Here is a 64725-nt window from a genome sequence, read left to right as displayed (position 1 = left end):
CCTGTGCCCTTTGTGTGTGTGTGTGTGTGTGTGTGTATGTGTGTGTATATACCTACACACACACATATACACATACATAGACACACACATATGTATACACACACACACACACACACACATATATATGCATATTCCTTTCAGCTACTATGATACTGAGGTCTCATGAATCAGTCATATCATCTTTCCATGTAGGAATGTAAACAAAACAGTTCAACTTTAGTAAGTCCCTTGTGATTTCTCTTTCTTGTTTACCTTTCCATGCTTCTCTTGATTCTTGTGTTTGAAAGTCAAATTTTCTATTCAGCTCTGGTCTTTTCACTGAGAAAGCTTGAAAGTCCTCTATTTTATTGAAAATCCATATTTTGCCTTGGAGCATGATACTCAGTTTTGCTGGGTAGGTGATTCTTGGTTTTAATCCTAGCTCCATTGACCTCTGGAATATCATATTCCAAGCCCTTCGGTCCCTTAATATGGAAGCTGCCAGATCCTGTGTTATTCTGATTGTTTTTCCACAATATTCAAATTGTTTCTTTCTGGCTGCTTGCAGTATTTTCTCCTTGACCTGGGAGCTCTGGAATTTGGTGACAATATTCCTAGGAGTTTTCTTTTTGGGATATATTTGAGGAGGCAATCTGTGGATTCTTTCAATTTCTATTTTACCCTCTGGCTCTAGAATATCAGGGCAATTCTCCTTGATAATTTCTTGAAAGATGATATCTAGGCTCTTTTTTTGATCATGGCTTTCAGGTAGTCCAATAATTTTTTCAATTATCTCTCCTGGATCTATTTTCTAGGTCAGTGGTTTTTCCAATGAGATATTTCACATTGTCTTCCATTTTTTCATTCCTTTGGTTCTGTTTTATAGTATCTTGATTTCTCATAAAGTCACTAGCTTCCACTTGCTCCAATCTAATTTTTAAGGTAGTATTTTCTTCAGTGGTCTTTTGGACCTCTTTTTCCATTTGGCTAATTCTGCCTTTCAAGGCATTCTTCTCCTTATTGGCTTTTTGGAGCTCTTTTGACATTTGAGTTAGTCTATTTTTTAAAGTGTTGTTTTCTTCAATATTTTTTTCAGTATTTTTTTGGGTCTCCTTTAGCAAGTCATTGACTTGTTTTTCATGGTTTTCTTGCATCATTCTCATTTCTCTTCCCAATTTTTCCTCTACTTCTCTAACTTGCTTTTCCAACTCTTTTTTGAGCTCTTCCATGGCCTGAGACCAGTTCATGTTTTTCTTGGAGGCTTTTGGTGTAGGCTCTTGGACTTTGTTGACTTCTTCAGGCCGTATGTTTTGGTCTTCTTTGTCACCAGAGAAGGATTCCAAAGTCTGAGACTGAATCTGGGTGTGTTTTCGCTGCCTGGCCATGTTCCCAGCCAACTTACTTGACCGTTGAGTTTTTCGTTGGGGTATGACTGCTTGTAGAGCAAAGAGTACTTTGTTCCAAGCTTGAGGGGATGTGCCGTTGATTTCAGAGCTATTTCTATACAGCCAGCTCTGCCACGCCAGCACTCCTCCTTCCCCAAGAACCGCCAACCCGGACTGGACTTAGATCTTCAGCAGGCTCTTCACTCCTGCTCTGATCCACCACTTAATTCCTCCCACCAGGTGGGCCTGGGGCCGGAAGCAACTGCAGCTGAACTTCTGTAGCTGTCTTACCTCCGCTGCGGTGGCTGAACCGCAAACTCCTTCCACTCCCACAGCTTTTCCCACTAACCTTGTCCACTGTCTTTGGTGTTTGTAGGTTGAGAAGTCTGGTAACAGCCGCAGCTCACTGATTCAGGGCGCTAGGGCACACTCCGCCCAGCTCCTGGTCTGGTTGGTCTGTGCCGCTCACGTTGGGCTCTGTGCCACTCCCCTCCATTCCCAGCTCCCAGCTCCGTGGGCAAAAGACCTCACCCAGCAACCATCCAGGCTGTCCTGGGCTGGAGCCCTGCTTCCCTCTGTTGTTTTGTGGGTTCTGCAGTTCTAGAATTGGTTCAGAGCCATTTTTTATAGGTTTTTGGAGGGACTTGGCGGGGAGCTCACGCTAGTCCCTGCTTTCCAGCCGCCATCTTGGCTCCGCCCACCGAGGGACTTCTCTTGTTCCATTTGGCCCCAGAGAGCAGAAAGAAGAGCCAGTCCTATTATGGTATATTCAGAAATGGTTGAGTAGGATTAATGTGAGGAAAAACTTACTGACAATTATGACTATCCCTAAGCAAAAGGGGCTGTCTCAAGAGGTGGTGGGCTCACCTTCATTATGGTTCTTCAAAGAAAGGTTGGATGGTCATTTGTTAGGGAAGTTTTAGAAAGAATTCTCAGTTTGGATGGGACAAGATGTCCCCTGAGGCTTCTGCTAACTCTGTGATTTTATCTCTACATTTCTATAACACTTTTAACTTTGAATCATAGAATCATAATTTTTTTAGAGTTGGAAGCAACTTCAGAGGTCATCTCATTTTGCTGGCAAAGAAATTGAAGAGTAAAGAGGTCAAGTGGCTGAACAAAGGTCATATAAGTAGGATAATTGTCAGAGGCACCATTTGAATCAAGAACTCCCATTCCAGTTTTTTTTTAAAGAATTGTCATGCATATTGTCTTATTTTATCTCCATAATCTCCCTGTGACAGTGACTTAGTTTGGGAATTCATAGGACTTTTAGGGGCAGAAGAAGTGATTAGATGCTTCTATCCACTTTCCCTACTATTTAGTAGCAAATGCTTTCTAAATGAATAATTCCATGGTAAACCAGTGGCAATACCAAAGAAATAAAAGACAGCTTATGTACAAAACTATATAGAGATTTATTAAAGACCAATTTATAACCAGCAGGAGCTTCAATCAGGAATCAAAGATAGAAGACAACAAGCATTTCGATTTTCTTTCAGATGTATGTAGAAGAAAGAAGGATCTTGATTTGGGCCTGCAGGTTGTCTTACATTCATCATCTGTGACATGCAAGCTCCAGGATCTACAGGTCCATTATGAGATACAGCAGCCAAAGCCAGCTTCCAAGCTTTTGCACGATTTATAGAATAAGTCCTACCATGACATGCATTAATGATGTGCGAGTTTTCTCAGTTCTTAGGGATTCTAAAGGAATAAGTCGTGGAGAAATGAGGTGTGAACTGTTGCTACTGCTCCAAAATCAACATTTGAGGGATCTCTGAGTATCATAACTGATGGAGGGGAGTGAAGGAAGATGAAAGGCAGGAGGCATGGGGTGCAGGGCTCTGGCTAACCTCATGGTTGACCCTAGGGAAGTGGAGGCTTGCTTTCATGGCCTTGGTTTGGAGTCAGTGAGACTTTTCTTCTCTCTGCAATTTCAGGGCTGGAGGTAGTGAATAATGACAGTCAAAAGGATTAAAAGATGCCAGTATGTTTTTACATGGCCCAAATTCCTTAATGCTTCGCTTTCTCAGGCCAGTATCTAAACTGTCAAGTATGGTAGTTTTTTTTGATGCACCAAGAAGTCTAACATTCGTTCACAGCTTTTGTTTAGTACTTCATATATAGGAATGTCTTAATAAGATTGATAATAATAACAGCCAGCATTTAAATAGCATATTAAGGTTTACAAAAAGCTTTACAAATATTATCGCATCTTATTCTCACAACAATCCTGGGAGATAGGGAAGTGTTATTATTATCCCCACTTTACAGATAAGTAAACTGAGGCAGACAGAGGTTTAGTGACTCTCCCAGGCTCACACTGCTAGGAAAAATATACAAGGGCAGATTTAAACTTAGGTCTTTCTGACTTCAAGTCCAGAGCTCAATTCATTTCACCACTTATATACTACCAGTGTGCAAAGACAGACAAGGGGCTATATGGCTGCCAAGACTGATAAGCTAGACAGGTATACAGAAGCTAAGGGAAGCTGAGCTTAGGGCCAGATAAGTAGCTGCCAAACTGTCAGAGCAGGGACTAGAACCCAAGTCTCCTAACTCTTAATCTATTGTTGTGTATCTTGATACATACAGAGCGTCAAGGCAGGAAAGCATGTTTCCTCTTCCCGATCTTAATGTAGACCTTTAGACGGATGAATCTTTAGAAGAATAACGGCGAGGAGCTCTGATGCTCCAGTTATATCTGTTAGGACTCCTGAAGCCAGCATACTTTGCGTTCTTCTTGGGAAAGCGTTTCCGGATCTTCCACCGGCAACAGCTGGGCATGATAGCAAAGCCAGCCATATCCTCAGAGCCAAAGCGCCAGTCAATATAGCGCCTGTATGCACAGTGACGGAGCTGGTCGTTCAAGGAGACCGCCTCCACCTCCAGCAAAGGGTCTTGGTAGAGCAAGATGAAGCGCAGCGTGGACTTGGAGAGGACCAGCTCCTCAAAAATGGCTGAGGTGGTGATGCAGGGACCCTCTGTCCTGCGACAGCAGAGCTCCTCTGTGAACCTGCTGCTGTCTGAGAGTTGGGATGGACGGCAATGTCCACAGCGGCACCACTCAGGTCTCGAATGTGATGGACAACCTGGCTCTTCTTCAGGAAGCTGCATTTCTTCTGGAGATACAGGGCTGGGGCTGGTCTCAGGATGTGGTGATGGGGACAGCTTGTCCAAACCTATGAAATCCTTTTGGGGTCTCTGCAAATGACAAGGTTCCAGGCTCATTTAAATGACATATCCACATCCAACTACTTACAGGAACCTGTGGCCTCTATACCAGTTTGGATTCAGTCAAAGGGCTGCACCCGAGGACGTAGACGGCCACATGTGGCCTTGCCCAAAGGTTCTCCACCCCTGGCTAAGGAGGTGAGATTCTCCGCTTGTACTTACTTAAGAGGTAAGGGAGCTGAATTCCTCACCTGCCTCCTTACAGACGCAAATCAATTTCATTTGATTAGACAACCATTTATTAAATTCAAGGTACCATGCTAGGTGCTAGAGAAGAAAAATGACAGGCTCTCCCCACTTCTTTGCAGAGGTGGAGGACTGTAGTGCTGAACACTTCATATAATGTCAGACTTTTCCAATGTATTGTTCAGTTTTGCTCAATTGATTTCCCCCCCCCCCCTTTTTCCATGCTTATTTGTTGATGTGGGGATAGATTATCCCTGCACAATCAGACAGTACATTCTTTGTACTTGGGTCTCCAATGCCTAGCAGAGTGCCTGACATATAGTAGGCATTTAATAAACACCTGTTAGTTATTTGATTGATTCTCAGTTAAGAAGAAAAGGAAAAAAAAATCCTATGCACCACAAACCTAAGTGGTTTAACTTACTGGAACTTCTTCGCCCTCTACATCTTGCAAACTTTTCCTTAGTGAATCTTGATTTATCATCCTAATGTTCGGCTCATCCACAAAGGAAACATACTTTAATGTCTAGGATATAAAAGGTAAGAAAAAAATGATCTATTAATAATTACAAACACGACAGGGGGTGGAGCCAAGATGGTGGCTGGAAAGCAGGGACTAACGTGAGCTCCCCGCCAAGTCCCTCCAAAAACCTATAAAAAATGGCTCCGAACCAATTCTAGAACTGCGGAACCCACAGAATAGCAGAGGGAAGCAGGGCTCCAGCCCAGGACAGCCTGGATGGTTGCTGGGTGAGGTCTTTTGAGCATGGATCTGGGAGCGGAGCAGAGCGGAGCAGAGCCCAGCATGGGCCGTGTGGACCAACCAGACCAGAAGCCGGGTGGAGTGTGCCCTAGTGCCCTGAATCAGTGAGCTGTGGCAGTTGCCAGACTTCTCAACCCACAAACATCAAAGATAACAGAGAAGAACTGCAGAACCCACAGGATAGTGGAAGGGGGCAGGGCTCTAGCCCAGGACAGCCTGGATGGTCTCTGGGTAAGGTCTATCCTGCATGGAGCAGGGAGCGGAGCACAGCAGAGCCCAGCATGGGCCGTACGGACCAACCAGACCAGGAGACGGGCGGAGCGTGCCCTAGTGCCCTGAATCAGTGAGCTGCAGCATTTACCAGACTTCTCAACCCACAAACACCAAAGACAACAGAAAAGGTTAGTGGGAAAAGCTGCTGGAGACAGAGTGAAAAAAGGAGTTCGTAGTTCAGCCACCACCCTGGGGGCAATGGAGGTGGGGCAGCTACAGACTACAGCTGCAGTTGCTTCCGGCCCCAGGCCCACTTGGTGGGAGGAATTAAGTGGTGGATCAGAGTAGGAGTGAAGAGCCTGCTGAAGATCTAAGTCCAGTCCGGGTTGGCGGTTCTTGGGGAAGGAGGAGTGCTGGTGTGGCAGAGCTGGCACATCCCCCCAAGCTTGGAACATAGTTCTCTTCACTCTACAAGCAGTCATACCCTGCTGAAAAACTCAAGGGTCAAGTAAGTTGGTTGGGAACATGTCCAGGCAGCGAAAACGCACCCAGATTCAGTCTCAGACTTTGGAATCTTTCTTTGGTGACAAAGAAGACCAAAACATACAGCCAGAAGAAGTCAACAAAGTCAAAGAGCCTACAACAAAAGCCTCCAAGAAAAACATGAACTGGTCCCAGGCTATGGAAAAGTTCAAAAAAGATTTGGAAAAACAAGTTAGAGAAGTAGAGGAAAAATTGGGAAGAGAAATGAGAATGATGCAAGAAAACCATGAAAAACAAGTCAATGACTTGCTAAAGGAGACCCAAAAAAAAAATACTGAAAAATATACTGAAGAAAACAACACCTTAAAAATAGACTAACTCAAATGGCAAAAGAGCTCCAAAAAGCCAATGAGGAGAAGAATGCCTTGAAAGGCAGAATTAGCCAAATGGAAAAGGAGGTCCAAAAGACCACTGAAGAAAACACTACCTTAAAAATTAGATTGGAGCAAGTGGAAGCTAGTGACTTGATGAGAAATCAAGATATTATAAAACAGAACAAAAGGAATGAAATAATGGAAGACAATGTGAAATATCTCATTGGGAAAACTATTGACCTGGAAAATAGATCCGGAAGAGATAATTTAAAAATTATTGGACTACCTGAAAGCCATGATTAAAAAAAGAGCCTAGATATCATCTTTCAAGAAATTATCAAGGAAAAGTGCCCTGATATTCTAGAGCCACAGGGCAAAATAGAAATTGAAAGAATCCATCAATCGCCTCCTCAAATAGATCCCAAAAAGAAATCTCCTAGGAATGTTGTTGCCAAATTCCAGAGCTCCCAGATCAAGGAGAAAATACTGCAAGCAGCCAGAAAGAAACAATTTGAGTATTGTGGAAACACAATCAGAATAATACAAGATCTGGTTGCTTTTACATTAAGAGATTGAAGGACTTGGAATACGATATTCTGGAGTTCAATGGAGCTAGGATTAAAACCAAGAATCACCTACCCAGCAAAACTGAGTATCATGCTCCAAGGCAAAATATGGATTTTCAATAAAATAGAGGACTTTCAAGCTTTCTCAGTGAAAAGACCAGAGCTGAATAGAAAATTTGACTTTCAAACACAAGAATCAAGAGGAGAATGAAAAGGTAATCAAGAAAAAGAACAGGAAAAAGAAATTGCAAGGGACTTACTAAAATTGAACTGTTTTGTTTACATTCCTATGTGGAAAGATGATGTGTATGATACATGAGACCTCAGTATCATAGTAGCTGAAAGGAATATGCATATATATGTATGCATATTTATATATACATATATGTGTGTCTATGTATGTGTATATGTAGGTGTATGTGTATATGTATATAGACAGAGGGCACAGGGTGAGTTGAATATGAAGGGATGATATCTAAAAAAATAAAATCAAATTAAGGGATAAGAGAGGAATATATTGAGAGAGGGAGAAAGGGAGAGATAGAGTGGGGTAAATTATCTTGCATAAAAGTGGCAAGAAAAAGTGGTTTTCTAGGAAGGGAAGAGGGGGCAGGTGAGGGGGAATGAGTGAATCTTGCTCTCATCGGATTTGACCTGAGGAAGGAATACCATACACACTCAATTGGGTATCTTACCCCACAGGAAAGAAGGAGGAAGAAGATAAAAAAGGGGGGACGATAGAAGGGAGGGCAGACGGGGAGAGGAGGTAAAAACAAACACTTTCAAAAAGGGACAGGGTCAAGGGAGAAAATTCAATAAAGGGGGACAGGTTAGGAAGGAGCAAAACATAGTTAATCTTTCACAATATGAGTGTTGTGAAAGGATTTTACATAATGATACGCATGTGGCCTATGTTGAATTGCTTGCCTTCTTAGGGAGGGTAGCTGGGGAGGGAAGAGGGGAGAGAATTTAGAACTCAAAGTTTTAAAAACAGATGTTCAAAAACAACAACAACAAAAAAGTTTTTGCATGCAACTAGGAAATAAGATACACAGGCAAGAGGGCATAGAAATTTACCTTGCCCTACAAGAGAAGAAGGGAAAGGGGGATGGGAGGGGAGAGGGGTGACAGATGGGAGGCCTGACTGGGGAACGGGGCAACTAGAATATATGCCTTCTTGGAGTGGGCAGGAGGGTAGAAATGGTGAGAAAATTTGTAATTCAAACTCTTGTGAAAATCAATGCTGAAAACTAAATATATTAAATAAATTAAATATAAAATGAAAAAAATAAGAAACAAGCATCTAGGACAGGACTGTCCAACTTTAGGTTATCTTAGGGCCGCATTAAAATAAAATAATTATTTGAGGGCTGCACCCAGAATAAAAAATACAGTACACTAATAGAAAGTGGTGGAACGGGCATCATCAGTACAACAGGCGAAGGTGGGAAGTGCAAAAGCAAACACAAAACAACAAAGCGACAACACAACAGCATAAAGGTAGGTGCATACTAACTAGTCTGCATCGCACAGATAGAACGCATCCCACAGATCAATTGAAAATTCCATGAGATATGTTCCGTCTGTAATACTGCTTAAAAATACCAAAGAAAATTAATATCAATGAGATTATTTATTAGTGATGGAATTAAAAAATCTAATACACATTCCATGGAAATTATTATTTTATTTTTTCCCTTGTGAAAATTAAAACCCAGAGGCAGCCTGCATAAAATCGCACTGCAGCCTGCTGTATTGTGGACAGCCCTGGTCTAGGATGCTAGCTCAGTGGGGTTTTGGAACTGAACAGTTGAACAATTGTGAGCCTAATCTCCTATGGTCCCCAGGGGGTATCAAGGCCCAACCTGTTGGAGGAAACATTTATCTGTATATTCTGTATAACTTTGAAGTATATATTTTTTAGTCTTTAGTGTTTAAACAGAACCAGGGGGCTAGTCACTGGGTCCCCCAAAGGGAGGAACATAACTGGTGAAGGCTTAGGCCAGCCTTAGAGAACAGACTTCCCAGAATGCAGATCGAAGCATACTATTTGCTCTCTCTCTCTTTTTTTTTTGTTTCTTCTTTCTCGTGATTCTTCCCGTTGGTTCTAATTCTTCTTTACATCATAACTAACATGAAAATATGTTTAATATGAATGTATATGTAGAGTCTATATCAGATTGCATGCCGCCCTGAGAAGGGGGAGGGGGAGAAAACTTGGAACTCAAAATCTTATGGAAGTGAATGTTGAAAACTAAAAATAAATTAATTAATATTTTTAAAAAAGAGACTTCTGAACACCTTCAAGATACCTGAAAACCCTGGAGGGCAGGAGGATGAAACAGAATTGGGCTTCCGAGAGTAGGACTAAGAAAGGCAAACCAAATTACAGTGTATTTGTATCCCCAGCCCTTAGCCCAGTGCCTGGCACATAGTAGGTGCTTAATGAAGACTTGTTCTGGGATCTCATCACTATGTACAACATGAAGCCCAAAGAGGAAGGGCTGAATTCTTTGGCTACTGTTTTGCAGCTTCAATCCAACACAGTTGATTCCCTACCCTCAGAGCTCCCCTCTTGGCCAAATTGTGAAACTTGTTTTCCTTATCCTGCTTTCCATTTTTGTTTGAAGCTGCCTTGTGAACAATGGTATAGCCTAAGAGGACTGCTGGCCAAGGTCAGGAGAACAGTCTGTGAGTAAAGAAGAGTGAGGTTCAGTAGCACATAGGATGTCGAACCCAGGACTCTGGTGTCCTTTATGAGGTCAAATCCCCTTCTGAGGCTTACCAGCTTTGTAACCTTGGGCAAGTTACTAAACTTTCCTGGCCCTCAGTTTTCCGAGGGGCTGGACGAGATGACCTTTGAGGTCACTTCTAGGTCCCCATCTATGAGCCTCTGGTACCAACTGGCTTTTTTTTTTAAATCACATCAGTGTTCTGGCATTAAGTTGAGGAAGACAGCAACCCTTACCGACACAGGCTGGCCAATGGTTTCACATTTCCTTTCGTAGTAGTATTCATTGACAGAGCAGGGCTCACAGACCTTACAGCAGGGATAAAACCAAGATCGACAGCAGTTCTTTGTATACATCTGAATAAGAAAATCGATCAACACCGTGGCCTAAGGGAAAAAAAGGAAAAGAAAAGGTTAGAACTCTTCTTGAACCAAAAAGGTTTCAGAAATGTAGAAAATAAACTTTCTTACCAAACCAAAGTAGGAGATAGTGGACCCCATGTACACAATCAGCTGGATAATGTCAAATTTTCCTCCCTTAAATAAAATGGAAAAGGTTATTTTAAATTCAGGATGGTAGCACCTGGGCCCAAACATCCCAACTTCTCTCACTGGATTGTCACGGGGAACACCCATTGAATGACAGAAATTGACAGAGCCATTAAAGGGCTCATGGGAGATGTCACAATGAGGCTAGGTTGACAGACAGGCTGAGAGGGACTAAAAGATTTCCAGGGCTCTGATTTGCATATACCTTGTTCCCATGATCTAGTTTGAATGTATTTGGGCCTGGTAGAAGCTCTGATTTTAGAAGCTCCTTCTGGAGCCAGCCGATCGAAGGAAAGGCTAGCGCTTAATCATGTTTCCTCCAGAAAGTGAAACTTTTGAACCAGCTACCTCCCCACAGATTTGCAAGGTTGTCTTGGCTGGTATCAGCAGGCATAGCATTCTGTTGCCTATGTGCAGATATATTGGGTTCTTGCTTTGGGCATCAGGCATGAGCCTCAGTTAAAAAACTAATTCTGGATGAGGGAATTCTCTTTACTCATTCTGAGAGAACTTCATCTTCGACTCCTAGGTTTACGGAGTAGTCCGAGGACATTAGCCAGGATGTGCCAGTACTAAGACTTGAAACAAGGTCTTGTATGAGCAGTGTTAACATCATCATTATTATTATTCAATAATTATAATATGCTAGCAAGCTTAACAACCACCAGCAGAATTTTCATAAATTCAGACGTTAATTGGGCATGGTAGCCCAGGAATTCTGTGCTTCCAAAGGGCCAAAGCTGATGGAGCGTCCGCTCTAAGTCTGAAGCTAATGTGGTGAGTCACCAGGTGACTTAAGGAGGAGGTGAACCAGCCTGCCTAGCTAAGGAAAATGCAGCAGGTTAAGCTTCCCTGCCCAAAAGTAGTGGAATCAGGCCTGAAAGCACCTGCTGCGCTTCCATCCTAGGACAGATAAGGTGAACCAATCTCAAACAAACAAACAAATGAATAAATGAACAGACAAATAAAGAGATGAATAAACAAACAAATGCATAATCCAAATGTTAGCGTTTTCTTGTAGTCTTTCTTGTAATTATTAATTATAAAGTATTAGGTTGTTTCTTTCCCAGTTTAACTGCATGAGAGCTAACTTGCGATTACTGAGCCAGAAATACCTCTGAGTAGTTCTGTGCATGAGCAGAGAGTATAAGGGGGTGACGGTGGGGGAGCAGGAGATACTTACTGTCCCGAAAACCAGAATGTCAAATTGGATCCCAAAAACTTTGATGAGAGTTCGTTTTTCTCTACCCCCTTCCATATAGTATTTGGCATATCTATGAGAGGTAATGAATTCACAGTTAGAGGCCTCTGGTGATGCAAATATCCTTCTTTGTGTTGTGATAAGACTAGGACCTTGAATCTCAATGGATTTGGGTGATGGGGTCACGCCCAGGTTGGCAAAGGAACTAGACCTCATGGGCGTAGTATAGAAAACTGGATCTGAGATTTGGAGCTGGAAGAGACCTTAAGGTGCCCTTCATTTTACAGATGAGAAAACGGAAGCACTAAGCGGTTAAGTGACTTGCCCAAGGTCACATAGCTAGTAAGTGTCTAAGGCAGGATTCAAACCCATGCCTTCTCCCTTCATCCTTATGGGACCCCTTCATTGGTGAGTTCCTCCCAGAACCTCCATTTTGAGGAAGCCACACTTCTTTCTCCAGACTGCTCACTATGTCCCTCCCTCCCCCATGTGGATACCTCCCCCCATCTCCCTTTTATATGTTGTCTTAACCCATTAGAGTATAAAGTCCTTAAGAGGAAAATTGTCTCTTCCTTCACTCAGTTTATCCCCAGTAATCAGCACGGTGTTTGGCATATACTATGTGCTTAATAAATGCTTATTGACCTGGCTTCCTGACTCTAAGCCCATTGGTCTGGCCACTACTCCACACTGCTAAAATAGAGCATAAGTTCGTGCTTCCACGCGCTCGGGGCCAGTCTCTAGGGTCCCATGAGTCCTTGTAAGGATGAACAATGTTGAGTTGGGATCGGACCCTGCACCGACCTTAGTAAGCCAATCACCAAAGTGTTTAATCGAATTGCGGCCAGTCCTTCTGTTCTCAAATATCCAAGTTGTTTTGCGCTCCCAGGGAAGCCAAGCCCTCGAGAGGGAACGAGATCTAGCGCCTGCTGGTCCGTTCTCTAGCGTGGCTTTGTTCCTCAGGCCCGACTCCAATCCAAACCCGGGCACTGTTCTCAGGGCTTCCACCCCCACGCCCTGCCTCTACTAATCCGAGATCAGCCCCGCTCATCGACTACCCAGCAAGGAGCTGCTTTCTAATTTGGCGTTGACACGCACAAGTCGCTAGCTCTAGGAGGTCATTAAAACCTTCAGAGAACAGGGACACTTAACAATCAAACCCAGCCCTCCTATTACTCTTTGGGAAATAATAGCCTTGCGTGCTAGGCTATCATTAAAGGCTTAGAATAGGAAGGGAGCTCGTCCTTGCCTACCAACCATAGGAGGCTGAGGAGGATACCAACCACATGGAGCGGGGCACACAGGAACAGAAGAAGTCAGCCGGCCCACGGGCATTTATTAAGTGCTTACTGCATGTCAGGCTCTACCGGGTGTCCTAATGACCCTCCTCCGCTGTCTTTGCCAAAAATGGGCAGTTCTAGTCTTTTGACATGGATGATTAATAACGCGTGAGTCATCTGTCACGGAAGGTCAGCTCTACTCGCCCCATCCCCAACCTTGGTCCCCTTTGGGCGGTTTTTTCTTTTAGAACTGGTGCTTGACTCGAAGCCGGTAGGGATCTGGGTTCAAATCATACCTATTAGCCAGCTGCTCTGAACCTCAGTTTCCTCATCTGTGTACCGGGATATAACAACAGAACCCACCTCACAGGGCTGTTGGTGACGATCAGACGAGATCAAGGCAGGAAAGCTCACATTTCTCTATCACTTTGAGGTCTCCAAATAGCTTTACAATTATTGCCTCATTTGATTCTTACAACAATTCTGGGGAGTAGGCACCATCGTTATCCCCATTTTACAGAGCGGGAAACTGAGGAAGACAGGTGAAGAGACTTTCTCGGTGTCATATAGCCAGTAGGCGTCTGAGGCTGGATTTGAACTCGGGTCTTTCTGACTCCGAGTTCAGCCTTCTAGCCGCTGGGCCAGTTCTTCTATTTCCCAGAATTCTAGCATAGCTATTTAACAAACACTTGTTAAATTGAGGTGAGATATAAATGTTATCGTTTTATTATAAATATTAGATGTTATTATTTTAAATAGATGGGGAGAAGATGATTAAGAATGTGCCCTCTGCTATGGGAAAGCCTGGGTATTCTGATATATGCTGGGTCCCCCAAAGGTTCGAAGCTATGGAAGGTCCAAACTTCCATTTTGGGAAGAAATCAATTTAGCGTGCAGTCCGTAAATGAGCCACTTGATAATGACAAGAAAATGTTCACATTTGAATGATCATTTAATTATCTGTTGGGTTATTTAAGTTATTAAACTTAAAACTGTGCTAAGACTTTTGGGACACCGTGTGTGTGTGCGCGCGCGCACATCATACTTGTTTGGTTCTTTCAGTTGTGTCTGACTCTTTGTGACCCCATTTGGGGTTTTCTTGGCAAAGAGGCAGGAGTGGTTTGCCATTTCCTTCTCCAGCTCATTTTACAGATGAGGAAACTGAGACCAACAGGGTTAAGTGACTTGCTGAGGGTCACACAGCTAGTAAGTGTCTGAGGCTGGATTTGAACTCAGAAAGATGAGCCTTCCTGACTCCAGGCCTGGCCAGCAGCTATGTGTATATGTATATATATATATATATTTTTTTCTTAACCCTAAAATAATATGATTATATGTATTACGGTATTAAACGCATCACAGTGTGAGAAAACTCACTACAACTCATTCTAACACTGTAATGAATGTTGTAATGTGTGTGAGGTTGCTGGACCAGTGTTTTTCAAACCTGCCTCCTCACTGTTTGAACAATTCTCTCCTGGTCCATGCTTTTTGGCAAACTAGAAGACTCCAAGGAAAAGGAAAGAGAGAGAGAAGGAGCTAGGGACACCTAGAGAGCAGAAGTTCTAAAAATGATGAAGAATTCCAACTACACTCATGGTTGGGGGTGAACTGAGGGACCATCCAAGGTTGACTGGGTTTTTCCAAAGTGCTTTAGAGCTGAGCATATTTCCCAGAAAGTGGCCAAGCCATCAGTTCACCCTCCATGTGGTATGCTGCAGCTAGGGGAGACCAGGGGGACTGCTGGGTACCCCCATCATACATGTTCCACGCCTCCTAGACCAGCAGCTATGTATTTTACTGATATATTTCAATCCCACCACCACTCCCTATTCTCAATGGATCAGGTTGGTTTGGAAAAAAGTTAGATAAATACAAGACCTTCGAATTGAGTCAATTCCTGCCTTAGAGGGCAAACCTTTCTTTTTCCTTTTTTTTTTTTTTTTTTTTTTTTTTTTTTGCAGGGGGAAAGGCAGGGCAATTGGGATTAAGTTACTTGCCCAAGGTCACACGGCTGGTAAGTGGAGAAGTGTCTGAGGCCAGATTTGAACTCAGGTCCTCCTGACTCCTGGGCCAGTGCTCTACTCACTGGGCTACCTAGCTGCCCCGGAGGCAAATCTCTTAAATGTTACTTGGAAGGCTAAGCTGGCTTCTGGCCGGTTTTATGTACCTGAAAGATCTTGATAAAACTGAAGCTAACCATCCATTCTCTGGATGCGAAGACTTGTTGGTCTTCTTGTCATCCAGGCGACGGAAACTATATTTGGGGCTGCAGGAATGGGACCAGGCATCTAGGTTACAATCCCAGTAGATCTCAATGCCCACAATTCCACCCTGGAAAAGGGAAACAGAAATATCCATGAAGGATTGCACCACAATGAAGGTGAGTTCTCTCCTTCAGCCAAACCCATCTACGAGGTCTCAGCATCACCACTCCCATGTTTCTACACCTTTACTCAGGCTATTGTCTTTACCTGGGAGGCCTTCTTCCCAGGCAATCAACAAACAATTGTTAAACACCTACTATGTTCCTGGCTCTGGGTTTGGGGCAAGAAATACTAACACAAAGAATGAAACAAGCCCTGCCCTGAAGGAGCTTACATTCCATTGGGGAAGTTAACAAGCAACACACACACCATAATACAGAATAAATATATACAGAACAATTGCAAAATCAGCACAAGGGGGATAGGGAGAGAGGACACTAGCAGCTGGAGGGGAAAAGGAAAGTGTTGACATAGAAGGTGGTTCTTGAAGGAAGAAGGAATCTATCAGTAATTAATAAGCATTTATTAAGCACCTGCTATTAAGCAGACCCCATGCTAAGTGTTGGGAATATAAAGAAAAAGCAAAAATAGTCCTGCCTTCTAGGAGCTTATATCTTAATGAGTTTGCATAAATAGGTACATACTAGCAAGTTAAATAATGGCCTAATAGCTGACATTTATATAACACTTTAAGGTTTGGAAAGTGATATACATACATATATGTGTGTGTGTGTGTATGTGTGTGTGTATATATATATATATATATATGTATGGAGAGAGAGACAGAGAGAGAGAATCATTTGATCCGAAGTAGATGGAGAGTTATCTTAGAAGGGAAGGCAAGGAGGTAGAGATGAGGAATGAGTGCATCCCAGGCATGGAGGACAGCCAGTGCAAAGGTGTGGCAGTGGGTGATGGGGTGTTGTGTGTGAAGAACAGAGAGAAGACCAGTTTGGCTGGGTCTTAGAGTGCAAAAGGGGGAATGATGTTCTATGAGACTGAAAAGATAAGATTGGGCCTGATTGTGAAGGGCTTTGGAAACCAAACAGAGGAGTTTGTTTTTTCCTAACAGCCTGAATCCTATCCATCTTTCTTGATTCAATTGAAATCCCTCTTCTTCCATGAAACATTCTTTAACAACCTTGACAAAAATCCTTTCCCTTTTCTGAGGACTTCTCTAACACTTGTTGTTCACTCTGTTCATTTAGTATTATCATATACTGCCTAATATTACTAGTTAAGTATACACGAATGAATGAATAAAAATAATTTTAATAATAATAATCTAAAATATATTTTAGATATTTATATAATATAAATGTTTATAGATAAATAATGAATAAAAATATAAAAATATTCATAATAATGAATAAAAAATTGCCAAAACTGTGCTAAGCTCTATTTGTATATTTGTATTTGTATATACAAAAATGAGATGCACTCTGCACTTAAGGAGCTTACATTCTAATGGGGAGACATGAAGAGGTGGTGGCCAGGAAGGAGTGTTATTGTCTGGGAATGCACAAAGATGGTAAGTAGGACCATAGAGCTAGAAGCAATGGAAAGGGGGTGGGATTTGACTATAGTTCTGGAGCAAGAGATGGAAGGGGAGAAAGGTAAAGGATAGTGGGTATGAATGGGGGTAGCAAGGCAGAAAATGGTCAGAGTAAAAATGAGGATGTGTTGACTCAGTGTGGAGCCAATTGGCTTAGCTCTTCTTAGTCATTGTAGTTTGGTGGGATACGTGTCATAGCAGAAGCAGCAAAGTATTGGTTGGATTATGCTTCTGAGGTTGGAAAGTGGAAGCAGGGAGCATTGAAGGCCAGTGCTGGCAAGAAGATATATGCGTATCCTGCTTCCTCAATTAAACTGTAACCTTCTTGAGGGGAGAGAATTTCTCATCGACCTTTGAACTCATCCCTCACCATGTTCTCCAGCAGACTGCTCCCACCAACTCTTAACTCTCTCTCCCTCTCCCTCTCCTTCTCTCTCTCCCTCCCTCCCTCCCTCCACATCACCCTCCTTCCCCCCACCTCTCCCCCTCTCTCTCCCCTCTTCCTCCTTCCTTCCCTCTCTGCTTTTCTCTGTCTCTCCTTTCTCTCATATTGAATCTCTCCTTATCTGCTGGGTCCTTTTCTAGTGTCTACAAATACACTCACGCCTCTCCCATCTTTAAAAATCCCACACTAGATACCACCATGCCCATCAGCCATCATCCTGTATCTCACTTCTCTTTCCCAGCAAAATTCCTTGAAAAAGCCATCTCCACTCCTTTCTTGTCACTCTATTCTAAGTCATCTGCAGTCTGGCTTCTGATCTCCTCCCTCAACTGAAACTGCTCTCTCTGATCAATGATCTTTTAATATCTCTCAGTGATCCCTTAATTGCCAAATTCAATGGTTTTTTCTCAGTCCTCATCCTTTTGACCTCCATGAAGCATCCAACACTGGTGACCCCTTTCTTCTTTTAGACCCTCTCTCTTTGTGTTTTTGTGATACTACTTTCTATTGGCTCCTCTCCTACCTGTCTGATCATTCCTTTTCTTTTTTTTTCTTTTTAATTTTTTTTAATACTTTTTTGATCATTCCTTTTCAGTTTTATTTGCTGGTCTTCATCCAGGTCACACCTTCTACAAACTCTGGACATCCCCCAAAGCTCTATGCTAGCCTCTCTTCTCTTTTTTATCCATACTGTCTTCTTTGGTGACCTTATTAGGTGTGAGGAATTCAGTTGTCATCTCTGTAGATGATTCTCATATCTCTTTATCCAGCCCTACTTTATCTCCTCCATTAGAAGGTAAGCTCTTTGAGGGTAGGGAACATTTTTGTTTTGCTTTTTATCCCCCAGCATTTTGCAGAGTGCCTGTCACATACTGAATGCTTAATAAATTCTCACTGATTGATGATTTGCTGACCTTTTCATTTGAAAGCTGAAGAAAAGGGTGGAATCAGCTTTCACCATCAATAGAGGAAGGACCCAGCAAAGCAAAGTCCAAAGCAGCCAGCACAGAATTTCAGGGTCCTCATTGGACATATAATCTGAGTCACAGCTGAACAAAGATCCCTTCCACAATATATCCAACAAATGGTTGTCTAGACTTAATTCGAAGACCTCTGCAGGGAAGGGGCCTTGTCATTTGGAAGAGAACCACATGGAAGCATTATAAAACTCATCTGTTCAGCATTAGTGGGCAACATTCCTATATAGAGCCATCCTAAAAATGGAGGGAGGTACTAGCCCTCTACTGGAGAATAAATAGACTGGGAACACTACATCCCATTTTTTGAACACCCTAGTGTGTGCATTAGTAGGACAAGGTGGAGTTCAGTCTTTTTTTTCTTCAGAATTCAGTCTTAAGAGAAAAAGAATGGGGGGCAGAGCCAAGATGGCAGCTGGAAAGCAGGGACTTGCTTAAGCTCCCCCCCCAGGTCCCTCCAAACACCTATAAAAATGGCTCTGAACAAATTCTAGAGCTGCAGAACCCACGAAATAGTAAAGGGAAACAGGGTTCCAGCCCAGGACAGCCTGGATGGTCACTGGGAAGAATCTATCGCACGGATCTGGGAGTGGAGCAGAGCAGAGCCCAGCATGGGCCGCACCAGGACCAACCAGAATGGGAGCTGGGCAGAACAGGCATAGCACCCTGCATCAGTGAGCTGTGGCAGTAACCAAACTTCTCAACCCACAAACTCCAAAGACAACAGAGAAGGTTAGTGGGAAAAGCTGCTGGGACAGAGTGAAAGGAGTTCGAGGTGGCCCACCACCCCGGGGGCAGCAGAGGTGGTGCAGCTCTGAGGCTGATTCCATAGCTACAGCTGCAGTTGCTTCCAGACCCAGGCCTACCTGGTGGGAGGAATTAAGCAGTGGATTAGAGTGGGAGTGCAAAGCCTGCTTTGCTCTGCCTGGATCTGGGCCACAATCCTGGTTTGTAGTTCTTGGGGGAGAAGGAGCGCTGGTGTGGCAGAGCTTGCTGTGTAGAAGTAGCTCTGAAAATAGCAGCACAGTCCCTCAAGCTTGGGACAAAGTACTCTCTACTCTATAAGCAGTTGTACCCTAATAAAAAGCTCAAGAGTCAAGTTGTTGGCTGGGAACATGAACAGGCAGCAAAAAATGTCTCAGATTCAGACTCAGACTTCAGAATCTTATTTTGGTGACAAAGAAGACCAAAACATACAGCCAGAAGAAGTCAACAAGGTCAAAGAGACTACATCAAAAGCCTCCAAGAAAAATATGAATTGTCCTCAGGTCATGGAAGAGCTCAAAAAGGATTTGGAGAAGCAAGTAAGAGAAATAGAGGAAAAATTGGGAAGAGAAATGAGAGTTATGCAAGAAAATCATGAAAAACAAGTCAATGACTTGCTAAAGGAGAATAAAAAAAAATACTGAAGAAAATAACACCTTAAAAAATAGACTAACTGAAATGGCAAAAAAGCTCCAAAAAGCCAATGAGGAAAAGAATGCCTTGAAAGGCAGAATTAGCCAAATGGAAAAGGAGGTCCAAAAGACCACAGAAGAAAATACTACCTTAAAAATTAGATTGGAGCAAGTGTAAGCTAGTGACTTTATGAGAAATCAAGATATTATAAAACAGAACCAAAGGAATGAAAAAATGGAAGACAATGTGAAATATCTCATTGGAAAAACCACTGACCTGGAAAATTGATCCAGGACAGATAATTTAAAAATTATTGGACTACCTGAAAGCCATAATCAAAAAAAGAGCCTAGATATCATCTTTCAAGAAATTATCAAGGAAAAGTGCCCTGATATTCTAGAGCCAGAAGGTAAAATAGAAATTGAAAGAATCCAGTGATCACCTCCTGAAAAATATCCGGAAAAGAAAAGTCCTAGGAATATTGTCACCAAATTCCAGAGCTCCCAGATCAAGGAGAAAATACCATGAGCAGCCAGAAAGAAACAATTTGAGTGTTGTGGAAACACAATCAGGATAATACAAGATCTAGCAACTTCTACATTAAGGGATTGAAGGGCTTGGAATATGATATTCCAGAGGTCAATGGAGCTAGGATTAAAACCAAGAATCACCTACCCAGCACTGAGTATCATGCTCCAAGGCAAAATATGGGTTTTCAATAAAATAGAAGGCTTTCAAGCTTTCTCAGTGAAAAGACCAGAGCTGAATAGAAAATTTGACTTTCAAACACAAGAATCAAGAGAAGCATGAAAAGGTAAACAAGAAAAAGAATAAGAAAAAGAAATTACAAGGGACTTACTAAAGTTGAACTGTTTTGTTCACATTCCTACATGGAAAGACGATGTGTATGATTCATGAGACCTCAGTATTAGGGTAGCTTAAGGGAATATATATATATATATATAGACAGAGGGCATGAAGTGAGTTGAGTATGAAGGGATGATATCTAAAAACATAAAATCAAATTAAGGGGTGAGAGAGTAATATATTGAGAGAGGGAGAAAGGGAAAGATAGAATGGGGTAAATTATCTCACATAAAAGTGGCAAGAAAAAGCAGTTCTATTGGAAGGGAAGAGGGGGCAGGTGAGGGGGAATGAGTGAATCTTGCTCTCATCGGATTTGACTTGAGGAGGCAATAACACACACACTCAACTGGGTATCTCACCCCACAGGAAAGAACGAGGAAGGGGATAAAAAAGAGGGAATGATAGAAGGGAGGGCAGATAGGGGAGGAGGTAATCAAAAGCAAACACTTTTGAAAAGGGACAGGGTGAAGGGAGAAAATTGAATAAAGAGGGACTGGATAGGAAGGAGCAAAATATAGTTAGTCTTTCACAATTTGAGTATTGTGGAAGGGTTTTACATGATGATACACATGTGACCTATGTTGAATTGCTTGCCTTCTTAGGGAGGGTGGGTGGGGAGGGAAGAGGGGAGAGAATTTGGAACTCAAAGTTTTAAAAGCAGATGTTCAAAAAAAAGTTGTTTTTTAGGGGGCAGCTAGGTGGCGCAGTGAGTAGAGCACTGGCCCTGGAGGCAGGAGGACCTGAGTTCAAATCCGGCCTCAGACACTTGACACATGTACTAGCTGTGTGACCTTGGGCAAGTCACTTAACCCCAATTGCCCTGCCAAAAAGCCAAAAAAAAAAGAAGTTGTTTTTTGCATGCAACTGGGAAATAAGATATATGGGCAATGGGGCATAGAAATCTATCTTGCCCTACAAGCAAGTAAGGGGAAAAGGGATGGGGGGGTGGGAGAGGGGGGTGACAGAAGAGAGGGCTGACTGGGGAACAGGGCAATCAGAATATATGCCATCTTGGAGTGGGGGGAGGGTAGAAATGGGGAGAAAATTTGTAATTCAAAATCTTGCGGAAATCAATGCTGAAAACTAAAAATATTAAATAAAAGAAAAAAAGAGAAAAAGAATGCAGGGAGGGGTGGGGGGAACAGGTTTAGCTTTCTGCTCCAATCAATCAACAAACATTTATTCAGCACCTACTATATGCTAGGCACTGGATAAACCAAGACATAAATTAAACAGTTGATTCCCTTAAGGATTTTACATTCGATTGGAAGGACATAACATTCATTCATTCAAAAACCTTTTATTGAACACCTACTGTACATTTATCTATTGTAGTTGGGGCCCAGGAAGTGAATGAATACCAGGCACTATGCTAGGCACTTGGGGTACAGACAAAAACGGAAGCCAATTGTGTTCTCAAATGTAACTTCCAGGTGATCCTATAGACTCCAGTTGTCTGTAACCTCACTCCTGCCCTTCCCAGCCAGAAAAGAGTGTCTTACAGATCACAGATCACAGATCACCCATCACCCCATCTCTACCTCCTTGGCCAGCTGGAATAGAACTTTTTCTCTAGTCTCCTCTCTACATTATCCCTCCATTAGTCTCTCTAGAAGAAGGGGGAGGCAAGATGCTGATTACAACCAATATAAATGAAAGTCAGGCTCAGGGTCTGAGGGGCAGACAGAAAGAAAACCTCTTGAACTGTCTCAGTTCTGCCCTTGGGAGTATATCTATGAGATATGTGGAATAAATAGCTCATAAAACAGGCCTATAGGTGGTCTTCTTCACCACCAAGCCAGGATATAGATCCTCACTTCTAGATTTTGTGAAATGTAAAAACCTCCTCAGAACTGACCTCCTTGAGCATACTCAGAAACCTTTACTGTCATACTTAGCAAAGCAATGAGGAACAAATTGTTTATCTAAACCAGTCACGCTTAAACAAAAAACAAAAACTAAAACAAAAAATTATGCAAAAGTAAAGGATATGTGTAAAAGGAATAAAAATCTGTAGGGAAAAAACGAATCTCCCCCTTGTCTAAAATGGAATAGAGGGGAATAGAGAATATGCTTTCAGCTGCTTGACCTCATGGCCAATGTGTGATATGTCCAGTTCAACTCTTTGGGTGCCACTGGTTACTGGTGCCTGGTTTGCCTGTGAGAGATACCTGCTTTCATTAAAATAGTTTCTGCTCTTTCTCTGCCCACCTCTTAATGCCCTCAAGTTTTGCATGGCTACCAGATCTCATATTCTCTAGTCTCCAAAATCCTGCATAGCCATGATCATCAACTCCTTCTCCCAGGGAGTTTCAGTAGTCCTTGGAGACTTGTGGAAGGGGCTATATAAGTATACAGAAAATGAATATATATCAAATAAATTCAAAATATCTATATGGCAGTGATAATGGGCTTATGGAATGCCCATACAGCTTACATTTATCTAGAAGGATTAGTAGAGGTCTTACCTCCTGGACATGGTATCCCAGTAATCAGATTCTTTGTGGATATTCCCATCTTATATGGTAGTTGTTACTGCCTATCTGTTCCCCTCCAAACTCTGAACTAAATGCACATGAGGATGTCTGGAAAGATACTCTTCATAATAACATGGCTCTACTTACGTAGATGGCCATAGATGAAAAATTTTCCCCTGTTTCCTGTAAGATATCTCCTAGCCGGAAAATTGGACAGTCTGGCTTGAAGGTCTTGTGAAATGTACAGGAAATGTCCATTCCTGGATGGATATTTCTTCTGCAAAAGTGAAAAACAAGTGACAAAGTCATGTTTGTTGAAAAGTTGCACCCACTTGGTCTTTGGAGTGGAGCCAGGAATTGGGTAGTTGGGGCCCAGGAAGTTAATGAATGAATGAATGAAAAAATTAACATAAAACTGTAGCTGTGGCCTGGGAAATGAGTGAACAAAAAAATACTTACGTGCTATAGTTGTGGCCTGGGAAGTGAATGCTGTTCTTTAAGAGGACGGTGAAGTTTTCAGCACTGGCTAGGAGTGCTGGCCTAAGAGAAGAAAGTACAGGATGTGTTGTGGTGACCATTGTCTAGCACCAGCTAGGGAAAAACTATGACAGTTTCCCCCCAAATATATATGGGACCCTACTATGTGCAAAAACTCGATCTCGCTCAGGGATGTGAGGGTGAGAATGCATACATTAAATAAGACACAGTACCTGACTCTTAAAGACCTCACACCTGGGTAAGGAGGCAGATGGTTGTTGTTCAGTCTTCTCTGACTCTTCATGACCCCACTTAGGGTTTTCTTGGCAAAGATACTGGAGTGGTTTGCTATTTCCTTCTCCAACTCATTTTATAGATGAAGAACTGAGACAAACAGGGTTAAGTGACTTGCCCAGGGTCACACAGCCAGTCTGAGGCTAGATTTGAACTGATAAAGATGAGTCTTCCTGATTCCAAACCCAGTGCTCTATCCACTGTGCCACCTACCTGCCCTGGGAGGCAGGACACATATAAAAATATTCAATCCAATTCCACAAATTTTGTTCATTAGGTTCCTATTGAAGGCACTTTTCAATACAAAGACAAAACTGATAAAACGGTTCCTACCATCAAGGATCTTACTTGGATATTGGGTGATATAACAGGAATAAGTAAAGAAAAGATAGTCTGAGAAGGAGATTGCACTAACAATGTAGGAAGTGATTCATGAGCTGATCTTTGAAGGAAGCTAGGGATTCTAAAAGGAATGAGGGAATTCCATGAGGGGGAGGGGGTTCAGCCTTGGCAAAGGTATGGAGGGTGGAGTTGGAATGCCCAGGTCAAGGAGCATCTAGTAGGCTAGCTTGACTGGAAAGTAGTGTAACTTTTGGCTCAAAGGGCCAATTGTTGGGACTCTTTCCTCATTGGTAGAGATTGATTCTTTAATATCTAGAGTCTGTATGAGAGACAGGTGGAGTCAGTGAGAGCTGGGGAAAAGAGAGATTCGCTCTTTTTTGGGCTTCTAGCTAACTCTAATTCCTTGAGTTTTTATTGTATCCTGCACGACTACTGTGTATCTTCCCCCCTGCCCCAAGTCTTTCTTTGTGTCACTAATGTTGACTTCAAAGGGCTGTTGGCTGAGGATGTCTTTATCCTCTCAGTAGAGAGGTAACGGACTAGGCACAGAATAAGGCATATTGGCAGACATGGCCAAGGGGCTGGTTGGTTTTGCTTAAGTACTGTTAGTATTTTTCAGTCGGGTAAGACTCTTTGTGCCCTCATTTCTTAAGACAGCTATCATGTCCCACCTACACCTTCCTTTCTCCAGGCTGAACATCTCTACTTCCTTTCAATGATCCTCACGTGAAATTCCCCAGGTTATCAATGCCCTTCTTTAAATGCAACGCCCAGAACTGAGCTCAGTTTTCAAGATCTTTCTGGGGATGTGTGGGGCATCAGAGATCTGATGGGTCTGAAGCACCTGAGGCCTGTCAGATCTTGTGGTTTCATCTTATTTAAATTGGGGTGATGTCTTGACTTTTGTGTGAATTGGACTTAAGTGAGGCAGAAAGAAGAGGATAAAAATGTGACACCCTCTCTGGGCTATTCCCTCAACTTAGTGCTCAAAAATGTAAGCTGGGTCTCCAGGGTGTGACAGCTACCTTCGGTTCTAAGGGCTAACCCCAGTGGTATTCTGGAACTGACTCTTGAGACCTCATTATTAAAATTTCAGTATGAGTATTTATACCTCAGAAATCAGCAAATACCACAAAGCAGGGATTGATGTATTATTTTACTGATTATCTAGACTTAAGAAAGTGATGTAGAATATGTTAATAATACAAATTTCACTTGAAGATGTGTTGTGTATTCCCCCCTCCCCCAGAGAACCATTTGTTAAATATTTACCAGCACACTACTGGGTAATCTTGTAGGACTGTAACCCTAATACTATGGTTCATGAGCCCCCACCAGTGTGTTTCTCTTTAACAATAAGACCTAACATTTATATAGCACTTTAAGGTTTGCAATGTGATATACATATCACATTAGATCCTATGAAAAGCATTCACTCAAATGGCATGGCAAGAACAGTAGTTAGTTACACAACATTCCCTCCATAAACCTTGGGTGTATTCTACTGAAAATATAGAGAACATCAAAGACACAAAATTAGAGTATAATGGTAGTGAGGCACACACGTAACAAAAGTAATTCATAACTCCTGGTACTCTACAATATAGTGGCACTGGCCTCCTTGCTGTTTCTTGAACAAGACAGCCCATTTCCAGGCATTTTCACTGACTGCCCCCATGCCTGGAATACTCTTCCTCTTCATCTCTGCCTTTTGTCTTCCCTGACTTCCTCCAAGTCTCAGTTAAAGCCTCACCTTCTACAGGAAACCCTTCCTAATCATCCTTAATGCAAATACCTATCCCCCGTAGGTCCTGCCTATTGTTTGTTCGTAGTTGGGTTGACATCATCACCCCCCATTAGACTGTAAGCTCCTCAAGAGCACCAATTGCCTTCTGCTTTTCTCTGTATCTCCAGTGTTTGGCACAGTGCTTGGCACAATGCTCCTGGCTTGGAACTCCCCATTAACAGCCCAAATTCATCCGGAGTTTAGGGATTTAAAGCTGTCAGAGGCAGGGCTAATTTGTTTGCTCTTCTCTGAAGCTAAGTGGCATAGTGGATAGAGGGCTGAGAGTCTGGAAGACTCTGGAAGACTTATCTTCCTGAGTTCTAATCTGGGCTCAGATACTTGCTAGCTGTGTGACCCTGAGCAAGTCACTTTACTCTGTTTGCTTCAGTTTCTTCATCTGTACAAGAGCTAGAGAAGGTAAACCATTCCTGTATTTTTGTCAAGAAAACCCCAGACATCTCAGATAAAGGCCTAATTTCTCAACTATATAAAGAACTGAGTCAAATTTACAAGAATACAAGTCATTTCCCAATGAACAAATGGTCAAAGGATGTCAGCAGGGCATTTTTAGACAAATCAAAGATATCTATAGCCGTATGAAAAAATGCTCTAGGTCACTGTTGGTTAGAGAAATGCAAATTAAAACAACTCTGATGTATCACCTCACACTTATCAGAAAAGGAAAATGATAAATATTGGAAGGGATATGGGAAAATTGGGACACTAATGCATTGTTGGTGGAATCATGAACTGATCTAACCATTTTGGAGAACAATTTGGAACTATGCTCAAAGGGCTATAAAAGTGTGCCTGTCCTTTGACCCAGCAATACCATTACTAGGTCTTTATCCTAAAGAATTTTTTTTTTAAAAAGGAAAAGAACATATTTTTACAAAAATACTTGTAGCAGCTCTTTTTGGGGGGACTAAGAATTGGAAATTGAGGGGGTGTCTGTCAATTGAGGAGTGACTGAACAAGATGTGGTATATCATTGTAATGGAATATTATTGTGCTATAAGAAATGACAAACAGTATGATCTCAGAAAAACTTGACAAGACTTACATGAACTGATTCAGAGTGAAGTGAGCAGAAACAGGAGAATATTGTATACTGTAACAGCAATTTTGTACATGATCAACGGTGAACAATTTAGCTATTCTCAGCCATACAATGATCCAAGACAATCCCAAAGATCCCATGATGAAAAATGTTACCTGCCTCTAGAGAAAGAACTGATGGGGTCTGAATACAGACTGAAGGATACTATTTTTATTTTTTTTCCTTCATTCATTTCTTTTTTTATTTTTTTTTCCTTCATTCATTTCTTAGTTCAAGTTTTCTTTCATAAAATGACTAATATGCAAATAGATTTTATATGATTGCACACATATAACCTATATCAGATTGCTTACTATCTCAGGAAGGGGGGAGATGAGAGAGGAGAGGAAAGAATTTGGAAGCCAAAACTTTGAAAAAAATGTTAAAAATTGTTTCTACATGTAATTGGGGGGGGGGGGAATAAAATATTATTTTCAAAATTAAATTAAATTAAATTAAGAAAAAAAGAAAACCCCAGATGCAGTCATGAAGTCAGACATGACTACAAAGCGATTCAACAATAACAACCAGGCAAGTATTCTTCCCTTCCTGAGCCAACCAATCAACTAATAAACATGTATTAATGGCCTACTAATGCCAAGCCATCTGCTATGCTAAGCACTATTGATACAAAAACAGGCAAAAAATAGTCCCAGACCCCAAGGAGCTTACAATCAAAAAGCTGGTTGCACTTCATAACGGGATCAGGCATAGATCCATTTTACAACTATGTTAACGCCTCATTAGCATCTTATGATTAGAGTCTTGGATTTCTTATTGGAGGTGGGGGCATGAGGGAACCACATATTTTCTCTCACACAAAATTTCATATAAAATATGTAGAAAGTTATTTAGGGAGGCGAGGGAGGTACTAATGGCTTCTTGTGTATTTCCCTAGCTGACTGTCCTGGACCTACTGCCTTAACATGACCAGGTTCTGCAAAAGTCCAAGAGATTCCCAAGTTCTATTGTCATCGCTCAAAGAAGGACTCAGTTCATTACTGCATGTGGCTAATGTGGAAATATGTTTTGTATGACTTAACATGTGTAATGGGAATCCTATTTCTTGCCTCTTCAATGGGTGGGGCAGGCAGTGGAGGGAGAGAGAGAATTTGGAACTGAAAATAAAAGTTAAAAAATGAACAAAAAAGCATAAAAATTCATTTATACATGCATTCTTTTTTCAACAGATATTAAAATAATGACTTCTACATGCTCCACACGAAGGGTGGGGAACCTGTGCCTTGAGGCCACATGCGGCCCTCTAGGTCCTCAAGTGAGCCCTTTTCAGTCAAAGGGCTGCATTTGAGGACCTAGAGAGCCACATGGGGCCTTGAGGCCACAAGTTCCCCGCCTCTGTGCCTATACTAAGACAGGAGTGAGTCCATTCAGCTTCTTACTTACTGAGGAGTCTCTCTGCTTGGCTCTACAGGACACCAGGCAGAGACTTCACAGGTCTTTTGGTGCTGGCAGATCTCAGGGAGGTCACGGGTCTTTGGGTGGTAACTGGTCAAGTTATATTTTATACACTTTCCTGTTGGAACCCCTATAGGAATGATAACATTGTAAAGTCATTGCTGGAAAGAGTAGAGTGACATGGTGGTTAAGGGCCTGGGTTCAAATCCTAGCTCTGAAGCTTATTAGGTTTGTGGAAACCAAGAAGGGCCTGGGTTCAAATCCTAGCTCTGAAGCTTATTAGGTTTGTGGATCTAACCCCTCTGAGCCTTGACTTCTTCATCATTAAAATGTATTAACTGAGACCTGTAGCACCCAACTTACAGGATCATTGTAAGGATCGATGGAGATCTTGTATCAATCAACAAGCATTTATTAAATGCTTACTGTGTGCTAAGCTTTGGTTAGAGAGTCAGTCAACGAGCAATTGTTGAGTACTTACTATGTGCCAGGCACTCTGCTAAGTGTATGAATCTCTCTTGTCTTTGCATTTTGTGCTCGATACCCACCATGATGGTTGCTTTTGGCAAGGGTTCAACTGCCTGATTTATGTCTCTCTTGATGTTAATCGTCAGAGAGTCATTAAAAAAAGATGAATATAACAATCAAGTTGTTATATTATATATATATGTTTTATATATGTGTGTGTATATATATATGTTGTTATATATTTTAAGGTATTTTTTATTTCAATTCCATTCAATAGCATCTATTAAGCACCTACTCTGTACCAGACTCTGGGCTAGGAGCTCATGATACAAAAGCAAAAAGGAAAGTCTCTTCACTCCTGGAGCTTATGTCTGTTGGAGGAATAGAACATTCCTTCATTCACGTGTTGAGCTCCTGCTAAGTGTCATACACTGGTCACTGGTTGAGGATACAAAGATAAAAAGGAAATTGTTTCTGCCCTCAAGGAGCTTCTATTCTCTTTTAGACATTGTGTTCCACTGGTATAGTTTTTTAAATTTTGATTTCTGAAGACATTAATGTTTAATTAATTTTAATTAAACCACCCTCTACAAGTAACATTTCTTGTACTGCATTGTCAATGTTTTATAACTAATCCCTAGTTGAGTCCAAACATAAAAAAACAATAAATATCCAATCAAAAAGTAATGGCTGACACCTACACTGGCATAGTTTTTGAGAACCCAGGGTCTCCTACTGGTGGCGTTGGAGTAGGATTTGAATTTATGGGGATCTGGGTGGTGCATTGGATAGAGCTCTGGACCTGGAGTCAGGAAGATCTGAGTTCAAATCCGGCTTCAGACACTTACTAGCTGCGTGACCCTAGGCCAGTCATTACACCCTTTTTGCCTCAGTTTCCTCATCTGTGAAATGAGCTGGAGAAGGAAATGGCAAACCATTCCAGTATCTTTGCCAAGAAAACTCCAAATGGGGTCACAAAGAATCAGACACAACTGAAACAACTAAACTACAACGGCCGGTTTTTTTTTTTGTTCAGGGTAACAGATTCAGGATCTATCTGTGCCATAGACGAGCTGTGCCATCATGAGGCTGCAGGTGGTACCACAGTGCATGAAGTGCTGGACCTGGAGTCAGGGAGAGTTGAATTCACATCCAGCCTCAAACACTTACTAGCTGTGTGACCCTCGGCAAGTCACTTAACCCTGTTGGCCTCAGTTTCCTCACCTGTAAAATGAGCTGGAGAAGGAAATGGCAAACCACTCCAGCCTCTTTGCCAAGAAAACCCCAAATGGGGTCACAAAGAGTCAGACACAACTGAAACAGCTGAACAATAAGGAGAAGACTGAGGATTTTGGGTCCTGACAGAGCTTAAGGAGGAGTCACTGATATGCCCCAAATGAGAGTCCCTTTATCATTACTGGAGTCAGGCTCTTAGGAACAGGACACAACATGTACCTTTGCTCAGTGGGTCAGTCCTGCCCTTTTTGCAATCCTGATCAGAAGAACAGCAAGTCTTGTTGGTGGGAAACTGTGGGGGAAAAAACAAGAAGACAAGAGGACATGAGTGAATGCCTCGATCAATCATCCTTCAATAGAGAGAAAAACGTGGGATTTAGAGTCAGAGGTATTGGGTTCAAGTCCCACTAGCTCTGTGACAAGTGTCAGTTCTTTATTACCTAGAAAATAGAGGTACCAATATTTGTCCTATCAAACCCATAAGGGTGTTATGTAAAAAAATACTTCATAAACTTTAAAGGACTACATGAACAGAGCTACTTTTTAAAGATATGCTTCTTATGCCTCGGCCATCTTCTCACACTCCTCCTTTACCACCAGGACCAAAGATCATGCCACAGAGGAATTGCATGGCCCATTATATTTTGGATGTCTTTGGTCATCCTTCACTCTACAGCCCAGGCATACCTTGCTGGCATGGATGTACCCTCCCCCAGGCCTAATTTCCAATTCTGGACCTGTGAATAAATCAGTTCTGCCATTGTCACTAGAATGGGCATGCCCATCTACTCTTCCATTGATTACTCCACTCACCATCATTGTAACTTCCAAAACCAATACACCCCTCCTAGGCCACTACTGCCCTATGCGTGTCATCTCACCATATTAGAAGACAAACACTTGCATCCCTAGTGCTTAGCGCAGTGCTCGGCCTGTGTCTTTCTATTTTCTATGTCTATTCTATTTCTGTTTCTGTAAGTGTTTTTCTATTCATTCGCTCGCCTATTCGTTCAGTTTTAAAAGGTGTCGGGATGGCTTCGTTCAGTGATAATTGGAGAGATGATGACGGATATGTGGACTGGTTTATGAAATATATGCAGAGGTGAGACTAGCAGATGGTACAATCCGAAGGATTTAGGACTGGTTGGAGGATGAAGAGTAATCCTTAATGGTTCAGTGTCAATTTCCAAGGAGATCTCCAGTGGAGTGACCCAGGGATCTGTGTTTAGCTCTATGTTACTTAGAATTTTTATCAATGACTTGTTGTTTTATCTATTAGTCCTATTTGACTCTTTGTGACCCCATTTGGGGATTTCTTAGCAAAGATAATGGAGTGGTTTACCATTTCCTTCTCCAGCTCATTTTACAAATGAGGAAACTGAGGCAACCAGGGTTAAGTGACTTGCCTAGGGTCTCATAGTTAGTGTCTGAGGCTGGATTTGAACTCAGGTCCTCCTGACTCCAGGGCTGGCACTCAATCCACTGTGCCACCTAGCTGCTTGATCAATTACTTAAAGGAATAGATGATGGGACAGTTAGATGGCACAGTGAGTAGAGCATTGGCCCTGGAGTCAGGGCCTCAAATCCAGCCTCAGATACCTGACATACTTACTAGCTGTGTGACCTTAGGCAAGTCACTTAACCCCAATTGCCTTGCCTTCCCCCTCCAAAAAAAAAAAAAAAGGAAAAAAAGGAATAGATGGTTGACACCAGTCTAGGAGAGAGAGCTAATACAATGGATAACAGAGTCAGGGTTCCAAAAAATGGGCCAGAGCACTGAGCTAAATTTATGGGATACAACTAAAGTAGCCCTCAAAGGCAAATCTATCTCCCTCACCACTTATATAACAAAAAGTGAAAAGAATATTGAGTTGTATTTGCAAACAGAAGAAATCAGAGGTCACAAATTAAAACACTAATACCATGTGCAAAGAATTAGAATTAAGGAGAAATTAACACAATCCCAACTAAAATAATAAATGAATTAATAAATAAGCGAGCTATTTGTGAAAATCCTAGTTAAGACTGATGAGCTACAAAAAAATATCTAATTAAAAAGAAGAGTGAGGAAAACTGAATGCCCAAAATCTAAATTGAGAAGAGAGATAGCACAATTAATGGAGAAGAAATGAAGAAAATCACCAAAATTTAGCGATATATTTGAAAATGTTCATTATAATAATTTGATCTGTACGCGTGAAAGGTTGCTAGGTGGCACTAGGCCTGGAGTCGGGAAGAGCCGTGTTTAATTCCTCAGACACTCACCAGCTGGGCGACCCTAGGTGAGTTTGCTACCCTCTGTTGGCCTCCGTCTCCTCGTCTGTAAAACGGGCGTAATTATAGCACTTACCCCTCGAGGTTGTCGAGAGGATAGAAATGAGATGATATCTGTAAAGCGCTTTGCCCATCTTAAAGCCCAATGTGAATGTTAGTTATTGTCATTAGTATTACTGCGGATAGAAAACCAGCCTCAAAGTCAGAGCCTAGAATAAAGTTCTGCCTCTGACACAACCCGGCTGTGTGACCCGGGGCGAGGCTGTGGGCAACTCTAAGATTACAAGTTGCAGAAAAGGAGTCGCTCTTCATTGGGAGAGAGAGAGTTTCCATACCCAAAATCACGGGTCTAGTCCTTATCTCTTCTTGTTATATCGTTCAGTTCGTTTTCAGTTGTGTCCGACTCTTCGTGACCCCATTTGGGGTTTTCTTGGCAAAGAGGCTGGAGTGGTTTGCCATTTCCTTCTCCAGTTCATTTTACAGATGAGGAAACTGAGGCAACCAGGGTTAAATGACTTGTCCAGGGTCACGTGGCTAGTAAATGTCAAAAGTCAGATTTGAACTCAGGTCTTTCTGACCTCAGGCCAGGCTCTCAATCTACTGTGCCACCTACACCTAAGTTCAAATCTGCCCCCAGATACTTTCTGGCTGTGTGAGCCTGGACAAGTCGCATGCTTGTAAAAGGGAGTTAAAAATAGCCTTACACTCCCACATCATTATGATCAGATGAGATAATATTTGCATTTAAGATCCTTCCAGGAGTTCTCTTATTGATTAATTAAATTGATTCCATTCTTTTTTCTTTTTTTTGGAGTGGGGAAGGCAGGGCAATTGGGGTTAAGTGACTTGCCAAAGGTCACACAGCTAGTAAGTGTGTCAAGTGTCTGAGGCCGGATTTGAACTCAGGTCCTCCTGACTCCAGGGCCGGTATTCTACCCACTGTGCCACCTAGCTGCCCCAATCACATTCTCTTAAAACCCAAGAGAACCCTGTTCTCCACCAACTAGTGCTTAGGGCACTTTGAGGCCTTGTACTAGATTATAGATGTCAGCGACTGCTATGGTCCTCCGTTCCTCTGGAGAGGACAGAAAGAAGGCTGAGCTCCCTGCTCCTCGCCTGGCTCAGAGCATGAACGAGGCTGACCTCTTGGAAAGGGCTACATTGCAGGTGCCTAGAACAGAGACTCAGTTTACCTCTGGGCTATAGGAACCCTCAGGGACCCCCATTATCATTCCTAATTCGACTGATCCAGAGTATCTGCAGTAAGGCTGCTGAGAGAGAGAGAGAGAGAGAGAGAGAGAGAGAGAGAGAGAGCAGGCCTCTGAGGGCTCAGATCTCACCTCTAATATGGAACTGGTTGTGTGACCTTGGGCAAGTCACTCAAACTCTCGATGCTATAGGCTACTCTCTGAGATTAAAAGTTTCTGGGATAGTACTGACCTGCCTTGCTGAAAGGGATTTGGTCATCAGGGAATTCTCTATACCTGGGAAATCACAAGCTAGCCCTTATTCCAATCCAATAAACACGTATCAAGCACCTAATATGTGCTAAGTGTTGGGAGGTACAAATAATAAAAAGAAAGACAGTTCCTGCCTCCTTTCTTGAGTATTTGGCAGTGCCTCATACTTATTTCCTGAGTATTCACTCACCTCCTCTCCCCAAAAAGATTTCAGAACATACACACTTACACACTTACACTGTTACACACTCACACGCTCACACACTTACCCTCTTCAGAGACCATGGAGGATGGTGTCTCTCTTGGTTCCAGATTGTACCCTCCCTGCCTCTACCAGACCTGCCTGTCCAGGTTTCATCATTAGGTCCCCCATCCCCACTCACAATCTTCCTTACCTCGGGACAAATCCCCTGCCTCTGGCCTTCTGTGGTTAGGAAGTTAGTGATTACAAAGAATGAATTTCCCTGAGAAGAAAAAGAACACAGAACTTCCAAATGAGTGAAATTTGCCGACGTTCTTGATTTTTATTTCTGTTAATAATAACGGAAATGTTCTCATCAGTGAATAAAAAGACCTTTATCAAGCACCTACTATGTGCCAGATAGTATGCTAAAGTGATAAGGATACAAATAGCACATTCTATGAGGGAAGACAACACATAGGTGGGACAGGTAGTGAGGGCAGAGGTATTTTGGTGAGAGAAATCCCAGGGGCTGGTTAGTGGAATCATAGAGCAATTGATGAGAATGCATTGGGCTAGAGCGTTCCTGAGGCAAGCTGTTAGTCTCTTCATTAAACATAAGTCTGGAAAAACGTAGTGACAAACAGCCTGGACTAGAGAGAAGCAAAGCCCTGTATGGCGTCTCCAAAATAGGAGCTGGGGCCACTGGAGGGCTGTAGCATGACCCTAAGGGAGTGACCCAACCCATAAGAAGATTAGGAGATGGAATCTCATCCTACCCAGATAACCAGCCATGGGATGGTCTAGCCCTAAATTCTAACCCTAGGGAATGGCCATAGAACTCTCTGTGCTGACCCAGTGGTTGTCAAGAGTAGATAAATTTGGAAGAGACCTTAGACTCTACCTAGACCAATTCCCTCATTTTAGGGATAAAGAAACTGAGGCAAACAGAGGTTAAGTGACATGCCCAGGGTCACACAGCTGGTTAAGTGGCTGTTCAGGGTCACACAGATGGTTAAGTATCTAAGACAGGATTCATACCAAGCTCTTCCTGAGTCTAGGCCCAAGGCTCTGTACACTATATCAAGACGCCTCTACACTGCTAAATTGTAAACTCCCTGAAGGCAGGGACAGGATTTCACTTAACCCAATGTTAGCCTCTTTGCCTAGCACTGATATGCAGTAGGTATGTGGTAAACGTTGGTGCTCAGCATGGCATGCCCACATCAGAGAAGGTTCTGTGCTCTATGAGCAAAGCAGAATTGAAACAGCTCAAAGGAAATGCAGGATGTGTAGATTTAGAGAATCCTCCCTAAATGTTCACACACACTGTTTGTGCCTGACCTGTGGCAGAGCGTTCTGAGCTCGTATTAGTTTGATCGACTACAGTCTGACACATTGAAACTTGACTCTAGCATAGTGAGGTCATTTTGGTCCTCTTTGAGAATGAAGGACAAACAACCAACCAAATGTTGTAGAAGGAATGAATGAGGCCACATGGGATTTTCCAAAGGCCAGTTTCTTTTCTTTTAGAGGTAAATGTATTTTCCTTTCCACAATGGATGTCTTTCTGAAAAAATATGTAAACAGACTCCTGTAAATTAAGTCATTTTAAATTCACTAAAGGAAGTGGTAATTAGTAGAGTCAGGTGAAGAACTCTTTTGTAAGGCAATCTATTGTCTCCTAATCCATCTTCTGGGTCTGAGTGAGCATGGTAGATCCTGTCAGGATCCCCAGGCCAAGACCACCCTTCCCCTTTTACTATTAGGAGACACACTGTTTTCCAGAGCTAAGGCCTAGCAAGAAGGCTGTGTCCTGAGCATAACAACAATCCTTTGCGCTCACCCTCTGGATGATCTCAGCCACAGCTGGTGTTTCACACCAGCACCAGGTGGTCTCTGAGCTCGGACAAGCACCTGCAGTACCCGTGTTCTGGGCATGAAGTTCTGCTATGAATCAGACTTGTCTCGTTGTCACTGTTACCTCTCATTGTCAGGGCTTCAGCTCACTGTGTAGTCACTAGTATATGTATTAGATTTGCCTTCACCAAAGGGGATCTCCTACTAGAGGGGCCCCCAGCACATGTGTGTCTGGTTTCCCTCCTCCGATGAATCAAGTTTTTTGCTTGTGACCACTGATATCTCTTTGGTTTTATTTTATTTTATTTTTAGAATTAACTCTGGTTGTGATAACCTATGTGAGCTTTCTGGGGTTTTTAGAGTTAACAGTAGTTATAGAGCTACTGTGGCTCTTTGGTCGTTTGTTATTAGGGTTGACGATCTTATATTTATTCTTTCCTGTTCAGTGAATTGGGTTTTTCAGGTAGACAGTTTGCATGATGCAGGGCCCACCTGTATTAAACTCTTTGTTTAGGGTCTCCATGCTCTGACTCCTAAATGGAAATGGGTGAACTTTTGATAATATCAAAAAGTCTTTAAACTACATAGATTTTAACCCAGTGATAACCGTTACTAGTCCTATACCCCAAAAAGATCAAAGAAAGAGAAAAAGGACCCACATGAACAAAATTATTGACAATGGCTTTTTTTTGTGGAGTCAGAGACCTGGAGACTGATGGGGTGCCCATCAAGGGAGGAATGGCTGAACCAATTATGGCACATGAATGGGACAGAATGCTATTGTGCTGTAAGAAAGGATGAAGCGGCAGTTTCAGAGAAGCCTGGGGAAGAGCTATATAAACTGATGCAGAAGAAGTGAGCAGAATGAGAACAGTTTATAACAGCAGCCACAAAGTTATAAAGACAAACAACTTTGAAAGATTTATGAACTCTGATCAACACAATGACCCTACAGGATTTTGGAGGACCAATGATAGGGAGCACTAGCCACCTGCTGACAGAGATATGATAGGCTCAGGGTACACAATGAAACGCACACTTTTGAACATGGCCGATGTGGGAATTTGTTTCGAATAACTATACATCTTGGATATAAAGATTTTCTTTTTCTTTTTTTTGTTAATGGGAGGAGGAAGAGAAAATAAATGCTTGTTACTTATTACTTGAACAAAAACTTGTTACTTGTAAAAACTTAAATTTTTTTTAAAAAAACCTCTCGATCAGAAAGTAATACCCAAGGGTCCTGATTCTGGTGTGCATGGGAATTCAGGGATTCTCACCTGCAAGGGAAAAGTGTAATCTGCCGGGTCCAGCACTCTGGTCTTATTTCCTTCGGTCACCTCTGCTATTCCTTTAATTTTGGTGTGCACGGAGCTGATAAGGGGTTCCTTGCGCTGGTACAATTTCTCACTCCACAAGCCAAAGCTGAATGTGGCAAAAAGAAAAGACCCTTTGCTGTGGTTTCTAAGTCTTTTGCCTGTGAACCAGCCCCTTCTTAGCCTTAAAATTTGTGGAAAAGAGATTCCTAGACTAAAGAAACTTCCAGGCTAATTTGCTCTCATTCAACAAATCTTTGCCCAGAATGCACTCGTTTCTTGTTGTTCCCACCTCTTGGAATCCAAGCTTTTTTTAGTGTTCTGCTCAGCTGTGACCTCTCTTCTACTTCTTTGTATTTACTTACCTGTGTACATATTCTATCTCCCAATAGAATGTAAGCTCCCTGAGGGTAGGGACTGCTTCATTATATACACACTCCAAACTAGCTTTCTTGCTGTTCTTCACATAAGATACTCAATCTCCCACCTCCGGGCCTTTGTACTGTGCCTCCCCTATGCCTCCCTCCTCACCTCTACCTCTTAAAACCACTAATTTCCTTCAAATCTCAGCTCACCTTCTACATGAAGTCTCTTCTGATCTCTCCCAGCTGTTAGGGCCTCCTCCCCTCATTGCCTTGAATAAATTTCACATAGCCACTAATAATAACTAGCTTTTATATGAGATTTACAAAGCGCTTTACACGTATTATCTCATTTGATCCTCCCAACAATCCTGGGAGGTAGGTACTATTAGTAACTCCCATTTTACAGATGAGGAAACTGAGGCTGAAAGATATTAAGTGACTTGCCCAGGGTCACACAGATAGTAAGTATCTGAGGCTAGATTGGAATTCAGGTCTTCCCAACTCCAACTTCAGCACTCTATCCACCACACCACCTAACTGCCTCTGGTCGCTGTGGTACTACCTTAGTAAATATGCCAATGGGCTATCATTTTATATTTTTATATATTTATAATATATTTCTATATTCACAATATATTTATAACATTATACCTCTATATCAATATTATATTAATATACAATATATGTCAACACAATCTTATATTTATGTAGAATATTAAAATATATTTTATATTTTATAATATATTTCTATATTTTATTATATTATTTTATAGCCAAGAAACTAGAGGATCAGATAAGTTAGATGTTGCCATCTGACTTACGTTTCATCCACACAATTATTTATTGAACACCTACTTTGTGCCCAGAGATACAAAGTCAATCAGCAATAATTGATCAGGTACCCGCCATGCCCCAGATGCCAGGGTGATCACCATGGTGGGCCATACCATTTTGAGGGGGGCGTCTGAGGATATTCATGAAGCACATGACATGTGAGCTGGGCTTTGGGTGATGGGTAGGATTTGGGTAAGAGAAGGGGAAGGCATTAAAGGAAGGGAGAACTGGGTGGGAAAAAAGGCAAGAGTGTTGGTGGAGGGAGATAAGACAGTGAGGATCGGAGCAGCTGGAGCAGAGGACCTTTCAAAGGAGCAGAAGAAGATAAGGTTGTCAGGGGAATTACAAGAGAAATGAAGCTTGTGGTCTCAGACTTACCAGATGTAGATGAGAACGAGCACAGAAATAAGCCACTTGAGAGTCCCGTACCAGACGTTCTGAATTTCCACAACTTTCTCAGTCTTAATACTGAACAGACTGCTGGAATAGCACCAGTCCCTCTGGCACCTCATTGCCATCAGGGCAGGGGGTTCCTTGAGCACCTGCATGACAGCCATGCTGATGTTCAGCGCTGCTGAGTTCTTCTGTTCTGTCCTGGCTCACTGAACCAGGCAAGTGTGAACAGTTCCGAAATACTTCTCTCTAAGATTTGGACGATTTTGAAAAGAACTTTCAGTTTTGCTTAAGTAGGAATATAAGAACTGACAAGGCTAGAGATTCATCTAGAGATAACACTTCTCTGATAGCTTGGCCTCACTTAGGCATGCTTTGTGCACTAAAGAAAACCATTTGTTCTGGAGGTAATCTCTGGCTACAATAAACTGTATTATTATGAATAAATGAATGGATGGATGGATGAAAAAAAGTTCATTGAGTAGGTAATATGTGCTGAACAAAGTGCAAAATTCTGGAGATATAAATACAAGCAATCAAGACAGTCCCTGCTGCCACGGAGTTTACATTCTAAGGTGGGGGTGGGGAGAGAGAACAGCTAAAGAAGAGCTGGAAAGGCCTTTGGGTATAATCAGGGCAGCATGGGTTGGAAATGACATGTTGATAACCTGGTTCTGAGGTCCCCAGTGAAATGTATGAATCCTAGGAGGAAGAGGATGGGGAGGATGCCCAGAGTATATGGAAGGAAGGAAATAAGCATTTATTAAGCACCTACTATGTGCCGGGCACTGTGCAAAGTGCTTTTTACAAATATTATCTCATTTGATCCTCACAACGGCCCTGGGAGGTAGCTGCTATTAGGTCCCCATTTTGTTGTTGTTGTTCACAGCTCTCTGTGACCCCATTTAGTGCTTTCTTGACAGAGATACCAGAGTGGTTTGCCATTTCCTTCTCCAGCTCATTTTACAGATGAGGAAACTGAGGCAAGCAAGGTTAAGTGACTTGCCCAGGGTCACAAGGCTAGGAAGTGTCTGAGATCAGATTTGAACTCAGGAAGATGAGTCTTCCTGACTCCAGGTCTCATGTTCTATCCGTTGCACCACCTAGCTGCCCCATCCCTGTTTTACAGTTGAGGAAACTGAGGAAAACAGAAGTCCAATAACTCACCCAGGCTCACACAGCTATCTGAGACCAAATTTGAACTCAGGTCTTCCTGACTCCAGGTCTGCTGCTCTACCCCCTGTGCCACCAGCTGGCTTGTTAAGGTGCCTGCAGCTCCACGCTGTCGATTGAACTAAGTTGAAAGATCTCACGGGTACAAGTCTGTAATAATGATGAAGATGATGATAGCTAGCATTTATTAAGCAACTACTATGTGCCAGGAATTCTGCTAAGCACTTTACAGATATTATTTCACACGATCATAGCAATAACCTCAGAAGGTAGGCACTACAATTATCCCAACTTTGTAGTTCAGGAAACAGAGGCAAACAGAAGTTAATGACTTGCCCAAGGTCATAAAGTCCCTGGAGGTCGAAAGATCTTAACCCGTCCTTCAAATCAACTACAGCATTAAACCAGCCTAGGTGGATGAATATTCTTAGATTTCAGCAACGCATTTGGCTTAGTCTTTCATGCCATCCTTGTGGATAAGAGGAAAAGATGTGTTCTAGACAACAGTACAATGTGATGGAGCCAGACCTGGTCCAAAGACTAGACCTAATAAAGAATGATAGGAAGGTCTCTAGTAACGTGCCTCAGGGATCAGTTCCTGGCCCTGTGATCTTTAGCATCACTGTTAATGCTGTCAATGTTGGATGAAGGCACAGGATAGATATTTGTCAAATTTTCAGGTAGATTGAGTTGGGTTAGATCATAGGTAGACAAACTACTGTCCCAGGGCCAGTTGGATCTGATGCAGAGACCAGAGTTTGCTGACTCCTATGTTAGATGATCACTTTGGGACCCCAAGAGTTCCCAGCAAGGTAGAATGATGGGCCAGCTCTGATGAGGTGACATTTAATAGAGATCAATGTAAAGTTAGACACCTGAGTTCCAAAAAATCAACTTTACAAGAAGAGGATGGGCAAGGCCCAGATAGGCAACAACAGCTCCTCTAGGAAAGATTTGTGGCTTTTATTGGGTGGAGTCAACAATGTGATATGGTGGCCCCAAAGTGTAAATGCTTCACAAGAAGGAGGCGATCATCCACTCCCCTGAACACTGTGCCCTGGTCAGAGTACAACACACAAATAAACAGAGACAGACAGACAGAGACAGAGGGACAGAGAGACAGAGGGAGAGGGAGAGAGAAAGGAAGGGAGAGAGAGAGAGAGAGAAGAGACAAAGAAATTGGAGAGAGAAGAGAGAGACAGAGACAAGAGAGAAAGAATAGAGAGAGGAGAGACAGAGAAGAGAGAGAGAGAAAGAGAGATGGAGAGAGAGGGAGGGAGGGAGAAGGGGAGGAGGAAGGGGTAAGAGGGAAGATGGAGAAAGAAAAAGAGAGGCAGAGAGAGACAGAGAGACAAAGGTATATAAAGACAGAGAGACAGACAGAGACAGAGAGAATGAAGACAGACAGGGGGATGTGTGAGAGAGATGAACAAGATGGTTAGATTGTATATATAGAGAGAGAAAAGAAGGAGATCAATGGATAGATAGATGTGTGAGAGAAATGGAAATTTAAAGAGTGAACAGACAGATGGACGGACAGACAGACAGACACAGACAGACAGACAGATAGATAGATAGATAGATAGATAGATAGATAGATAGATAGTTAGATTATAGAGCATTTATTAAGAGCTTACTATGTGCCAAGCACTGTTCTAAGCACCAGGGATAAAAATTTAAGGAAGCAAGTCAGTTCCTGCCCTTGAGGAGCTTACATTCTCATGGGAAGACAACATAAACAGGGGACTAGAAAGAGTGGGGGGAGCTGAGGGAAATAGGCAGGGATGTACTGCAGCCAGCTGGAGAGACCTGGTTGTTAAATCTCTAAATGTGATCAGCAAACACTACAAATCAGCTCAATTTATTGTTTTGTTGATTGTCTAGACCAGGGCCGTCCAGCCTTAGGTTTTTATTGAAACAATAGACAATATATTTTGATTTGCCATTTCAGTGAGAGCTCTGTGGTAGCTCAGCTTTGTTTACTAAAGCATTTACATAAATTTCTATGCTTGAAGGTGGGCCGCAAAAATTGCACTGCAGGCTGCCCATGGCCGCATTTTGGATAGCCCTGATCTAGATTTAAGAAAGTAAGTGTGACCTGCCTATATTTTTTTTCCTTGGAGAGCTGGTTATTAAACATTCACCACACACCCCTGGAGGAGGGGGACCTGTGTAAAGGCAATGTAGCAGCAGTAGAGGAGGATTCTGGAGAGCATTCAGCCATGGGTGAAGAGAATCATAGCAGAGGTCTGCTAGGGAAGGAGTCACCAATGAACAGGGTGGTTTCTCAGGCTGGAGTTCTGTCTAGTTCTGGTAACATTATAGAAAGGACACACTGGAGTGTGTCCGTAAGAGAGGGATGGAGACCATGCAATGGGAGGATTTGTTGAATGCACTGGGCAGGCTTATCTGGAGAAGTCTTAGAGGGATGTCATCATTTTCTTCAAGTACCTGGAGGGTTGTCATATGGAAAAGGGATTATTAGCCTTGTACAGCTTGGCCAGGAAGCTCAGCCAGGGGCAATGGATAGAAGCCAAGGAAAGAAAGCAAGGAAAACACCTAACAATCCAATGGGCTACCTCACAGCCACAGGATCCCTCTACTGAAGGCCCTCAAATGACCACTTTTCTGGGATGTGTTGGAGAGATTCTTGGTCAGGGACAGGATGCCTCAGACAGCCTCTGCCAAAGTCCCTTCCAACTCTGAGATTCCATAATGTCTTTCCTCTTACGCCTCATGACTGTGTGACCAAGGACAAGTCACTTCATTCTTACAGGCCTCAGTTTCCTCTTCTAAGACAAATATCCCAACTCCTACTGAAAAGTTGGGTCCTCAGAGCATAACTACTGAGTCCCATCAGAACTAATCCTAGGCAACCCTTGAGGGTTGTCTTTTTAATGCTAATACTATATAGCTTATGAGCCCCCATCAGTGTAGGCACTGCCATGATTATCAGTTGATATCCATTAGTTAGCCAGACTCAGGTGTTAGAAAGCAGTATTTTCTAAGGTGGGCAGCTAAGTGGCACCATAGTGCATAGAGCACCAGGCCTGGAGTCAGGAAGACTCATCTTCCCAAGTTTAAATCTGGCTTTAGACACTTACTAGCTGTGTGACCCTGGGCAAGTCACTTAACCCTGTTGGCTTCAGTTTCCTCATCCTTAAAATGAGCTGGAGAAGGAAATGGCAAACCACTCCAGTATCTCTGCCAAGAAAACCCCAGATGGGGTCACAAAGAGTTAGACAAGACTGAAATAACTGAATAAAAAACAATTTACTAACGTGGTATAGTAAGAAGAATTGGTACAAAACATTCCCCCCAAAGTCTGTGAGATACTCTCCCACCAGTACATGTAGAGAATCTAGGGGAAGGTGGGCTCAAATCTAGAGCGTGCAGGTGGCAAAGGGATACTCCTGGAAGTCCTTTTGCTGAAATCCTTGAGATGTCCCCTTTAGGTATGGTGTAGTTTTCTGCTGGGCCCTTTGTAGAATTATGACTCCAGCCTGTCCTTGGTTCCAATACAGACAGAATTGTTGTCATTGTTCTTGGTCCTTCATTCTCCAAGAAGACCAATGAGATCACAAGGGTGATGCCTTGACTTGTGAGTAAGTTGGGTTTAAGTGAGGCAGGGTCATCAGCTCCACTCTGTCCTGCAGAGTCATCAAGGTCCAGCAGCAAGACAAGAGTCCAGATGACCGGCGATGGCCCAGCTATTAGAACACCAATGGGAAGTCGAAATTCTTTAGATGTCCTAAGTTTATCGGGTCATGTGTGTGTGTGTGTGTGTGTGTGTGTGTTTGTGTGTGTGTGTGTATAATTGAAGCTCAATCTATCACCCCAGTCTATTCCTTCTTAGGAGTCTAACTGGAATGCTCTCTACTCTCTGCTTACTCAAATCTGAACTAGCTCCCTGGCCCTACAGAGGGTGACCAAGTTTTCTCAGCCAATCCAAATACTCTTTCTATGCAACATTATACCAGCCAATAAAGGCCTTTCCCCAACTTTGTCTAAAGGCCATGACCAAATGACTGCCTGAGACATAGTCTCGATGAAGGTGCCAAATGTAGCCTTTGATCACTTACCTTGGGTAGGGTGAGGTGACTTGGTTGATTGACTCTATTATTCCCTATCCTTATATATACAAAAATGTAAAAACAAAATAAAAACAAGGTAAATTTCAGGGGAAAAGGACAGGAGCAACTTGGGATAGGGAAGTACAGGCCTCTTGTAGAAGGTGTTGTTAGGGCTTAATGTTGAACAAAGCTGGGGATTCTAAGCAGCAAAGGTAAGGAAGAAGGGCATGTCATGGACGGGAGACAGCCTCTACAAAGACATCAAGACGATGATAGAATGTTTTATATGGGAAATAGCAAGAAGGTCAGTTTGATTGGAATGGAGATTATGTAAAGGAGAATAATATTCAGCAAACTTGGAGAGTTAGACCAGAGCCAGACTTTGAAGTTAGTATTGAGGTTTTGGTGCAGCTAGGTGGCGCCATAGTGGATAGAGCACTGAGCTTGGAGTCAGGAAGACTCATCTTTATGAGTTCAAATCTGTCCTCATATATTTACTAGCTGTGAGACCCTGGGCAAGTCACTTCACCCTGTTTTCCTTAGTTTCCTCCTCTGTAAAATGAACTGGAGAAGAAAATGGCAAACCATTCTAGTATCTCTGCCAAGAAAACTCCAGAGGGGCTCATAAAGAGTCAGCAACAACTGAGGTTTCAAGTATGGATGATTGAGTGAATGGAAATGCCAATGGAAGAAATAGAGAAAGGAAGAGGAAGAGTTAATTTTTGAGATAAGAATGTTGTGTTTTGTTTTGGAAAAACCAATTTGTGTTGTTGACTCCAGGGTTGTCAGGTTAAACTTTATAAGGGTGTCCAGGGCTAGTTTTCAGCCAGTCAATCCCAAACTCCCTTTCCAACTCAGTCGAGGAATTTATTCAAACTTCAAAGAAACTTCAAAGAAATCCCTTGGTGTAGTGACATTTTTATACTTAGTTTAATTCCTCGTCAACATACTAATGCCATATTACCTCTGTTATCTGGTCTTTGCTTTCTGTAAATCAGGCAGCAGTGGGCAGGGTGAGTGGGGGAAGGAAACCAACTGATAAAAGACCAACTAATGTCATACACATTAATGCTCAGCTTTTCTCTTCTCTATCGCAAACTCTGGGAGGGTGTGATCACTTCTTCCCAAGCTTTCTATCATTTCTTCCCAGTGGACACAGTCTCCTCTGTTAGAATTAGACAGATCTGGTCCCTAGATGACATCACGTCAGAATTTCTTTTCCCCTCCATTCTTTAAACAATCACAATAACCAAAATCTGAACCCAACAAACACCAAATGAAACACGCTTTCCCATATTCATAGAACAGAAGATGATGGTACATGGAATGGGAGATCTCTATTACGTAGACAGAGCTTGCTTTTCTCTTTAAGTATGTCATAGATTCTACATGTAATTTTCAAAGCTATGCTACTGGTCTGTGATTCCTTTGAATTTCTTCTATCCTCTTCTCTTTTTTTTGCGGGGGGGCAGGGGGAACCTATCCATTACCGTTCCATGTCTTACAACCTGCATACCTTCTTAACATACAATGCTACCCCATGCTTCCTTTTATCCATCTTCTTCCTTTTGGTTAAGTTATACCCAGATAGAACCATAATCTAGTCATGGTTTCCCCTATCTCAGTAATATCTGTGAGATCACAGTTACCTCCTTGAGATCTCTAGCTCGTCTGGCTTAGTCTTTGGTTATCTGGGTAGAGTTGTGGGAAGCCATGTGCTTTGCAACTGGATCATTTCTTGAATTTTATATGCTATGAACTTTTGGCATCTCAAATGCTCCTTAGCCGGGGCCTGGAGTGGGGGAGATGACAAGAGGCTGACCCCACATTTAGGTTTCACGGAGCCTGATGGCTTAGAGCTGGAAGGGACCATAGAGACCATCTAATCCAACCCCCTTATTTCAAACTGAGCCTTTGAGAGGGAAGAGAATCCCTCCAAGAAGGATTTTCTAAAGACCACAGAGTTAGACAAGAACAGAGCCAGAGTTTCCACACAGAGTTCCAACGAAATCACAGGTCCCACCCCCCTTCCCCCCAAATCCTTTCCAGCTCTAAATTCTATGATGTTTCACTTATGAAATCTGGTGGTGAGAGGATGCTGAGTAATTTGGACACAGTGAAAAGCATGCTTAAATCCAACAGGGGACCACTGGAGGGTACTATCGCAGATCTCCACCTCACCCCCACCTCCTAGGCCACTGACAGCATCGATGCCCTGAAGATGCTGATAATGGCTCACCTTCGCAGAGACGTTTCAGATAGACAAAGTATTTTTGCTACATGATTCCATTTGACAGGAGAACCCACCTCCTTTAGATCCACCAAGGCCAAGACCCCCCCTTCATTCTTTCTCTTGAATTATCGCATTTCCTCAGAGGCAAAAGAGTTGCTAAGCAACTGATCCCTGGGGATGCAGAGGAATGAGGGGTCCTTCTTCCTATTGATTGAGAGGCCCCTAGGGGCCAGGGTAGCTCCTTCAAGGGCCTGGAAAACAGGTCCAGCCAATTTACTCCAATTTGGGAGATAATTGGAGAGATAACGTTTGTCCATTTAAAAATATTATTGTATTTTTAATTTATGGAATAAAACAAGCATTTCTATAACATAGTACAATAAAAAAGATGATTGCATCTGAAATTGCAAATCTACTATGCACAACTTGCTATTCCTTTCACATATACAACAAACTTATCATGTAAATTTCTTTTTTTTCCCTTCCCTCTTCCCCTGCCCCTGCCTGCCCCTGTCCTAGAGATGGCTACCCTTAGACACAAATAGGTATATATGTGTGTGTATGTTTGCATGTGTAGGTATATATACATACATGTATGTATATTATTCTATACATACATCTGTTTATCAGTTCTTTCTCTGGGTGGAGATAGCATTTTTCTTCATATGTCCTTTATAGTTAATTTGGGTACTTACAATAAACAAAATAACAGTCTTTCAAAGTTGTTCTTAAAATAACATTGCTGTTACTGTATACAATATTCTCTTGGTTCTGCTCATTTCGCTTTTCATTGTTTTGTGCAAGTCTTGTATGCTTTTTCTAAAATCAACCAACTCATCGTGTCTTATGGCACAGTAGTATTCCATCACAGTCATACACCACAACTTGTTCAGCCATTCCCCAATTGATGGGCATCCCTGCAATGTGCAGTTCTTTGCCACCACAAAGAGAGCTGTTATAAACATTTTAGAACATATAGGTTCTTTTCTTCAGTCATCTTTGGAAATAGACCAACTAGTGATATTGCTGGGTCAAAGGTAGTTTAATAACGATTTGGGCATAATTCCTGATTGCTCTCCAAAATGGCTGGGTCAGTTCGCAGTTCCACCAACAATGAATTGGTGTCCTGATTTTTCCACATTTGTCCATTTTTGTAAGCACTTCTCAGAGAAAATGTCATTTGTGACTAATGGGCAATTTATTCCATTTTTTAAATTTGCTAAAAGCCAAAGGCTATATTTATTTTGCACCATAAAAGCCTGAACATTAACATAAGAAAAAACAAAGTAAAACAAAACAAAAATCACGATTTGGTAAATTTTCTGCCAAATTGCTTAACAATTGATTTAAAAGGGTAGTTGCAGTGGGGAAAGGACTTAGTGGAGGGACTTTAGACCAGATATGCCCTCCTGAACTTATATTATGTAGGGAATGTTTTTACCACTTTCTTTAGTTAAGCTATTCAAATACAGGTGTGATTGATCCTTAATATAGCCTTTTTTTAGACTCTGAGAGGACACATACCCACCTGGATGAGGTTAGAACCAGTGGGGGGCAGAGGGACCCTAGAAGATGCCTGGATCCAGAGTGTGCCCTCCCTCCTATATGTAAGCAATGTTGCCACTCTCTCTGCAGGACATGATTTCTTACCCTAAGTTATCCACACATTCAACCAATATCTGATGGACCAGAATTTATTGATCCATGTTAGAATTATCTCTAACTGGAGAAGGATGTCTCCCATGAAGCCACCTGGCCCATCTAAGATTCTACCAAGTCAATCCTTTTTCTGGCTCCTGCCAAACTTTGCCGCGGGCTCTGCCCAGGTCACTAAGCCCACTAAGCCTGGGGGCAAGGGCATAGCCTAGAGATGGGACTCAGGACAGTCTAGGAGCCTGGTCTGGGAGGAATTCTTTTGCATCTCACCCCCATCTTATTCTACACAATTCTACCCTGCCAGTTCTGCAAAGAAGGGCCCTTAGAAACTAGAATGGTGGAGCTGGAGGGAACCTTGGGGCAGAGGATGTTAAAGCATGGAACATCAGAGCTGGGAGGGACCTTAGAACAGAGAAAGTCACTCATTCCTATTAAAAACACAGGAAAGCAAAGAAACAGATAGCATTTTCCTTAAAATGATAAGCAGTATCCATATAAAACCAAGAGCAAGCATTGTCTGTAATGGGTATAAGCTACGTAACCTCTCCAAAAAGATCAGAGGTTAAGCAAGGACATCCGTTGTCACCACTATTATTCAATATTATACTAGAAATGCTAATCATAGCACTAAGAAAAGAAATAGAAATTAAAGGAATTGGAATAGGTAATGAGGAAGCAAAACCATCATTTTTTTTGCAGATGATATGATGGTATACTTAGAGAATCAGCTAAAAAACTAGTCGAAATAATTAACAACTTCAGCAAAGATGCAGGATATAAAAGAAATCCACACCAATCATCAGCATTTCTATATGTTATTAACAAAGTCCAGCAGGAAGAGATAGAGAAGTTCCATTTAAAATAATTGTAGACGATATAAAATACTTGAGACTCTCCCTGCAAGACAAACCCAGGAACTATATGAACATAATCACAAAACACTTTTCATGCAAATAAAATCAGAACTAAACAACTGGAGAAATATGAATTGCTTGAGTACAAAATATGTGTGTCCTATCTCCCCTTAGAGATGGGCTCTTGAGGGCAGGGACTATTTTTTTTAACCATTCTTTGTTTCCCCAGTGCTTAGCACAGTGCCTGGCACATAGTAGGTGCTCAATAGATGCTTGTGGACTGACTGACTCTCTAGTACTAATAGAAAACTAATGCTTAGTCTAGAGAAAAGAAGACTTAAGGAGGATTTAGCTTTTTATTTATGGATGGCGCCCGTGATCGAATTGATGTAAAAGGACTCTTGCTAAGGAAATAACCTCTTCTGATTCAGATCCTCACTTGTTCTGCCATGTCTAGTCTCTGAGAATTATCAGGGGGCAGGAAGAGGAGCCGTGAGTTTCCCAGGATCACCCAACCAGGATGGGTCAGAGATGGGACTTGAAACAAGGTGGAGACTGTGACATCAGTCTTAAAATAAGGCTGTTATGTGGAAGAGTGTTGGAACTTGTTCTGTTTTGTGTCCTGAGAGCAGAACAAGGGGCAAGGAGCAGAAGTCTAAAGGAAGCAAATTTGCCTTGAATCTAAGGAAAAATTTTCTAGCAGTGAGAGTTGGTCCCAATGTGGCATGAGCTGCATCTTAGAGTGGTTCCCTCTTAATAAAAAGTCTTCAAGCTAAAACTGGATGGGGCAGCTAGGTGGACCCATAATGGATAGAGCATTAGGCCTGGAGTCAGGAAGATCATAATACGTTTATACACATATATATATATATATATATATATATATACATATATATATATACACACACACATACATATACACACACACACATATATATGTATATACACATATATGCGTATATATGTATGTATGCATGTATGTATATTCCCTTCAACTACCCTAATACTGAGAAAGGTCCCATGAGTTACAAATATCATCTTTTTATGTAGGAATGTAAACAAAATGGTTCAACTTTAGTAAGTCCCTTATGATTTCTCTTTCTTGTTTACCTTTTCATGCAATCCATATTTTGCTTTGGAGCATTATACTCAGTTTTGCTGGGTAGGTGATTCTTGGTTTTAGTCCTGGCTCTTTTGATCTCTGGAATATCATATTCTAAGCCCTTATCTTGTGTTATCCTGATTGTGTTTCCACAATACTTGAATTGTTTCTTTCTAGCTACTTGCAATATTTTCTCCTTGACCTGGGAACTCTGGAATTTGGTGACAATATTCCTAGGAGTTTTATTTTTGGGATCTTTTTCAAGAGGCGATTGGTGGATTCTTTCAATTTCTATTTTACCCTCTGGTTCTAGAATATCAAGGAAGTTTTCCTTGATAATTTCTTGAAAGGTGATGGCTAGGCTCTTTTTTTGATCATGGCTTTCAGGTAGTCCAATAATTTTTAAATTACCTCTCTTGGATCTATTCTCCAGGTCAGTGGTTTTTCCAATGAGATATTTCTCATTTTCTTTCATTTTTTCATTCTTTTGGTTCTGTTTTATAATTTCTTGATTTCTTATAAAGTCACTAGCTTCCATTTGCTCCATTCTAATTTTTAAGGCAGTATTTTCTTCAGTGGTCTTTTGGATCTCCTTTTCTGTTTGGCTAATTCTGCCTTTTAAGGCATTCTTCTCCTCATTGGCTTTGTGGAGCTCTTTTAACATTTCGGTTAGTCTATTTTTTAAGGTGTTATTTTCTTCAGTATTTTTTGGTTCTCCTTTAGCAAGTCATTGACTTGTTTTTCATGATTTTCTTGCCTCCCTCTCCTTTCTCTTTCCAATTTTTCCTCTACTTCTCTTCCTTGATTTTACAAATCCTTTTTGAGCTCTTCAATGGCCTGGGACCAAATCACATTTTTTTTAGAGGTTTTTGATGTAGGATCTTTGACTTTGTTGACTTCTTTTGGCTGTATGTTTTGATCTTCTTTGTCACCAAAAATAGATTCTATAGTCTAAGTCCTTTTACACTGCCTGCTCATTTTCCCAGCCAATTATTTGACTTTTGAGCTCTTTGTCAGGGTATGACTGCTTCTGGAGTGGAAAGTGCTTTGTCCCAAGCTTCAGAGGTTTTGCACTGCTGTTTTCAGAGCTACTTCTGTTCTGAGGTGCTATTGTTGTACCAGAAGCGAGCGAGACACACCACAGAGTATAAGTTTTAAGTGGAGAATTTATTAGCTGGCAGCCATCGGGGTACGGCACCACAAATCAATGGCAAATGTGTTGGGGTGATGGCTTGGCTTATATAGGATATGGGGGTACAGAGTAGGGGGGAAGAGGAACAAAGGTCCTGGCTGATCAAAAGATTCAATCAGGTTATCGTACTAGCGGGATAATCTCATTTACATTCCTTGGTGGAGTCACGGAGTCCCAGGGATATCTCCCAGGAAGGGTCTGTCAAGTTATCTCTCAGTGGGATAGTCCTATCTATTGAGATTCCTTGGTGAAGTCACGGAGTCCCAGGGGGTTTGCTAAATGCCAAAGATATCTGAGTTCATTCTTTCTGGGGGGGCTTGTCAGTAGCTAGGGGTTACTCAGGGGTTCCTAATTTTCCTTGTATTACACTATGATATTCCTCTCCTGGCCTGTGCTCTGGTCTGTGAGTGCGAGCACTCCTTTCTGCCATGAAACTACCAGGAGGACTCCCTCTTCACAGCCACCCCAAACTCTGCCACACCAATGCTCCTCCTCCCCCAAGGACCATGAGCTAGGACTGTGACCCATATCCAAGCAGGGCAAAGCAAGAGAACGCTGCCCCAGTGTCGGCAAAGAGATCCCTGCACTCCCGCTTTGATCAGCCTCCTGATTCCCCCCACTGTCTGTGGGCCTGGAGCTCTGGAAGCAGCCACAGCAGCTGCAGCCACCTCCACTGCCCCAGGGCTGCAACTGGACCCTGCACTGCTCTCACCCAGGTCCAGCAGTTTTCCCACTGACTTCCTAAGTTGTCTTTGGAGTTTGTGGGTTGAGAAGTCTGGAAACTGCCACCAGTGCCAGTGATTCAGTGCTCTGAGGCCTGCTCCACCCAGTCTGCTCTGACCTGGTCTCTTCTGGTGCAGCCCTCTCTGGACTGGGCTCCTCTCCCAGCATGGTATGATAGACCTTTCCCAGCAATCATCCAGGACGTCTTGGGCTGGAGACTTGTTTCCCTCTGTCATTTCATGGGTTCTGTAGCTCTAGAATTTGTTTACAGTCATTTTTATGGGTATTTGGAGGGATTTAGGGGAGAGCTCAAGTGAGTCCCTGTTTTCAGGCATCCATCTTGGCTCTGCCCCACCATCTTCCTGAGTTCAAATATGGCCTCAGACACTTGCTAGCTCTGTGACCCTGGGCAAGTCACTTCACCTTGTTGGCCTCAGTTTCCTTTTCTGTAAAATGAGCTGGAGAAGGAAATTACAAACCATTCCAATATCTTTGCCAAGAAAACCCAAAACGGGTTCACAGAGAGTTGGACACAACTGAAACAGCCAAACAGCAACCACAACAACAATAAACTGGATGACATCTTGTGGGGGTAAGAGAGAGGGGTCTCTCAGTTACCCATGCCAGCTAGTCATCTTGCATTTTATTGTGTGCCAAGCACTGTGTTAAGTGCTGGGGGTGCAAATTAAAGCAAAAGATAGTCTCTCTTTTTAAGGATCTCATAGTCTGATAGAAGAGACAACAGGCAGACAGCTACGTACCAACAAGCTACGTACAAGATAAATTTTGGAGAGAAGGCACTAAGACTAAGGACTGGGAAAGGCTTAATGCAGAGAAGGGACCTTAGGGAGGCCAGGAGGCAGAGATGAGGCAGGAGAACCTTCCAGGCATGGGGGTCAATGGCCCAGAGATGAAGTGATGGGGGCCTACAACAGGTTGGTGGCAGTATCAGAGGAGAGAAGGGGGCATACAGGAGAAAAGTTATGAAAATAGAAATGACAAGACTTGGCAACTGACTGGTGTTAAACCTGAAAATTTGGTTGAAGGAAACAACAGAGCTAGGTGATAGAAAAATCCATGTTGTTTATTATTTTCCCTTAAAGCATAGCAGAGCTAGCTTACTTGTACGTACAAGGAGTCAGAGTATAAACTCTGGCTGCCTGAACAAAGCAATGAGAAAACTTATATACTTTATTTTAGCAGAGCTAGCAAGCCTGTATGACCTCATTTTTATGACCCCCATGTATGTTTAACCATGATACAAGAAGAGTATTTTCCTTAATGGAATAGATTGTAAATACAACAAATTAGATAGTTGTCAAAGTGTCAATTGGATTTGTAGCCCCAGGATCTCTGTGTTTAATTGGCCATTAACATTCCACAACATAGTATATGCCCATAAAATATTAGGATAAGGAAAAGTCACATAATTCAAGATAGTGTCTGGGCTCAAGGTTTTCACCCTTAATGGCCATGGACAGAGCAAGGAATACTCCATCTGGATTTGTTGATACAAGATAGAGATGTCTCTGAGCTTACTCAGAGAACAAAGAGACTGTTAGGATCAGGCTTTTCTTCTGGTTAAGTAGTTCAGGCCCTGAGTCTTATTGAAATTACAAAAATGATATAAAATAGTATAATATTTTCCACATTTCCTCCTTTTGGTCAAAGGTAAGCTGAAAGCTTCACCTGAAGACCAATTAAGGTATGGAAAAACCTTTATCTTCCTCAGGGGTAAAGTTGTAAAAATCCTTATCTAGGTGGATTCAGGTTTTTTTTTTCTCTTTCTGTGTTTGGACATCCCCAGAGATGCACAGTAATTATAAACTACTTGTAAACAAGCAGGGGGAGCAAGTTGCAAGGGGTATCAGTAGGGAGCATAATGGGGAAACTAGAACACCTAAGTAAAATGAGCTAAAGATATCAAAGGTACAAGTAAACAGTCTTGGGAATGCAAGGGACTCAGAAAGGGAAAGAGCAGTTCTTCGTTCAGGTTCTGGTCCAGGCTCTTGGGAAGGTTGCCTGCGTCTGATGCTGTCCCCTTCAGGCTCTTTGAAACCGGAGGGCAAGGTGTCCTATGGGCTCAGATGTCCACTCAGGAGCACGGGCAATCATCAGATGTGATAGAAGGATCAAGGAGTCCATATCCACAAGTTGGCAGCTATAGAAGTAGTCAGATCTGACAGGAGCTCTCAGAACACATGTAATTTGATAATTGAGAGAAAAACAGCACAACATAGGTCCCAGCTACTCAGGGCCAAGTTCAAACAGTACAAATACAAAGTAGCTTTAAATCCCAGTTACATATTTCCAATGTCCATTTAAAGCAAAAAAAAAATTTTTTTTTTCAGATGCCTGATTGTGGTTATCTGGATCCTAGATAGTAAAAGAGAGTTCTGCTTCTCTGGTTCAGATCTAGAAATCTTCAGACAATTCTAACTTAATATAACTTAATCACTTAAATTTGGCTCTCCTTTTAACTTCAGAGTATTTCAGTTCATATATCATCTACTGTTTCTAACCTTACCTAAATTTTGTACCTGGTATAAGAGTCCTTTAAAATATAAAGGTCCAACCATAAATTGAACTCATCTTCCTTTTAAAATCATCAGACAGATACCTTAATAAAGGAGATATAATTTCACTTGTACTATCTTATACAATTTCCTTGTGCAAAAATCCACATTTAAGATCTTACTACATAAACACACTTATTAGCTTGAATTTCCATGACTGATAAATTTTGGAGCCAATCATACACATCTGTATATAATTCTTAGAGGAATCAATTTGGTCCTATTGCCTTTTCCTCTCAAAATTTGCTATCCTATTTAATTAGACATTTATCACATTACATCTTTGTCTTATTACTGTGTCTAATCATTTCCTCCTTTTGGAGGATGTTATCTCTATATCCTTCTGATCTTTATCTGGCCATGAACATAGGTTAAAATTGTAAGCTATTCATTCCTGTATCCTATTATAATAACTCAGAGATATTCCAATGTCCATCTATTACCTAATAGATTTAACATTGTGCTTACAAAACTTCCTGATAATATAAGTCTGCTATGAAAGAAACGAGGGACTATGTCATATATCTTAACAGAAGGAAAGAACTTCCTTAGCTGTTTGATTCCAGGCATGAGTCATATCTGTTAGCCAATCATATAGCCATTAGATGCTGAAAGCAGGGCTTAGGAGTAATCAGGTGGGGATTTTCCTTTTCAGAAAGGAAATAGCAGAACTGGGAAATAGAGTCAGGAAGATCCTACCTAGGTTGTGTCCAAGGTCGTCTTCAAGACTTTCTCCCAGGCATAGACATCCACCTTTAAGAATTCTCAGTCTGTAATGCCTGCCATTCCACTACTGGCTTCATGTGACCTATACCTGTAATCAGAGCTTAAAACAATATTAAATTGTAGTCCCATAAAATCTTAAATAGCAAATAAATATCCTTCAGATAGGACTGTCCCAAATTTCATTGAGCTAATAATTAACAAGTCAAGCTACATAACATTTCCAGCTTCTAAATACTTCCTCACACTCTTTTCCAACTTGCTAAATCATCTGAAACTATCATTCTCAGGACAGGGGAGGCTTAGCTAACTCCCATTTGTCCCCTAACTTTCTCATCTGCCTTTCCTATTTTCCCTCAACCTTAATTTACCTTTCCAAATCTTTCAAACTTTCAGTCTTCATTTCAGCCATAAGACAAAACAACTCATAAGTTAGTACTTTTTACTGACATAACTGTGTATACTGGAATCCCATTCCAGCTTCTTAAACACACAAAAGAGGTTAATGACTGACCTCACAAGTTGATGGATTGTCCCTGTTAACTCATTCTGGAGGGAAAAAAAGGAACACTTCAGGAATCGAGTCTTATACACATTGTTAAGCTCTAACTCTCGCTTAAAATCACAAAAACATTTTCCAAAATACTTCTAGAATTGTTTACCTAAACTGAAAATGTCTCTGATTTAGTCGCAGTAATTAATTACACTATTTGTGTCAATACCTAATTGCTCTTATATCACTTCACAACATCCAAGAACTCTATTTCACATAAATACAGTATAACTTTAAAATCCCAGTCTTAGTCCACGGGATAATGATTCAACCCTACATCATAAAACTTCTCTTCCCTTTCTAATTATTCTCATTAACACTGTAGAAACCATATTATCTTTCATTTGACTATACAAGAGTACCAATATAACCAGTCATTTGATTAAAACAACAAGATTTTACATATTTGCATTTATCCAATTTCCCATTTTTTTAAAAACAACTTCTTTCACAATGGTAACAGATTCTGGCAGATAACTTCCCTTTTGTCACTACCTGCTTATTTCTGATTAAAGAGATCTGCCACATCATCTCCCCCTGAGGGTGGGTTCTTTCCCATCAGATGGCAAGCTTCACTAATAAGGACTGTATCCTTAAGACCCACATTCTCCTCGAAACCCAGTCTTATCCTAAAAACGCATCACTTTTGCTGACTTTAAAAAGCCAGGTTTGAGACCCCTACTGTTCTTTCTTTCAGTAAAAACTCAAATCCCAGTAATTGTTGCCCCTCCCCTTTCCTTCCCTTCTGACAGGTGGGCTAAGGTGAATCTTCTTATCTAAACTAAGGGTGGGGAGGAGTAAGGAATTCAGACTGTCATTTCCAACCTCCTTACTCAAAAAAGAACCTTGAATAAGACATTGAATGGGCACTTCTATAGATAAGCATTAATTCTAATAATTCTAATTAGGTTCTCACCCAGAAACTCCGAGAACTCACAATAGGTTTGAACTGCAACCAATTGGCTTACAGGTGGAAATTCAGCGGGCCTTCCAAAATTACACAAAAAGATTTTACAGAACATTTTCCAAAAATATTTTCCTTAAAGCAAATTAATCCTTAAATGCTGGAATTCATTAACTAAGTTGGTACCAAATGTCCTCATTCTCAAATATTGCCCAGAATTCCTAGATATTACAAAGTTCCTTAGTCAAAAAGTGTTATAATGTGAGGACACTTAATTTCTATAAATTACATACTCAATTAAATTTACCTTATCACAATAATAAAGTTTACCAGGACTTTAAAAAAAAGCTTTTCCATAAGAATTCCTCTACACAGAAAACCACACAAGATTGATAAGAATTCATGACTAGATGGTTTCAAAAGTTCTTGTTTCAGTTAAAAACCTCAATTTCTTAAATAACTACAATTCTTAATCTAACAACATCCAGATTATAAGAGAAATTATTCTCTAACAGCACAGGTAATGCGATGTTAACCAATTTGTATATAATAACTATCTTAGAGATAAGTATACCACAAGCAATTATCATGTATCTAAGACTTGAAACAGATTCCAATTAATTACCAATCTAGTGATCATAACTGAGTTGGATAAGCAAATCAAATCTGATTCCTAACCACTGGTGGTAACATTTTAATTTCTAAGGCCCAATACTCTTAGCATTGTAAAAGATTACCACATTTTTCAATATTGCTGTTACATCTGTTTGTCAAATTACACAATTTAGAAATGTAACAGTGCCCTAAACATAATTATGCATTTTAAAACTTGAAACAACCCATTTATCAGTTAGGTGAACATATTCCTAAATCTCCTTGCACAGAGAATCTTTCATCTCATCATTTGAAACTATAACTTTAAATCCCCAGATATATTCTCATAATAGAAAATTTTTCACACAGAAAGTCTGTTCTCATGGTTAAATATCAGTATTATTAATTATTTACTTGTTATAACCACATATAACAGTTCCAAATTTTATCACATCCCTTTGGAAACCCAATTCACATATATCAAAATCAGATTAAAATTGCTATAATATCATTTCTTACCACACAATGGTCTTCTCAAATTCCACAATCTAAGAGAATTTTGGGAACACAATGCAAGTTTAGAAATACAGAAACAATAATTTTCAAATGACATCTATTGCATTTCCAGATTACCACATATAGAAATTATTCAGCTTATTACTTCTGGTATTTTAAAAACCACTTCATAAGTTAACAATTACATTAAATCAGAGAGAGATAATAATAATGTTGTATCTAACATATACCAGACTTTATGTTACGCATTTTACAATCATTATCATTTTGATCCCGTAACAACCATCATTATTACTTTCCCTTTAAAACTCAGGAAACAGGTCAAACAGATTAAAATACAGTTTTGCAACTGGAACAAGAAGTGTAAAGTTACCTAGAGAAGTTACCTAGAGCAGAAGCTAGTATCCCAATGGTGACAATTCTGGGAGGCAGAAAGTCCAAATCCATCTACCTCGCCCTTCCCCCACAACTGCAGAAGTTACTGAGCCTAGGGCGGTTTGCAGCTGCTGGGGACAGAGTGGGCAGAATGGCAGAATGCATAGGACCTGGTGACAATTCCAAACTTTGCCAGCAAGGATGGGCTACAAAGGTATCCAGGGGCACAGGACTGTCAGAATAGTGTCAGTCTGTGAATTTCTGTCCTTCTCCTCCTTTTTGCCAGGTGGGGAAAGGTGATTTAAGTTTTCCCTACAGTTCTCCTGCATTATCTTCTCCTAATCTGATCTGGGAGGAGAGAGGAGTTTGTTTTAGCTGCTCTAACTTTTACTGCAGCTCTGGCTTGGTCAGAGACAAGACAATAGTGAAAGATCTCAATGATTGTAACTCAAGTAAACTTCATCTAAGTGATCAGCAAGAGTGAGCTCCTGGGGGGATTTTACAGTCTCAGGAGTTCTCTCCCAAAATTCCAACTAATCAATTTCCAAACTTTTAATGAATAATCAATCCCAGAATATGCTAAAATGTTTCAGCTCTATTTTTTTCTTCAAGTTCGGCTGGCCAGGCCAAACATTGAAAAAGGAAATAGAGTCTCTGTTTCCCTAACTGCAGCCTTGGAATTCTCTGGCTACCTGCGTTTCAGATTTTACACGGTATAGACATTTCACAGCACACGCTCTCACACAGACAGTTAACAGACAATTAACAAAACAAATACAGAACAAATACAGACTGAGCTCAGAGTTTAAACAACAGAGAATTAGAAGCTTTCATGAGTTAGCTATTAGCACCCCTATGGTCTTTGGGGAAGCCTTGGCGTTCCTGATTTTTCTGACTCTCCATATCCTATCCCTTAGGAAGGGGGAAAAGGGAGATGGAGGAGGACTAGGACAGGTAAAGGAAGGCGAGGAGTAAGGATAAAATGCATTTATCCTCCCCATAATCAGAGCCTTCAAGGGAAGGAAGCAGGAATAGGGCAGAAGGCAAAAACAGAGCCCTTAAGGGAAGGGGGAAAGGGAGTGGGGAGGGAAGAGAGAGAGAGAGGGCAACGGTAGCAGAACAGAGTTACCTCTCTCAGGATCAGAGCCCTTCCTGGGAGGCAGAAGGGGAGGGAAAAAGCAAAGTGCAGTTTTTCTCCCCAGGACCAGAGCCTCCAAGCGAGGGAAGAGAGGGAGTGGAGGAACAGTTGGACTTCTAATTCTAGTTCCTGACTGATCCATAGTTAATTTTCTAGATCAATCAGTGTTTCCAGGGGATCTATGTGCGTTTGACCGCAGATCTGTGTTTTACCACAGATTTGATCCCTGCCCCCAGAGCTAGCTTAAAGGGAATTTCCAGACTTCAACCAATTTTGTGGGAGTTCTTTTTGGAAGCTGGGAAGAGAGACAACTTACCCCACCTTGTCAAGGCCAAAATTCCAGGAAAAGTTAATCCTATGGCGCCCAAAAGCGTTGGCAAGGTTGGGCTGTGTTGTCCTGTTTCCATCATTTCCATCCGAAAGTCACGGCACCATAACTGTTAAACCTGAAAATTTGGTTGAAGGAAACAACAGAGCTAGGTGATAGAAAAATCCATGTTGTTTATTATTTTCCCTTAAAGCATAGCAGAGCTAGCTTACTTGTACGTACAAGGAGTCAGAGTATAAACTCTGGCTGCCTGAACAAAGCAATGAGAAAACTTATATACTTTATTTTAGCAGAGCTAGCAAGCCTGTATGACCTCATTTTTATGACCCCCATGTATGTTTAACCATGATACAAGAAGAGTATTTTCCTTAATGGAATAGATTGTAAATACAACAAATTAGATAGTTGTCAAAGTGTCAATTGGATTTGTAGCCCCAGGATCTCTGTGTTTAATTGGCCATTAACATTCCACAACATAGTATATGCCCATAAAATATTAGGATAAGGAAAAGTCACATAATTCAAGATAGTGTCTGGGCTCAAGGTTTTCACCCTTAATGGCCATGGACAGAGCAAGGAATACTCCATCTGGATTTGTTGATACAAGATAGAGATGTCTCTGAGCTTACTCAGAGAACAAAGAGACTGTTAGGATCAGGCTTTTCTTCTGGTTAAGTAGTTCAGGCCCTGAGTCTTATTGAAATTACAAAAATGATATAAAATAGTATAATATTTTCCACACTGGGTATGGAGGGAGAAAGAAAGAGGAGCAAGGTAACTGGGAGGATGGTGCAACCCTTGGCAACAAAGGGAAGGTAGGAAGAGGGGAGGGTTTGGGGGGTAAGAGAATGTGTTAAATTTTGGAAATGTTGAGTTTAAGATGTCTATGGGACATCCAGTTTGAGATGTTTAAAAGATACTTGGAGATGTGAGCCAGAGATCAGGAGATAGGTTAGGGCTGGACAAGCAGATATGCAAGCCATCTGTAGGGAGACAGTAACTGAACAGGAGCAGATGAGATTACTAAGTGAATTACTAGAGAGGGAGAAAAGAAGAGGGCTCAGGACAGTGCCTTGGGGGACACCCCACCCCCTCTGCCAGCAGATGTGATATGGATCCAGCAAAGGATCCAAAGGTGGTCTCTGAAGTCTCTTCCTACCCTCCACATGTCCGCCCCTCCCCTTTTGTGATTCCTCTCTAACCTATCCCACACATTTAATGAGTTGTTAAATCATGTAGCTTTTCTTCACACCAGCTCTCAGAGGTTTTATTTACATTCACACACCTGATCACCTCTCATTTAGACTATTGTGATAGACTTCTAATTGGCATCCCTGACTCAAGTCTCTCTCACCTTTCACACCCAAGTGCTTTAGGAAATAAAGCACAGATGTGACCTTGTCACTCCCTGACTCAGTAAACTCCAATGAATCCCTCTTGCTTCCAGGATCAAAAATAAATTCCTATGTTTGGCATTTAAAGCTCTTCATAGCCTGGCTTCTTCCTGTCTTTCTATTCTTTTTACATATTGCCTTCCTGCATTCCCTTGATTATCTAGATACACTGGACCATTCACAGTCTAGCATTTAACACAGTTCCTGGCACACAGTAAGCACTTAATAAATGTTTACTGATTGATTGAGTTTCTCAAACACATCACTCCATCTCCTGACCCCATGCCTTTGCCCTGGCTAGCCTCATGGCTGTTATGCCCTCTCTCTTCACCTCTGCCACTTAGCTTCCCTGGCTTCCTGGTGATTTAGAAAACAGGAAGCCAGAGGTGGTAATGAAACAGAAAGCAATCTATTCAAAACCCACAAAATGTAGTCAAAAGGTCAAAAAGTCAATGAAAAGCACCTCAGGGTAAGGTGGAAGCTCTGTTTATTCATGAGCATCCCCAAAAGAGCTGAATATTCAGCCTTCAAAGGAAAGAAGGTGGGTGGAAACTCATCAATTGTCTTTACATCCCCGGTGCCCTGCACAGTAATATACATACGTATATGTGTGCATATATACATATATATCTTTTAGTCAATTAAAAGTTGAATTCAGTGGAAAATGAGACTACACCCTCTCAAATTAAACAGGAAAAATTGTTTTTATCTTCCTTTTAGGTTGAGTTCTTGGGCCATACCCTTAGCAAAGCCATCCATACTCCTCCCCACACCCCTTGTTGTTCAGTGTGTCCGACTCTTCTTGACCCCATTTAGGGTTTTCTTGACAGAGATATTGGAGTGATTTGCCATTTCCTTCTCCAGCTCATTTTACAGATGGGGAAATTGAAGCCAACAGGGTGAAGTGACTTGCCTAGGGGCACACAACTAGTAAGTGTCTGAGGCCGGATTTGAACTCAGGTCTCCTAAAGCCCCCACCCCTCTTAATTCCAGTGCCTTTTGTGTGGGACAAAAGACTACTACTCAAATTAATCAAGACAAAGACTTGGATGCCTTGAAAGCAGAAAGGAGTTGCGAGAAAGGGCACAGCCCCTTGTAGCTCAGAGCAGTGCCAGAGAGGGAGACTTGGGAGCCTAGCCCCTGCCTTTTCTCCCTAAGGCAACATTTCTCCAACCTAACCCCCTGTCTCCTCATCCCATTGGCTGGGCCTCAGAGCGCACAGTATTCGCAGCAACCTTCTCCCACAACAAAAGGCAGCGTAGTGGAAAATTACAGTCTTGCCCAGACACAAAGAACAAGGAAAGCTTTTCTGCCATGTGCTTGAAGACAGGGTCTGGGGGAGCTTCGGTATAGCTGCAAAGTATGTTTTCACAAGGTCAGCTAGCTGCAGGTGCTGTTTTGTAAGGGTATAGTATGTTCCAAGGAGCCCAAGGCCCATTTTCCAAGGCCACTTCCCTCTGTTAATTATTTCTCCTTTAATCAGTACAGACCTTCTTTACATGGATTTGTTTGCTTGTGGTCTCCACCCTTAGATTGTAACTTCCTTGAGAGCAGGGACTGTTTTTTGCCTCTTTTTGTATCCCCTTAGAACAGAGCCTGAAACTTAAGTATTTAACTGTTTCTTAATAACACAATAAGTGTTTTATTGACTAATGACTGAGAAAGCTCTCTCTAACCAACATAGGTCAGCACTTTCTCTGTGCAGGGAAATCTCTGACCTCATTATCAGAGAGGGACTGTTTACATCTCCCCCTCAGAACTCTAGGCTTACTTCTCAGGGGTTAGGGTGTTTCTCCTTTAATACCACCAGCTTGAACCATCATTCTGGTGTATTCCCCATGAGGGAATTGTGGGAATTGAGTGAACCACCCTGACCCCATCTTGTGACTCAGTTCTGAAGCTGGCTCAGTTCTCTTATTCTATTCTGAGTGTAGTGCAGTTTCTGTCTTGTGAGAAAACTTTATTCAATTATGGGAATTGTGAGAAAACTTTATTGCATTGTTTGAACCTAACCCTGCGTGACTGTGAAACTGGACCACCTCTACTTGCTGCCTAGAGACCCCTAACTAAGGATGGAGGTTGTGCTGACCAGAAACCCCGTCAGATCCTCAGACTGATGCAAAGAGTTTTCTCACAATTATACATCTCAAGCAGCCCATGTCTTATGTGAAAACTGGCCCTGAACTGGTCAATCTCTTACTGTTTCCTTGTTCCTTTGATTGAATACAGATAGTTGGCGGGAGTGGGACACCTCTTTTTCCGATTTCAGAGAATTGCGCCTGTTTGCTCTTTTCCTCCCAAATCAGAGAGCCCCTTATTTTCTTCCAGTTAGAAAGCAGTTTATATCCTGTTCATTATGTCCTTTTAATGCATTAAAATCTGTCTCCTCCTGTATTTGGGATCCAGTGCCAAGCTAAGGAGGCCTGGTCTCGATTTGTTAAACAATTGGCAGGCATTGATTAATAAATGGATATGCTCGGAAGCTGTTTCCTCACTTATTTCATCTTTCTCCCATCATACCCATAATTCTTGCTATATCTATAAAGTAAATATCTCTTTATAAAAGCTAATTGATGTTAATTGGTTTGACTGAACCAATTTTTTATAAAGAGATTTTTATAAAGAAATATTTACTTTATAGTTATAGATGATAGATATAGATATAGATATAGCAAGAAGAGAAGGACAAATATTCTTCCCCCCCCCCCGCCCCGATACATGGTGTCATACTATACCACCTTTGTCTCTGGGGAAGGTGAGCTCAGACTTATGTAGTTTCTATATAGTATTGGTCACACCAAAGTTCACTTTCAAATTTGGTATTCATGGCAAAAGGGTACATGAGACTCCATTTCTACTACTGTTGAACTGGGTGCCAAAGGTTGTAGCCTATGGGTCTTGATATGGGACTGGCTAGCTACTGAACCCATCCTGGACTCCACTCACAGACCTCCTATTGTCTCATTCTTCTGACTTTTTGAAACTCACAAGGTTGTAGCCCTCTCTAATCTCCTTTGCCTAAACCAAAAAAGAACAAATTATAACAAAGAGCAGGGATCTGTGTTCCTGGGCCACTTGTTGGCCTCGGACACGGAGGGCCCAAGGCCTCTCCCCCTACGTCATTTCTCACTAGAGCAGTCAGACAAGAGAGAGGCAGACCAAGGGTGTCGGTTCCAGCTCCAGAGCCAAACAACAAGCCTCCCCTTCATGTGGTTAGCAGACAGGAACCAGTTATAGAGAATGTTACATCATACTCCAGTCTTCTTCAAAGCACCTTGGTTATACATCATTGGGTCTTTCTGGAAGCGGGCTCTCCTGACTCATATATGGGGACTTGAATCAACCCTGCCCAGCGTATCAGCAACAAATAGTCATAGAGAATTGTCTAGAATGCTGAGACATTCTAGACTTCCCTGGGATTGCATGGTCAGTTTATGTCACAGGTGGAACTTGAACTCAGGTCTTTTGAGGTCAGCTCTCTATCCACTACTCCATATTACCTCTCATATACCCTAACTTGGACATACTCCAGCTTGGATACTCAGTGGCCCCTCCTTGCCTTTCCATTCTTCTTATGCTTGCTCCATTGACATGCGTCTTCTTGCTGTTTCTCACACATAGCCCTGGATCTCCCAACTCTGCCACTTTCCATTGGCCATCCCCCTGCCTAGAACACCCTTACTCCTCCACTCCCACTACTGAACTTCCTGGTTTCCTTTAAGTCCAGACTAAAATCCCACCTTCTGCAGGAATCTTTCCACAACCTCTCTTAATTCCAGGAACTTCCCTCTCTTAGTTCTTATTTGTCCTGTAGATAACAGCTAGATGGTGCAGTGGATAGAGCTCTAGGCCTGGAGTCAGGAAGACCTGAGTTCAAATCTAGC

General features: G+C 41.8%; 1 protein-coding gene across 1 annotated transcript; it reads right to left on the bottom strand.

Moving 5' to 3' along the window:
* Nucleotides 1-4013: 4013 nt before the first annotated feature.
* Nucleotides 4014-38889, bottom strand: LOC118854139 (P2X purinoceptor 7-like). Its single transcript, XM_036764508.1, has 13 exons — nt 38720-38889; nt 37107-37251; nt 34181-34249; nt 30271-30343; nt 28336-28477; nt 23393-23473; nt 23081-23210; nt 15118-15281; nt 11650-11740; nt 10389-10454; nt 10155-10304; nt 5212-5313; nt 4014-4571 (listed from the first exon to the last, which is right to left on the bottom strand). The coding sequence occupies exons 1-13, from the start codon at nt 38887-38889 to the stop codon at nt 4014-4016; spliced, it is 1941 nt and encodes a 646-aa protein (XP_036620403.1).
* Nucleotides 38890-64725: the final 25836 nt, after the last annotated feature.

The sequence above is a fragment of the Trichosurus vulpecula genome, chromosome 1 (assembly GCF_011100635.1).
Source record: "Trichosurus vulpecula isolate mTriVul1 chromosome 1, mTriVul1.pri, whole genome shotgun sequence".
NCBI lineage: Eukaryota > Metazoa > Chordata > Mammalia > Diprotodontia > Phalangeridae > Trichosurus > Trichosurus vulpecula.
Note: the sequence above shows the minus strand (reverse complement) of the source record. Positions and strands in the feature narration are given on the sequence as shown.

Bases quoted from the DNA above. Each gene is read 5' to 3' on its own strand.
- LOC118854139 (XM_036764508.1), bottom strand. From the start codon at position 38,889: ATGCAGGTGCTCAAGGAACCCCCTGCCCTGATGGCAATGAGGTGCCAG. The intron at 34,250-37,106 runs GTGAGAATCCCT...TTTTCTTCTCAG, and splicing joins ATTACACTTTTCCCTTGCAG to GGAAATTCATTCTTTGTAAT. The intron at 23,211-23,392 runs GTAAGTATTTTT...TCACTTTTGCAG, and splicing joins CCAGGCCACAACTATAGCAC to AAGAAATATCCATCCAGGAA.